The sequence below is a fragment of the Trichechus manatus genome, unplaced genomic scaffold (genome assembly GCF_000243295.1).
Source record: "Trichechus manatus latirostris isolate Lorelei unplaced genomic scaffold, TriManLat1.0 scaffold00012, whole genome shotgun sequence".
In the NCBI taxonomy this organism is placed as follows: Eukaryota; Metazoa; Chordata; class Mammalia; order Sirenia; family Trichechidae; genus Trichechus; species Trichechus manatus.
This window is the reverse complement of record NW_004443948.1, coordinates 19,847,048-19,913,692: the sequence shown is the minus strand read 5'-3', so window position 1 is coordinate 19,913,692 and position 66,645 is coordinate 19,847,048. Positions and strand designations below refer to the sequence as shown.

Below are 66,645 nucleotides of genomic sequence, written 5' to 3'. Positions count from 1 at the left end.
GGCTTTAGGCGCACCATTCTCCTAGTCCATTGGAGTGACAACTCCACCCTTAGAAACACCAGAGGCTATGGCTCCACCCTTTGAAACCCCTGAGGTCATGGTCATAACCTTTTGAGACTGAAGCAGCTTGGCTTCTTGTTTTCCTAGGCTTCAACTTCTGCTTCCTATGGCCTCTAGGCCCTCGGGCCTCACGCCTGCATCTGCCCAGCTGGGGCAAGTGTTCCAAAGCTCAGTAGCTCCACCCTAAGTGCTTGGAGGCACCCCACTCCGCCAGGAAGCCTCCTGCGCATGGGCACTCAGCTCTCTCGCTCCGTGGGTCGGCTCCAGTGCCGTCTCACGCTGGTCTCCTGGTTCTGCTGCTGTTGGTTCTCTGCCGCTGCCACTTCTCTGCCACTTCTCTGCTACTGCAGGTTCTCTGCTGTTGCTTGTCCTCTGCCACTGCCGCTCCTCTATCCATTTACAGTTTCAAAACCGCTTCCACATTTTAGGTATCTGTTAGAGCAGCACCCCGCTCTCTTGGTACCAAATTCTGTCTTAGTCATCTAGTGCTGCTATAACAGAAATACCACAAGTGGATGGTTTTAACGAAGAGAAGTTTATTTCCTCACAGTCAAAGTAGGTTAAAAGTCCAAATTCAGGGTGTCAGCTCCAGGGGAAGGCTTTTTCTCTCTGTCAGCCTTCTTCTGTTTGGTGTTCCCCCAGACTAGGAGCTTCCCTGCGCAGGGACCCTGATCCAAAGGATGCGCTCTGCTCCCGGCACTGCTTTCTTGATGGTAGGAGGCCCCCTTTTGCTGAGCATTTTTATCATGAATGGGTGTTGAACTTTGTCCGATGCCTTTTCTGCATCAATTGATAAGATCATGTGGTTCTTGCTTTTTGTTTTATTTATGTGACGGATTACATTGATTGTTTTTCTAATGTTGAACCATCCCTGCATACCTGGTATGAATCTCACTTGGTCATGGTGAATTAATTTTTTGCTATGTTGTCGAATTCTACTGGCTAGAATTTTGTTGAGGATTTTTGTGTCTATATTCATGAGGGATATTGGTCTGTAGTTTTCTTTTTTTGTGGTGTCTTTACCTGGTTTTGGTATCAAGGTTATGCTGGCTTCGTAGAATGAGTTCGGGAGTATCTCATCCTTTTCCATGCTCTGAAATACCTGTAGTAGTACTGGTGTTAACTCTTCTCTGAAAGTTTGGTAGAATTCTCCAGTGAAGAAAAATGTAGAACAAAATTCTAACTCACAAAAAAAAGACCAGACTTACTGGCCTGACAGAGACTAGAGAAACTCTGAGAGTATGGCTCTTGGACACCCTCTAAGCTCAGTAATGAAGTCACTCCTGAGGTTCACCCTTCAGCCAAAGATTCGACAGGCACATAAAACAAAATGAGACTAAAGGGACACACCAGCCCACGGACAAGGACTTTAGAAGGCAGGAGGGGCCAGGAAAGCTGATAATAGGGAACCCGACATTGAGGAGGGAGAGCGTTGACATGTTGTGGTATTGTTAACCAATGTCGCAAAACAATATGTGTACTGTTTAATGAGAAATTAGTTTGTTCTGTAAATCTTCATCTAAAGTACAATAAAAAAAAGTCTCAAAAAAACACCACCACCAAAAAAAGAAAATAATTATCTCCCATCCACACCAGCCCTTTAGAATTACTTGTTTGCTGTAGATTTTTCTGTGCCTTCTTATTTGACTATTTTTTGAGAGCTATACCCAGGAACGGCCAGAAGGTATCATACGTAATTCACACTAAAGTGTGAGTGATCAGGAGTCCCCAGTTTCCCTATGATCATTCCAGGAGTATTTGCTTGTTATGCTGAATAAATTTGGATTGGTAAATTTCAGAAAAAAGAAAAGTATTCTCCACTGAAGCCATCAGAGCCAGGGCTTTTTTTTTTTTTGTTTGAATTTTTTAATTATCTCTTCAATCTTTTCTTTTGCTATAGGCTTATTTAGTTTTCCTACCTCTGTGTTAGTTCAGGTAAGCGTGTGTTTCTAGAAATTTGTCCTTTTCCTCTAGGTTTTCAAATCTGTTGGAATACAATTTTTTTATAGTATTCTGTTATGACTCTTTCAATTTCAGTTGGGTCTGTTGTGATTATCGCCCATCTCATTTCTCATTCAGGTTATTTGCTTCCTCTCACGCTTTTCTTTTGTCAGTTTGGCCAGTGGTTTATTGATTTTGTTGATCTTTTCAAAGAACAAGCTTTTGATCTTGTTAACTTTCTCTTATCTCTTGCAAGACAAAAGGTGGTGCAGGCCACACCCCAGGGAAACTCCTCTAACATTGGATCAGGGATGTGACCTAAGCAAGGGTGTTATATCCCACCCTAATCCTCCTTAACATAATCTAATCTCGCCTCATTAACCACAGGCAGAGACTAGGATTTACAACACATAGGAAAATTACATCGATCACAAAATGGAGAAGAACCACACAATACTGGAAATCATGGCTTAAACAAGTTGACACATGTTTTGGGGGGACACAATTCAATCCATGACAGGCATACAGATATTCTTGTATTTTTTTCTTCTAGAAGCTTTACACCCACTGCACCCACTGCTGTTGAGTTGATTCTGACTCATAGCGACCCTCTAGGGCAGAGTAAAACAGCCTCATAGGTTTTCCAAGGCTATAAATCTTTATGGAAACAGACTGCCAATCTTTCTCCTACGGAACGGCTGGTGGGTTCAAATCACTAACCTTTTGGTTTGAAGCTGAGTGCTTTAAACATTGTGCCACCAGGGCTCCTTACGCCCACTAGATGGGCTAAAAATTAATGTTGACAATGCTAGCAAGGATGTGAAGCTACTAGATCTCTCATAAATGACTGTTGAGAGTACAAATGGTACAAGCACTTTGGAAAATCGCTTGGCAGTTTCTTTTAACATTAAACACACACCTACTTTATGACCCTTCATAGCAACATCTAGATGAGTGTTCAACCAAACAACTAGGCACCATAGCCTAGCCAGGTTGACAAATAAAATTAACATCACAGTCTCTGAACTACCTTGTGGAGAAGGGCTGTCCACCAACCTGGAACACCCACCCTCAACTACTACATGGGGGAGAAATAATCTTCTATTTTTACAACTTAGTCTACTCGAATTAACACAGAAATTTAACTCCCCAGCTAAAGCAGAAAATTATCTTCTTTTTATTTAAGATGGCAAAAAAGAATATAATACACTTTAGAAAGCTTTCTTTCAAAATAGCTAGAATATTTTAAGCTTCAAAACCTACATTTTCCAGGTATTTTGAAAAACAATCTATGGTGAAACTTCCTACAGATTATAGACAGACAGTAAATGAATAATTTCTGTTATAAGGATCAGCACAAAGCTGGTTTCTATGAGGCAGAGGTTAAAGATGTCCCAAACGTCCACCTTCTCCAAGCTGCTGTACCACTCCATTATCTCCAACATCAACTACTCCTTCTCCCCTCAGTACTCTCCCTCCAGTCTTTTGAGTTCTTTAATTCATTGCAGTGTTTCACAGAACTCATGAACCATATAAAGGAAATGGTTCACACAGTCGTGGAGGCTGGTAAGTCCCAAATTTGTGGGTCAGGCATAGGCTTCTCTCAGCCCACTTGGCTGCAGGAGCTGAAGAACCAAAACTGGCAGTTCAAACCACAGGCTGCTGGCTCACAAGACTGCGGAAGCCGGGGAATCAGGTCACACGATAGGCCGCTGGCCCAAGGGGCTGTGGAGGCCTGCGAATCCCAGAATCAGCAGGTCAGACAGCAGACCTCTGGGGAGGTCGACTGACCACGAACCGGATGCGGGATCCATATGCAAAGAGAAAGAGCCTCACCAGGACATACACATATATCTTAGATGCAGGCCACACCCCAGGGAAGGGTATAACTTTAGTAAGGGTGGGGCTTGAGTCACGCCATCCTGCAAGGCTGGAACTCAAGACACACCCCACACCAATCCTGCCTCATCAACATGTAGGGGTCAGGATCCACAACACATAAAATGGAGGACAACCACACAGTACTGGGAATCATGGCCTAGCCTAGTTGACACACAACCCCAACAGGTTCCATATAACTTGTGACACAGGTTCCATGTAACTTATTTGCATAGTTCCACTCAATCATTGTGTGTGAGTCACAAAGACCGTGGCTAGAAGAGCCATGTTAAGTAATTCATTGCACTGCAGATGGGTAGATGAATCATTACTATACTTAACATATAAGATTCAGGAGTAAAATGGGAAAGGTAAAAATATTATTTGCCAATGTGGTGCTTAGACATGTTTATGGGGCTATGGAAATCAAAATACAAATATATTCAAATGTCATTAAAAACATCATTCCAAAAGCAATTAGTTAATGCCTGTCTCCTCCACTGGGTTGTAAATGTCACAAGAGAAAGTACTCTGTTGTGTTCTCTACTGTATAACCAATATCTGGCACAGAATCTTACATATTTGTTGAATGGAAAAATTAATTATTGATTGAATGAAAGTATTTGTAATTTTTAATTAGTTTCAACTTTTGTGGAAAAAGCAACATGTTAAGTAGAAATTCAAAAATTATCAAATCTGAACAACTATTTTGAATTCTTTTTCACTTAACCTTAATGCTCTCATCTCTCATCAACAAATCCTGCTGAATTACAAGGAAATTTTACATTTTATATCTAACTCAATGGACACACCAATAGTTACATTAGAAATATGTCTGGATTTCAATTTCTAGCTTGAATAGTCCACACCAAGACATCCGAAAGCTATACAACGAAATATAAAAATAAACTGATAAAATATAATAAAACAGATTCCTTTCTAATTTCAGACCTCAATCCTAAACTCTCTCTTTATCATCTTGAATGTAACAGTGGGAAGTGTGCACATTACTAAAGACTGGATTTGGCCCACAGTGACAAAAAAAATCAATAGCTTAGTGGTTAGCTCCTAATCTCCTGTCAATAATGCCAACACTGAATTTATCCACAGACTGGAAATAGATTTGGTTTGCTCCGCTTGTACAACAGAACAACGGATTAGCAGAGAGCTTTCCTATAATGTCAGCATTACAAAAACTATAGGTGGTAAATCCCTTTAATGCAAATATTTGTATCCCAGACTTTCAAAGGGACGCTTATCTAAGCTTAAGAGGAGCCATAATTTTAAGAATGAGTTTACGTTAGAAATTGTCTTCAGAGTTATGGATTCCAATACAGCAGCACTAGACTCCCTGTAAAGATCAGACTTTTAGAAAATGGATCAACAAAAAAGCCTGCCACACCATTCAATTTGAGTAGAAAGCAAAAAGAATTCCAAAACAAACAGTTATTGATTTCTTGGTAATTTAAAATAGTTAAATAGGTATTTTAACTGCAAACATAGTTTTAAAACCACATTGTATCTAAAATTGCACATTCAGCCTTCGGTGTTATTTAACCAATTTTAACTATGTTATTCATGCACTCGCACATTCATTCAAGAAATATTTATTGAGTACTCTTGCAGATGTACTGCTGCAACTGTTTTTAAATTATCTTCAGCAAAATTTTACTTGTGTTGTGTATCTACAGGGAACTGCCAGAAACTCAGGCCGAGTTCAGAGGAGGACGTGGAATGAGGGATATCACTGCTCATGTCAGATGGATCTTGGCTGAAAGCAAAGAATACCAGAAAGATGTTTGTCTGTGTTTTATTGACTATGCAAAGGCATTTGACTGTGTCAGTCATAACCAATTATGGATAACACTGCGAAGAATGGGAATTCCAGAATATTTAATTGTGCTCATGAGGAACCTGCACAGAGATCAAGAGGCAGTCTTCAAACAAAACAAGGGAATACTGAGTGGTTTAAAATCAGGAAAGGTATGCATTAGGGTTGTATCCTTTTACCATATTTATTCAATCTGTATTCTGAGCAAATAATCTGAGAAGCTAGACTATATGGAGAACGTGGCATGAGGATTGAAGGAAGACTCATTAACAGCCTGTGACGTGCAGATGACACAACCTTGCTGCTGAAAGTGAAGAGGACTTGAAGTAATTACTGATGAAGATCAAATTACCCTTCAGTAGGGATTACACCTCAACATAAAGAAAAAAAAAAAATCCTGACAACTAGACCACTAAGCAACACCATGATAAACAGAGAAAATACTGAAGTTGTCAAGGATTTCATTTTACTTGGATTCACAATCAATGCCCATGGAAGCAGCAGTCAAGAAATCAAATGACGTATTACATTGGGCACACCTGCTGCAAAAGACTTCTTTAAAGTGTTAAAAAGCAAAGATGTCACTTTGAGAACTAAGGTGTGCCTGACCCAAGCCATGGAGTTTTCAATTGCCTCATATGCATGTGAAAGCTGGACAATGAATAAGGAAGACCAAGGAAGAATTCATGCCTTTGAATTATGGTGTTGGTGAAAAATATTAAATTTACCATGGACTGCCAGAAGAACAAATAAGTCTGTCTTGGGAAAAATACATCCAGATGGCTCCTTGGAAGCGAGGATGGCAACACTTTGTCTCATGTACTTTGGACATGTTATCAGGAGGGACCAGCCCCTGGAGAAGGACATCATACTTGGTGAAGTAAAGGGTCAGCAAAAGAGAGCAAGACCCTCAATGAGATGGACTGACGCAATGGCTGCAACGATGGGCTCAAGGATAACAATGACTGGGAAGATGGCACAGGACCAGGCAGTGTTTCGTTCTATTGTACATAATAGGGTCGTTATGAGTCAGAACTGACTGGATGGCACCTAACAACAATTATTGCAAAGAAAGAGTCCCTGACGGGCGCAATGGTTAAATGCTCTAGTACTAACTGAAAGGTTGGCTGTTCAAACTCACCCAGAAGTGCCTCAGAAGAAGGCCTGGTAATCAGCTTCCGAAAGGTCACAGCCATGAAAACCCTAAGGGTGCTGTTCTACTCTGCACACGTGGGATCTCCATGAGTCAGAACTGACTTGATGGCAACTGGTGGTCGCAACAATTGCTCATTACCTACTCCAATATCCATTCCCCTTCTTTCAGAAGCCCCAATTTTAAGGTGGGCTCATAGACTCCTGGAATAATGACCTGACTCTCAAGTCTCCCTTTCAGCTAGGCAAGAGTGCAGGTTAACCAGAAACCTTATGTGGCAGTTCTGAGAAATATCCTCTAAAAGCAGCCAAATATGTCCTTTGTCTTGTCTTCTCACCTTCCTCCACCCTGCTGTTTTGAATGAGGTTCTAATGATAGAACACACAAAGATGAGAACCACATCCTGGGAATGACACAGCAGAAAGTTAGAAGCGACATGCATGCTTGAGGACTTTGTGGAGCAGAACCAGCACACCCGCCCTAGACAGCTCACCTCCAGACTTCAATGAAGGGGAAAAAAGTCTTATCTTTTTAGGACACTTGTATCTGAGGGTTTTCAAGGCTGTGGCCTTTTGGAAGCAGATCCCCAACCTGTCTTCTGAGGAGCCTCTGGAGGGGTTTGAACAGTCAACCTTTCAGACAGTAGTCTAGTGCTTAACTGTTTGTGCCACCCAGGGACTCCATACTACTCAGCAATAAAAAGGAACACACTGCTGTTACACACAACATCATTGCTGAATCTCAAAACTTCATTATGTCTACTCATCCAGAACACAAGTGAAAAAAGGAAATCAAAGACTCAAAGAAGAAACTAGTCTACAGAACTAATAGTCTACACAAACAATGGCCTCACCTATCTTGAGGCCAGAACTAGACAGTGCCCGGCTACCACTACCAACCATTTCAACCAGGAACTCAACAGATGGTCCTGGATAGAATGGGAGAAAAACGTGGAACAAAACTCAAATTCCTAAATAAAAGAACAGACTTACTGGACCGGTAGAGAACAGATGGCCCCTTGAGATTATCACCACGGGATACCCTTTGAACTTGGAAATCCAACCATTCCCAGAGGTCACCTTCCCGCCAAATAACATATTGGCCCATAAAATAAATAATCAACTGCAAGTACTGTGCCTCTGTAAATAATCATTTAAATGAAACCAAAATGTAAACATTTACCTTAGACCAAATATGAGAAGGTAAGGGGGGACAGGGATGTTAGATTAATGGAAACAGAACAACCAGAATGGAAATAATGAGAATGCTGATATATTATGAAAAATGTAACAAATGTCACTGAACGATATGTTTAGAAATTATTAAACGAGAACCTAATTTGCTGTGTAAACTTTCACCAAAAACACAAAAAAAATTTATTTTTTAAAAATCTCATTATGCTAAATTAAAGCAGACAATTACAAAAATATACATGTGTAATTCCTTGCATATGAAGTTCTAGAACAGGTAAACTGTTAGTGATATAAATTATATCAGAGGTTGTGGGACGGCTTGACTGAGAAGAGGGATGAGGTAAATTTTTTAGGGTGGTGGAAATGTTCTATGTCTTAATTGTGGTGGCAGTTACACACACATTGTCTTGGTCATCTAGTGCTGCTATAACAGAAATACCAAAAGTGGACGGCTTCTAACCAAGAGAAATTTATCCTCTCACAGCCTAGTAGGCTACAAGTCCAAATTCAGGGCATCAGCTCCAGGAGACATCTTTCTCTCTCTGTCAGAAGGAAGGTCCTTGTGATGCATCAGTCTTCCCTTGGTCTGGGAGCATCTCAGCACCAGACCCTCAGGTCCAAAGGACGCACTCTGCTCCCGGCACTGCTTTCTTGGTGGTATGAGGTTTCCATGTCTCTCTGCTCACTTCTCTCTTTTATATTTCAAAAGAGATTGGCTTAAGACACTAACTAATCTTGTACCTCATCAATATAACTGCTGCTAATCCATCTTATTACATCATAGTGATAGCGTTTACAACACATAAGGAAATCACATCAGATTACAAAATGGTACACAATCATACAGTACCGGGAATCATGACCTAGCCAAGTTGACAGATATTTTTGGGGGACACAATTCAATCCATGATACATATATTTTTTTTTTTAATTTCTCAAAATGTACATTTAAAATGGAAGCATTTTATTTCTGTAAATTGTACCTCAACAAGTAGCTTTAAAAACAAAAAGGTAGGAGTTTTTTAGGAGAGTTAGTCAACAATGTACAATGTCACAGAAACGGAGATAAATCTAAGAATTGAAAATAACTTGTTTCAAGCAAGGAAATTGTTGATTTTAGAAAGTACTTTTATTGAAGGGATAGGTAGAATCCAGAATGCAAGACATTTTAGCCATACTTAAGCAAAAAAATGGCCTTGGAGATGGGAACAATGCCAGCGTGGCATGATAGAATTTTGCAAGACCAACAACTTATTGATTGCAAATACCCTTTTTCAACAACATAAACAGTGACTACACACGTAGACCTTGCCAGACGGAATACATGGGAATCAAATCGACTACATCTGTGGAAAGAGACCATAGAGAAGCTCAATATCATTAGTCAGAACAAGGCCAGTGGCCGACTGAGAAACAGATCATCAGTTGCTCATATGTAAGTTCAAGTTGAAGCTGAAGAAAATTAAAACAAGTCCACAACAGCCAAAGCACCACCTTCAGTATGTTGTTTTTGTTGTTGTTAGGTGCCCTCAAATTGGTAACAACTCAGCTACTCTATGTACAATGGAACAAAACACTGCCCAGTCCTGCAACAACCTCACAATTGTTGCTATGTTTGAGCCCATTGGTGCAGCCACTGAGTCAATCTACCTCATTGAGGGTCTTCTTCCTTTTCCATGAACCTTTACTTTACCAAGTATGATATCCTTCTCCAAGGAATGATCCCTTCTGATGACATGTCCAAAGTGCATGACACAAAGTCTTGCCATCCTTGCTTCTAAAGAGCATTCTGGCTGTACTTCTTGCAAGACAGATTTGTTCATTCTTCTGGCAGCCCATGGTATATTCAATATTCTTCACCAACCCCATAATTCAAAGGTATCAATAATTCTTCGGTCTTCCTTATTGATTGTCCAGCTTTCACACGCACATGAGGCGATTGAAAATACCATGGCTTGGGTCAGGTGCACCTCAGTCCTTATCTTAGTCATCTAGTGCTGCTATAACAGAAATACCACAAGCACATGGCTTTAACAAAGAGAAATTTATTCTCTTACAGTCTAGTAGGCTAGAAGTCCAAATTCAGAGACAGGGGAAGGCCTTCTCTCTCTGTTAGCTCTGGAGGAAGATCCTTGTCGTCAATTTTCCCCTGGACTAGGAGCTTCTCAGCACAGGGACCCTCAGTCCGAAGGACGTGTTCTTCTCCTGGCATTACTTTCTTGATAGTATGAGGTCCCCATGCCTCTCTGCTCACTTTTCTCTTTTATATTTCAAAAGAGATTGATTTAAGACACAACCTAATCTTGTAGATTGAGTCCTGCCTCGTTAATGTAACTGATGCTAACCCTGCCTCATTAACATCATAGAGGTGTGATTTACAACACATAGGAAAATCACATCAGATGACAAAATGGTAGACAATTACACAATGCTGGGAATCAAGGCCTAGCAAAATTGACACACATTTTTTTAGGGGGACACAATTCAATCCATAACATTCCACCCTTTGGCCCCCAAATTCAGGTCCTTGCCATGTGTAAAACATATTCACCCAATCAGTCCTCAAAGTGACATCTTTCTTTTTCAACACTTTAAAGAGGGCCTTTTGCAACAGATTTGCCTAATGTAATACATCATTTGATTTCTTCACTGCTGTTTCCAAATATACTTATATCCAAGTAAAATGAAATCCTTGACAACTTCCACCACTCCTCTGTCAGTTTGTTGTGCTGTGGTGGCTTGCATACTGCCGTGATGTTGGAAGCTATGTCAAGTATTTCAAATACCAGCAGGGTCCCCCATGGTGGACAGGTTTCCATTAAGCTTCCAGAATAAGACAGACTAGGGAGAAGGACTTGGCAGTCTACTTCTGAAAAAACTGGCCAGTGAAAACCTTATGAACAGCAGCGGAACACTGCAGATATAGTGCTGGAAGTTGAGCCCCTCAGGTTGGAAAGCACTCAAAATACCACTGCGGAAGAGGTACCTCCTCAAAGTGGAGTCATCCTTAATGATGTAGGTGGAATGAAGCTTTTGGGAACTTCATTCGCTAACGCGGCATGACTCAAAATGAGAAGAAACAGCTGCAAACATCCATTAATAACCTGAACACCAAATGTACAAAGTATGAATCTAGGAAAATTGGAAGTCATCAAAAATGAAGTGGAACACATAAAGATCGATATCCTAGGCATTAGCGAGCTGAAATGGACCGGCATTGGCCATTTTGAATAGGACAATCATATGGTCTACTATGCCGGGAATGACAAATTGAAGAGGAATGGCATCAGCTTCATCGTCAAAAAGAATATTTCAAGATCTATCCCGACATACAACACTGTCAGCGACAGGGTAATATCCATACCCCTACAAGAAGACCAGTTAATACGATCATTATTCAAACTTACATACCTTGAGTATATCCCATCTGAATTTAGAGGCCATCTCAAGGAAAATTTGACCACTGAACATTAATGACTGAAGACCAGATGACTTGTGGGATGACATCAAGGACATCATACTAAAGAAAGCAAAAGGTCATTAAAAAGACAGGAAAGAAAGAAAAGACCAAAATGGATGTCAGAAGACACTCTGAAACTTGCTCTTCTATGTAGAGTACCTAAAGCACACTGAAGAAATGATCACATAAAAGAGCTGAACAGAAGGATTTCAAATGGCAGCTCAAGAAGACAAAGTAAAGTATTATAATGAAACGTACAAAGACCTGGAGTTAGAACACCAAAAGGGAAGAACACACTCGGCATTTCTCAAGCTGAAAGAACTGAAGAAAAAACTCAAGCCTTGCGTTGCAATATTGAAGGATTCTATGGGCAAAATATTGAACAACGCTGGAAGCATCAAAAGAAGATGGAAGGAATACACAGGGTCACTATCAAAAAGAACTGGTCGCCGTTCAACCATTTCATGAGGTACCATTGATCAAGAACCAACCGATGGTATTGAAGGAAGAAGTCCAAGCTGCACTGAAGGCATTGGTGAAAACAAAGCTCCAGGAATTGACTGAAAACCAATTGAGATGTTTCAACAAACGGATGCAATGCTAGACGTGCTTACGCTTCTATGCCCAGAAATTTGGACGACAACTACCTGGCCAACCGACTGGGAAGAGATTTATGCCATTCTAAAGAAAGGTGATCCAACAAAATGCAGGAATTATGGAATAATATCATTAATATCACACACAAGTAAAATTTTGCTAAAGATAATTCAAAACCGGTTGCAGTGGTTCAAGGACAGGGAACTACCAGAAATTCAAGCTGAATTCAGAAGAGGACATGGAACAAGGAGTATCATTGCTGTCAGATGGAGCTTAGCTGAAAGCAGAGCGTCTTGGTCATCTGGTGCTGCTTTAACAGAAATACCACAAGTGGATGGCTTTAACAAAGAGAAATTTGTTTTCTCACCATCTACTAGACTACAAGTCCAAATTCAGGGTGTCAGCTCCAGAAAGCTTTCTCTCTCTGTTGGCTCTGAAGGAAAGTCTTGACCATCATCAATCTTCCCCCACACTATGAGCTTCTCTGAGCAGGGACCCCCGGGGTCCAAAGGACACGCTATGCTCCCGGCACTGTCTTTTTGGTGGTATGAGTCCCCCCAGTTCTCTGCTTGCTTTCCTTTCATCTCTTGTAAGATAAAAGGTGGTGCAGGCCACACCCCAGGGAAACTCCCTCTACATTGGATCAGGGACGTGACCTTAGTAAGGGTGTTGAACAATCTCACCCCAACGCTCTTTAACATAAAATTACAATCACAAAACAGAAGATAACCACACAATACTAGGAATCATGGCCCAGCCAAATTGATGCACACATTTTTGGGGGGACAAAATTTGATCCATGGCACAGAGAATGCTAGAAAGATGTTTACCTGTGTTTTATTAACTATGCAAAGACATATGACTGTGTGGATCATAACAAATTATGGATAACATTGCGAAGAACTGGACTTTCAGAAGACTTAATTGTGCTCACGTGGAATCTGTACAGAGATCAAGAGGCAGTCATTCAAACAGAATAAGGGGGTACTCAGTGGTTTACAATAAGAAAAGGTGTTTGTCAGGGTTATAGCCTTTCACCATATTTATTCAATCTGTATGTTGAGCACATAATCCAAGAAGCCAGACTATATGAAGAAGAATGGGGCATCAGGATTGCAGGAAGACTCATTAATAACCTGCGTGCGATATGCAGGTGACACAACCTTGCTTGCTGAAAGTGAAGAGGGCTTGAAGCACTTCTGATGAAGATCAAAGACTACAACCTTCAGTGTGGATTGCACCTCAGTATAAAGAAAACAAAAATCCTCACAACTAGACCAATAAGCAACACCATGATAAATGGAAAAAGATGGAAGTTGTCAGGAATTTTACTGGGATCCACAGTCAATGCCCATGGAAGTAGTATTCAAGAAATCAAACAACTTGAATTGGGCAAATCTGCTGCAAAAGACCTCTTTAAAGTGTTAAAAAGCAAAGATGTCACTTTGAGGACTAAGGTGCACCCAACCCAAACCAAGGTATTTTCAATCACCTCATACACATGTGAAAGCTGGACAATGAATAAGGAAGACCAAAGAAGAATTGATGACTTTGAATTATGGTGTTGGTGAATAATGTTGAATATACCATGGACTGCCAGATGAATGAACAAATCTGTCTTCAAAGACATACAGACAGAATGCCCTTAGAAGCAAGGATGGTGAGACTTTGACTCATGTACTTGGCACAAGTCGTGAGGAGGGACCAGTCCCTGGAGAAGAACATCATGCTTGGTAAAGTAGAGTGTCAATGAAAAAGAGGAAGACCTTCAACCAGATGGACTGACACAATGGTTGCAACAATGGGCTCAAACATAGCAATGATTTTGAGAAACGTGCAAACAGAACCAACTTCACAGCATCTAACTACAAGCAAAAAGAAAAATTCAAATAGATTAAGCTTAGGCCAAAAAAAAAAAAAAAAAAAGGTGATGTGGAGTGGATTCCAACTCATAGTGACCCTATAGGGCAGAATACAACTGACCCATAGGGTTTCCAAGGAGAGGCTGGTGGATTCAAACCACTGACCTTTACTGGTGAGCAGCCTTAGCATGCCTTAGCTCTTAACCTCTGAGGCACTAGGGCTCCAAGTTTAGGGCAGTACTTCTGACATTTTAATGAGCATGGGAAGCACCTGGGGGTCTTGTTAAAACTCAGGTTCTGATTCAGAAGCATTGGGTGGGACCTGAGATTCTGCAATTCCAACAATATACTGATGAGGCTAGTTCATCTACCACACACTGAGTAGTAAGAACTTGACCACTTTTCTGAGGTGTTGATGGGTTATATCGACTGCCAGTTTAATCCAGAAGTTTCTCAAGATCTATGGAATCCATCCCTACCATCAGTTCTTGAATACTTGCATGTATACTGGCAATTCCGGCCTCCTTATTATTTGTGACTTAACTAAACAGATGCTAATGATGCTAAGGAAAATACAGTGATATTACATTAGCGGCCATGGATTCAAGATCCAGTTCTGCTTTATAACCTGGGTCAGTAGCTCCTAGACTTCAATATAAGAGACCAGCTCTTGTTTCCTCCTCGCTAGGCTGTGATAATTACAATAAAAAATGCAAGTGAAGGCATTGCTTGAACTGTACCCTAAAATAAATAGATAAATAAGGGCAAGCAAATATCTTAACTACAACTAACAGTTTTAAGAAAGGGATGGGACTTGAAGGGGGGGTCTCCAGGTTTATCCTCGTGAGGGAGTACGGAAAATATCATGTCTAAAAGTGGGTCGCCAGTTTTTAAAATTTGTAAAAAAGGAGCTTCCGTTTTGAAAACTATCCCTAAATCATGACACTTGAAACATGAACTTTTCCCTCATTAAACACCTCAGCTGGAACTTAACTCGACGTTAACGCTATTACTTTGTTTCACTTTCCGTTTCCAAACAAAGTGCAACCACGCATCTCTTTTCCTTTGCCCCATCCTGCCGTCATTTTCCTGCCCCCGCCCCCTCAGCCCCCACCCCGGGGCAGTAGTTTCCACTACGCTGAAGGGGGAGGTGAAAACGGGCCCGTCTATCTCCGCACCTCGAAGAGGGGGGTGTAAGGAGCCACGTTCCAGAGAACGGTAACAGACCTGAGCCAAAAAATGCGGAGTCACAAGGAAACCTGAGTCTGAGACTCGGTGTCGGTGCAAGAGTGGAGAGTCGGGTCCGTAGCCGGCGTTCAAGCGCGCACCTTCGTCCTCAGCCGCGCCACCCTCCTCGGCTACTTCTCCGGATGGCGCGGGCGGGAGGGGGCGGAGCCGGGCTGGCGGCGGCGGCCGCTGCCACAGCGGCCGGAAACAATAGTGGAGAAGCCCGAGCTGCGCGGAACGGCAGAGGTGGCGCGTGGGACCGAACGGTAAAGACCCCGCTCGTCTGCCCCAGCCCCGCTTGCCGCCCCTGCCGTCAGTCTTGGCGGCCGTCGCGCTTCGAGCCTTGCCCTCCCTCGCGCTGCCTCGCGCGAGGCACCCCGATAGACGGACGGTGAGACGGCCGCGCGTCCGGGGCTCCCTGGGAGGTGGGCGCGCGCCCCCAGCGCCGGAGGCTGGGCGGAGATCCGGCTTCCTGAAGCGCTGAGGCGGGTGGAGGGGCTGCGGTGGCCTCGGACGCCTTCTTCTGTGGGAGCAAGCACGGGGTGAGGGGATGCGGCTCTCCCGCCAGCAGCTCTGTTGCCCCGGGGCTTCCCCCGGCCCGGGTTGGCCAGCCTGCCCCCGCCTTCGGCCTGACCCGAGCCGCGGAGCCGCTGCTCACGGGTGCCGTGGACGCGGCCGGGACGTCCACCCGGGGTGCTCGCGTTTCCACGTGCGTTTGTCTGCCGCCGGCCTCCGCTCGGAAGCCTTGCAACACCAAGTTGGCGTAACGCTTCTCAGGTTCACACAATGAAGTTAGCAAAGCAGTGTCCCGAGCACGTCGTTTTTACTGCGTCGACAGCATTAAGTAGGTTGATATTCGAGGTAGGGAGGGGAGAAGATACCCGCAAACCGCTTTCCTTCTAGATCCCCTTAACTAAGTAAGATGTAGGACAAAAAACGCACTTGGACATAATGTCACATATGGCCAAGGGTTAAGTTTTCCTAGCTTTGCGTCTTCGCACAATAAAAGTGTGATATTGGAGTACAAGGATGGCAATGCTTGTTTGACGGAGCTTGTGCCTCATTGGACAGCATCCTCCTCGTTACCTATAAGTTCCTTACGTTATGGTAATAAGTTCTTGAAATTGCATAAGTTTTCTGTTTCTTAATAGGAGCACTATGAACGAAGAGGAGCAGTTTGTAAACATTGACTTGAATGATGACAACATTTGCAGTGTTTGTAAACTGGGAACAGACAAAGAAACGCTCTCCTTCTGCCACGTATGTTTTGAGCTAAATATTGAGGGTAAGGACACGTTATAGTTTAGTTTTACATCATGAACTTCGCACAACTATTTTATGCCGAACTAATTGTAAGGTAAAACTAGAGCTTGAATGATTGTAAGTTGAGCCAAGTATCAAGTGTGGAGATCTATTGATAAGGGTTTCTTGAAATGAGGCTTAAGTTTTCATAGCTAGGAATTTAAGAGAATCTTTTTTTTTTTTTTTAAACAGTACTAATCCTGCTTTTTCTAATATAAAAATGAGGCATGAGTATTGACTGATAAATGTATTTCTGGTTTGAGAGCTTATTAGGTTGTCAGATTTTAACAGACATATTTTTTAATATTAGGAACAACGTAATAACTAAGCATTTACATTGGTGTGCAGATGTCATTTTATTCATATGGGCTGACCATGCTAGTGTGTTCATATGTTTAATAAACCAGTTGAGCATGCATTTCTAACTTGAAAATTGTGAAATGTACCTTAGTTGAACCTGAACTGTCCCCACCCCCCAATCTTATTTGGAAAAATATTTTTAAAATTTTATATAATCTTTTTTCATTGATCACATACTCATTTAAAAACTAAAAAGTTTTTTTTTTAATTTCTTAATGATGTCTCTGAAAGTATATGAAGAAAAGGTTCTCCAAATATTAAGAAAAGGTCTCTGTTGTTGAAAGTATTTGTTGATACATAGTTAATGTGTCTATAGTTTGCTTCCAATAATCATATGGGATGTGTCTTTAATCTTGATGTTAAGTGTTTAACAAGTCACCTCCCCCCACTCCAAAAAAAAGAAAAACTTCCTCCAGTGAAAAGATTTGCCCGTCGTTTGAATATTTAATTGTAAAATACCAGTAGAGAGATTTAGTAAGCCTTTAGATTTTGGACAGTTTCAAAATAGCATTTCATTCTCTTTTTCTTCAGTTATATGTTTGAGTTTCTAAGTATTTTTATTTTTTCTGTTTAGTAAGTAAGAGATATAAAGTGTTCTTTAAAAAAACTCCATTAGAATTATCTACCTTAGATTTCTGCTGGGACTTGTTATTCAGAAATTACTGCCTTCACCAAATTAATATGTTTAGATATTCTATAAGCAAAGTCAAAGTTATAAGACTACTAAAATACATAGTGGCATTTTTATAGTCAATTATATGACATTCATCTTTCATTTAAGATCATATTGACTGACAGTTCTGCTGCTATACTCTGGAATAATTACAGTTGCTGAACACGATATGCAAATTAAGAAACTCGTGAATTTCTTGTGCGTTACATAGACTACATGTAATTTCAGCTTTAATAAATGTAGTAATTATAACTAGTTTCAAAGGGATGACTGAAAAATATGATTGTTTTGTGTAATTTAAATTACCAGATCCTTAATCATACTAGAGTGGAAGATTTAAATTTATGTTCTTTGGAAATAGAGTTGGCTCGTCATATTCTGATACATTGTAGAATTTTAATTTTAGATGAGGGAGGGCATTAGAAATCATCCAGCCCAGTCCCTGTATGTTAACGTTTAAGAAAAGAAAGCCTGGTAGTTGGACTGCTCAAAGCTGCTCTAGTGGTGAGGGCAAGCTGTTAATGTGCCGGGCATAAGCATTTACCGTGAGCACTTCTGTGCCAGGCCTTGTACTAAGCCCCTTACGTGGATTATCTTATTTAACTGAGAATAGCTTTGGGATAGCTACTATTATCCTCATTTTAAAGATGAAGAAACTGAAATTTAGAGATTAAGAAATGCATGTTGAGGTCATTCATAATTGACAGTGCTGGGCTTTGAAGCCTGGCAGTGTGATTCTAGTATATGTGATCTTAATTCCAGTGATCTACTACTGTCCATAGTTATTTTAACCAGTAGGGCTGATACTAGAAGCCCAGCCTCCTGAATCCTAATTCCGTATCTTTGCTATTCTGTCAGCCAGCTTTTCCTAACCAGTGCTTCCTGCTAGATGGTTAGTGGAGTTCCTGCTGTAGTAGAATTTTTCCACCAACTCCTGAAGTTTAATGATTACTTTTCTAGCCTTTTAACTGGTTCTCAATCATTATGTAGAGAATATACAAACATTCCTTGGGTGTCATCTTTATAAATATTTCAGCTCTGGTAACACCTATCTCGATATGTATGCATGACATAATTCCTGTGTTGTTGAAATAATAGTTGTCTTCAATTTAAAAGACAAAAACATTTCTCAGTTTGAATTAGAACTATTTATTTTAATATTATGCATACGCTTATAAAGTACCAATTTAACCTTAGTGAGTATAGTTATTTTATAGTTAAATATTCTTCTCAGTTTATCTGGTGTCAGTTCTCAACTCTGCCCGGTATAATACATTTTCGGAGCCCTGGTAGCACAATGCTTAATTGCTTGGCAGCTAACAGACAGGTTGGCAGTTTGAACCCACCAAGTGGCTCCACAGGAGAAAGACCCGGTGATCTGCTGCTGTAAAGACTATAGCCTAGGAAACCCTATGGGGCGGTTCTGTTCTGTCGTATGGGGTCGCTATGAGTCAGACTCAACTCGACAGCACCCAACAACAACAACAGTGACAAACTAGTGCATTATAATCATTTCATTTCACTTAATATAATTATAATATTATTGTGGAAAAAAGGAGATAAAAAAGAACTCTAAATTCCACAAAATTTCACATTTCATATCAGAATATGGGGTTTTAAAATAATTACATAGCAGAAAAATAACAAGGTAGATTTTTTTTTTTTTTGTACTTTAGATGAAGGTTTACAGAACAAATAGTTTCTCGTTAAACAGTTAGTACACATATTGTTTTATGACAATGGTTAACCCCACAACATGTCAACGCTGTCCCGTCTCAACCTTGGGTTCCCTATTACCAGTTTTCCTGTTCCCTCCCGCCGTTTAGTCCTTGTCCCTGGACTGTTGTGCCCCGTTAGTCTCGTTTTATTTTATGGGGCTGTCTAATCTGTGGCTGAAGGGTGATCCTCGGGAGTGACTTCATTACTGAGCTGAAAGAGTGTCTGGGGGCATACTCTTGGGGTTTCTCCAGTCTCTGTCAGGCCAGTAAGTCTGGTCTTTTTTTGTGAATTAGAATTTTAACATTTTTCTCCAGCTCTGTCCGGGACCCTCTGTTGTGATCCCGGTCAGAGCAGTCATTAGTGGTAGCTGGGCACCATCTAGTTGTACTGGACTCAGTCCGGTGGAGGCAAGGTAGATTCTTTAATTGCCTGTCAGTAGACCTTTGTAAATGTTCTCTGAAGTTTTCTTTCTCACACCAAGTGTTCATCACAGTGCTGCTCACTAAGTGTTGAATGAAGGAGGTACTTTTAAAACAAGACATTTAACTTTAATAGTTTGGTATAGTTCTCTTTGTAGTGTGGTAATATGTTGTCTGAATCTTATTTTACTGATTGTTAAGTTTGTTCTAAAGCGTTCTTTTTTTCTTTAAAGAGGCTTATTAAAAATAAATCTCTTTTAATTGATAAAAATAATTTGCTAGTTTTGAGTCCACACATTTGTAGTAATTAAAAATAATGTTCTACAGTTTTTGGGTTGTTGTTTACATCAGAACTGCTCTAATCAACTAGCTTCTTGTTTAAAAGCTGATGTCACGCATATATTTGTAAAATGAAGACGAAGGAAAAAGAAAGAAATAACAACAAAAGACAATCTAACCCTGTTGGAGAGTTTCTGTGTTCCAGGCATAGCTCTAAGTTGCCTTTATGCTGTGACTTGCAGAAATTAAAAGGAAAAAAGTATCTAAGTTTTTTATACAATATTTTCAAGCCATAAGTAATATACTTTAAGGACCTAAGAAATGTGCTTTGAGGATTCAGATGTTTTAAAATGTTTACAAGATTGATTTTTTTCTGTATCTTTTAATTCACCATTAGAATAGCATGTCTGTAGAATTAGAAAACAGAGCATAAGCTTCCTAATACTTATGCTCTGTCTCTGGCCCCAAGACACGAAACATTTTTGTGTGAGTTAATGATCAAATACTCCAATATACCAAAACCCCAAACCAAACCCATTGCCGTCAAGTCGATTTCAACCCAGAGTGACCCTGTACGGCAGAGTAGAACTGCCCCATAGTGTTTCCATGGAGCGGCTGGTGGATTCAAACTGCCAACGTTTTGGTTAGCAGCCGTAGCACACTTAACCACTGCACCACCAGGGCTCCAATACACATCTTAGTCTGTTGTGCTAAAATCACTGACGTTTTTAATGACCAAATGGTAACCATTCCCTAAATTATTGAGGCTGAGGAAGATAGCCCAGGGTAATCAGGAGCCAGTAATGTAACTCAGCTGTAATACAACAAAGTCAAAAGCGAGACTGGAGAAAGAAAAGAAAAAATAATCCAGGCCTCTGATTCTTGGATGATGCTAGCATACTGTCTGTTTTCATTTTGTGACAGAATACTGTGCAGATAATTTTTAGAGCATTTTTACCTTCTAATGATTGACATGCTTCCTTTTTTATAGCTAAAGATAAACTTTTTCATAAGACTGGACCAATTCTGTGCCAAAGTTTTCAGTTTAGGTTGATCTTGCTAGTTGATGAGTAAGCATATATCTAGTTATTTTCTGTGTAGTCCGTCTCAGACTTCGTCCTAATTTGTTGATCTTGCCAGGAACCTTTCTAGAAGGAGACCCAAATTCAGATCCTGAGTAACCTTTCCAGTGGGAAAAATCTAGAGGTGTATTCTGTTGGTGAAGGCACTGGTAAACCTAAGGCTTACTACTAATCTCATTCTTCCTTGAATCTGTGTCTTTGACCACTGATCATGGTCAATAGTCAGGGAACAGTTTGAATCTCATTATTAAATCCCTAATTTGTTGTGGAAGTGAGAACTGTATAATCAGTACTCAGAGTCTGTCACAGCTCTTTGTGTCCTGCTTCTGACACACCTTCATCTTGCCACTTAAGTAAAGGGGCCCACCACTGTGATAGGGAAGCCATATATAGCTAAATCAGCCTACCAGTAGCCTCTTTCTCTTTTCTTTTCCACAGTGTCAAATACTGTGTATTGGTATTAACTAAAAGTAGCCTTTTAAGTATAAAGCCTAGTACGACTTGTGAGCTTTAGCTTGGCGACCATTGATATACTGGAAATAAACGCTCAAGGTATTTTTTTCTTAGTTGCCTTTTTCTTATATTTTATTTTTATTGTTGAAAATATTCGCAGCAGAACATAACACCAGTTCAGCAATGTCTGCATGTACAGTTCAGTGACATTGATTACATTCTTCGAGTTGTGCAGTTATTCTAACCTTCCTTTTCTGAGTTGTTTCCTCCCCATTAACATAAACTCAACTGCCCCCTAAGGTTTCTATCTAATCCTTTGAGTTGCTATTGTCAATTTGATCCCATATAGATAAATCTTAAAAGAGCATGATGCTCAACACAGACATTCTTTACTAGTTAAGCTAAACTATTGTTTGGTTTTAAGAAGACTTCAGGGGATATTTTTGGTTTAAGGCTTAAAGATTATCTCAGGGCAGTAGTTTCAGGGGTTTGTCCAGCCTTCATGGGTCCAGAAAGTATGAATTCTGTGAGAATTTGAAATTCTGTTCTGCATTTCTCCCCTTTTGATTAGCATTTTTCTATATAATCTTTGATCAAAACTTTCAGTAATGGTAGTTGGGCATCTAGTTCTTCTGGTCTCATGGCAAAGGAGGCAGTTGTTCATGGAGACGATTAGCCACGTATTCTGTTTCCTCCTTTTTCTGACTCTGCTTTCTCCTCTGTTGCTCTAGGCAAATAGAGAACAATTGTTGGACCTTGGATGGCAATTGCAAGCTTTTCAGACCCCATGCACTACACAGTGAACTAAGAGGTAGAACAGAGCACTAAACACATTGTTAGGCCGATTAATTGGAATGTCCCATGAAACCATGATCGTAAACCTCCAAAGTAAGGAACCAAATCCTGTAAGATGTTTGGTTGTACGTAAGCAGCCTAAGCAGCTGCTCTTTCTTAATTGCCTTTTAATGTCACTTTAAATAAGCGTTAACTCTTTTAAAACGGCTCTAACAGTAAAACCTCATTATTTGAACAAGAATGGGGAGGAATGGGAGTGGAAAGTGGACTTAATTGATGAAAAGTTTAAATTACAGAGTATTTCAAGAGAAGAATAGTTGAAAGGCTAACCATACCTGGCCGAAGTTAGTGACTTAACTAACAACCGACGTATGAGGAACCAGGTTCCAGATTCTTATCCTGTCCTAATTATGATGTCCTCTTTAGTGGCTCCCATCTTTTCTTCCCTCTTAACTTTGAGCTTTCTAATTATAAAGTCTAGGGTGTGTTTAAAGTATAGATAAAAACTAAGAATTTGTTGCTGTTGAATCTATCTAATTCATAGCAACCCTTTAGGACAGAGTAGAAACTGCCCCACAGAGTTTCCAAAGAGCAGCTGGTGGATTCAAACTGCTGACCTTTTGGTTAGCAGCCTGAGCTCTTAACCACTGTTCCACCAGGGCTCCAAAGTATAGATAGTATGCAAATACTGGTTAGGAAGATGTGTCTGTTAGGAATTAGGTCTGGCTGTATCTAACAGGAGTTGCCCTGGTAGTGCAGTGGTTAAAGCGTTCAGCTGCCAACCTAAAGGTTGGCAGTTCGAACCCACCAACCACTCTGCAGGAGAATGATGTAGGAGTCTGCTTCCATAAAGATTATAACCTTGGAAACCCTATGGGGAAGTTCTACTCTGTCCTATAGGGTTGCTATGAGTCAGATTCGACTCTATAGCAGTGAGTTTGGTTGGGTTTTTGATATGTAACAGAAAATCCAAATGATAATGGTGAAATAAAATGGAATATTTACATCTTTCATATAAAAAGAAGTCTAGTTAGATTACATCTACATCTAGAGACTTCCAGGCAACACGGTGCTATAGACAGAAGCACCATGCCACCCCTCCACAGCTATAAACCTTTATCTAAAAGTACAATAATAAAAAAAACAGTCAAGCAGTGCAGAATTGCTGTGGCACCTCCATGATCAGAAGGACCCAAGATGCTTTTGTCCTTAGTACATAGTTCCTATCTTCCAGTTCACCTCGTGAGCCAGTATGGTTGTTGGAACTCCCGCCATCGCTTCCTCCTTCCCAGATAGAAAGGACATCCGGCAAAAGGGGGTACATGTCAGCAATGTCTTATACATTTAAAAGTGAGCTTTTCCTAAATTCCCACCTAAAAATTTCCTGTACATCTTTAATTCAAGAGAAAACAAAAATCCATTGCTGTCGAGTTGATTCCGACTCATAGCAACCCTACAGTGTTTAACAAAGAAAGGGAGAGTGAATATTGAGTAGGCAACTAGGAAAATCTGCCGAGAACCCTACATAGAAGTAAAGATTAGAAGACAAACTATTTGAGCTACGACTAAGACCAACAAATAATGTTCTAGGGATTCTTCTAGAGTTTGAGCTGGATGTTGTCTTAGTAAAGTGAGAAACTGTATTCTCAGAAAGGGCATGCAGGCAGACCTCACATGGAATTTTTGCCAGAAAGCTGTATAGATTTTCAAGTTTCTGCTCCATCTCAGTACACAAAATGTAATGATTAATGCTATTGCTCATAAAAAGGTCCTAGATTTTTTTATTTTGTTAGAAACTTGTGTAATTAAGCAAGTTAATATTTTATACACTTAGAAAAACTCCTCCCTGCTTCTGCGAACCTCTGTTCATGATAGACTACACGGTAATTCCACCCTCCTTGGTTTACAGGGAAGATTACTTTTCTACACCTGGACACATCCACCACTGCGCCATTTCTGCTCTAATGATTAAGCGCATGGGCACTGGATCTCAGACCTGGCCTTGAATCTTGACCTTGCCACTTAAACTAGTTGAGTTTTCTTGGCAGAATAGCTAAGTTTATAGTGTCATACTGGTTTTCAAGTGTTACCAGTAAGAGCAGTTCTGTATTTTTATTTCTTAATCTGAAACTGTTATGCTAGAGTCCAATTCAAAAGGCTAAACTCCATTTGTGGCCATTTGATCCAAGAGTGCTTAACAGTATAAGCAGTGGAGCTCAGATTTATTTGCTCTTGATGCCCAGAATGAAGTTGCACAGAGATTGAAGCATAGTGATTGTAAGAGCACACGTTCCTCATTCTGTGCCCTTGGGATCCAAAAGTCCGAGGGGAGGGTGAGGTTAAGGGGGAGCACACGCTCCAGAGCCAGAGTGCCCAGATTTAAGTCCCCATTTACTCACTGTGTGACCTTGGGCGAGTTACTTACATGTACTATTATTCTCAATTTGGCTAGAGATCAACGCCCATCTAAGTTAAATGAGAAATGAATAATATTTACTTGGAGTCCCAGGTTGGTGCAAATGGTTACTACGCTGGGTGCTAACCTAAGGTTTGGAGGTTCAAGGCTACCGAGAGGTGCCTTGGAAGAAAAGTCTGGCAACCTACTTTCAAAAATCAGGCATGGAAAACTATATGGAGCACAGTTCTACTCTGACACACATGGGGTTGCCATGAGTTGGAGTCAACTTGACGGCAACTGGTAATTTTACTTCCTCCCTTTTAGTGACACATCATATGGCTAAAATGCCTGTGGAGCCCTAGTGGCACAGTGGTTAAGAGCTCACCTGCTAACCAAAAGATCACAGTTCAAATCCACCAGCTGCTCTTTAGAAACCCTATGGGACAGTTCTACTCTGTCCTATAGGGTTACTACGAGTCGGAATTGTCTCAATGGCAGCAGGTTTGGTTTTCTTTGAAAATGCCTGTAGAGATGAAAAAAAAAGTTGAAAGCCCTTACTTTCCCAACTTATTTTTTATCATAATTGAACACTTTTCCTACCTTACATTTATAGAGCTATTGCATCAGGACTAAGAGGTAAGTACTATTATCCTCGTTTGTGTGACAGGACAAAGGCTCTGAGGTCAGGTTGCGCTAAAGTCACTTAGATAGTAAGTGACAGAGAAAGGGGCCATATCTAGATCTCTCTGGTGCCAGAGACCCTGGCTGTTAACTTCTGTAACAACTGTGTAACCAAAAGGACGTTTCTGTGTTTGACCTTTTTCCCAGTTTTTACACTGTTGAAATTGTAGGCCACTTCCTCTGTGTTGGTGTCCACTTGGTTGGTTTTCCTAATTCTTGATAGTCTCCTTTTTCCTGTTTATTTAAATGTTGACATTCTTTGTCTTAGGCCTTCAAGCCTCACTCTTGGTGGTGCCATCAGTTTTAATGATTTTCATGACCTTTTATATGCTGGTGGCAGATCTCTTATTTCTCTCTCTCTTCCTCTAAGCTATACATCTATATGCAACTAATTTTTAGACCTCTTTATTTGTATAGTCTGTGAGTACCTCAGACTACTATACATCTAAAGCCGAAGTATGTTTCTTATTCACCTCATGTTACTTTCTGAAATGAATTAAAAAATAAGCAAATTTTATCCCATTCCTGTGACCAAAAATATTGGAGTTGTAAGTAAAGTACCATACTGAGAAGGAGAGCTCCACAGAAAGAACCTGTCTGTCCTGAATTCTTAAAGAGCTGTCTCCTCAAAGCAGCCTTCCTTACCTTTCATGGCACTTGTTATAGTTTGTTACTATGGTAGTTTGGTTATGTGTTTGTTTACTGTGCTTCCTGTCCCCGCTATTTGTAATTCCAAAAGTACATGGATAAAGTCTGTTTTGTTAGTATACAACCAGTGGAGTCCCTGAATGGCACAAAGAGTTAAGTGCTCAACTATTGGCTGAAAGGTTGGTGGTTTGAACCCACCCAGAGGTACCTTGAAAGACAGCCCGCTTCCAAAAGGTCACAGCCTTAAAAACCCTATGGAGCAGTTATACTCTTGACAGATGGGACTGTCATGAGTGGGAATTGACTCAGTGGCAGCTAACAACAACAGTACAGCCAGCGTTAGTGGAAGGACTGGCAAAGAGTAATGAATAAATATTTGATTGATGAATGAGTTAATCTAAAGTAGACTTTAGAGAACTGGCGTGTGTTTAAATTTTTTCCTTATTTCATGAGATCTTTCTGGAGTCTACTAAAAGATTCATGATTTTTAGTGACAAAGGGCTTTGTATGATATTCAGCATAAAAACATAATAACCCATTAACCCATTGCCATTAAGTCAACTCCAACTCATGACTCTGTAGGACAGAGTAGAACTGCCTCATAGGGCTTCCAAGGCTGTAATGGAGCAACTGGTGGGTTCGAACCACTGACCTTTCAGATAGCAGCCGAATGCTTAACCACTGCGCCACCAGGGCTCCTCCAGAAACCTAATGTAACCAATAACATACTAGCAGTGATGTCTGGTTATCTTATTCAACTGGGGGCATAAAAATCAAACAGCATTTTGCCCCAAACTTCTTGTTGTTCGGTGCTGTCAAGTTGGTTCTGAGTCATAGCAACCCTGTGTACTACAGAGAGAAACACTGCCTGGTCCTGCGCCATGCTTACAGTCGTTGTTATGCTTGAGCCCATTGTTGCAGCCACTGTGTCAGTCCATCTCATCGAGGATCTTCCTCTTTTTCGCTGACCCTGTACTTTACCAAGCATAATGTCCTTCTCCAGGGACTGAACTCTTCTGACAAAATGTCCAAAGTATGCAAGATGTAGTCTCACTATCCTTGCTTCTGAGGAGCATTCTGGTTGTACTTCTTCCAAGACAGATTTGCTCATTCTTTTGGCAGTCCATGGTGTATTCAGTATTCTTCGCCAAAACCATAATTCAGAGGCATCAGTTCTTCTTCGGTCTTCCTTATTCATTGTCCAGCTTTTGCATGCATGTGATGTGATTGAAAATACCATGGCTTGGGTCAGGCGCACCTTAGTCTTCAAGGTGACATCTTTGCTTTTCAACGCTTTAAAAGAGGTCTTTTGCAGCAGATTTGCCCAGTGCAATGTGTCTTTTGATTTCTTGACTGCTCCTTCCATGGGCGTTGATTGTGGATCCAAGCAAAATGAAATCCTTGACAACTTCAGTATTTTCTCTGTTTATCATGATGTTGCTTATTGGTCCAGTTGTGAGGATTTTTGTTTTCTTTTTGTTGAGGTGTAATCCATACCTAAGGCCATAGTCTTTGATTTTAATCAGTAAGTGCTTCAAGTCCTCTTCACTTTTCAGCAAGCAAGGTTGTGTCATCTGCATAACACAGGTTGTTAATGAGTCTTCCTCCAATCCTGATGCCCTGTTCTTCTTCATATAGTCCAGCTTCTTGGATTACTTGCTCAGCAAACAGATTGAATTAGGTAGGTGAAAGAATTCAACCCTGACGCACACCTTTCATGACTTTAAACCACGCAGTATCCCCAACCAACCAGTTGCAACCCCATGTGTTTCAGAGTAGAATTAATGCACCGATTGGTTTTCAGTGGCTTTGACCTTTTGGAAGTAGATCTCCAGGACTTTCTTCTAAGGTGCCTTTGGGTGAATTCAAACTTCCTATTAGGAAGTCTATCTCTACTTATCAGATGTTTTTATAAAACATTAATTATTTGAGGAATAGTTAATTAGAATTTCAGGAACAGTGATTCAACTGTATGCAAAAATTGGAATGTAAAACTGATGTTTTATAAATGGCCACAGGAAAGCTTTTCATTTTTTTTTTTTTTATTTATAAAGGAGAAAAGTGAGTTTCTCAATCAGAACCTTAGCTAGGCAGACTGCAGTTCAGGAGATAAAGGGTAAAGAGTTCAAGAGGTCACATTTCTTGCTTTCAAACCTATAAATTTACTTTGTCACAATGGTTTGCCCCATCCATCTGGTTATTAGAAGTCTGTTGTGACAACCTCATGCACAAGAGTTTTTTTAGAGTAAATGTCAGTACATTTACTTGATCAGAGCTATGTAGGGGAAAATGTAACAAATAGTTATTTGTGATTATTGACTTAGCACTTTTTATGACATAACTTTAATTGGTTGCACCACTTAAAAATTATAGTCTAAATTGGATATATTTTAATGTACTGGAAAAACAAATTCAGCTTTTATATTCTTTGCTGCTATGAGTTTAGTATCCCATCTTATATCATCAGTAATATTTCAAAAGAGATGGTGATAGCCTCCATCCATGTTCATGTTCCAAGTAGCCTTTTGCTTAATCATTTACCGATGGACAAGCTGTCCTGTCTAATACAATGGCCTGGCTACAATGTGTTTATTTAAGTTTAAATTAAATGAAATGAAAACTAGTTCCTCACATTTCAAATGCTCAATAGCCACATGTGGCTAGTGGCAACCACATTGGATAGTGCAGATTTATAACATATCCATCATCACAGAAAGTTCTGTTGGATAGTGCTGGTAGAAACAGGTAGCTAAGTTAGGGAGTAGATTGAGTGTGGATTGTTATTTTTTTTGTACCCTTTTAGCAATAAACAGTTGTTATGTAGGTGTGTTTCCCTAATTTTCCAACTGTTACAATGAAAAAGGAGGATTTGCTGAGAGAGGTATTCTGTTTGACAAGTCATTTGCAATTTATACATCCTATCAGAACAAGCATCCAGTTCTACTTTGGTTTTCTTGGTTAGTTAAAGTTGAGATTTATCTTTTAACATTATCTCTGTGAACTCTTAGCTCACTAAAATTTGCACTTAAAATTCATTTATTGAATTAAGCTATTTTGATTAACAGTTTAATCTTTCTTTTAGCACACACAAAAACTATAAGATGAAATCTGCTGTGTAAAGGCCACCTGTTGGTTTGTCTTTCTTTAGGGCAATGATTCTCAAAATGTGGAAAAGCGAGTTACTGAACCCATCTGTGTGCTTAGTGTAGGTTGCCAATAATCCCATATGCTCTCAGTACAGAGATAAGCAGTTACCTATTACTTTTCAACACCGTGGTGGGTACTGGAACATGGCAGACTCTTTTTAAGTGGGTCCTGTGTTGTTAGCTAAAGACATGAGATGAGGAAGAAGGTACTCTGTTTATCACAGTACTCACTAAGGCACTGACATACGACAAGGGATAAAAATTTCCTCAAGGCAGAAGCCTATTCTGTTATGGGTTCAGGAAGGAAGTGGGCCCCAACTATCCATCCTCGCCTTCCCACCTTTGATCTGATCTTCCACCTTTAGCCCATGACAAGATAGATGATCTGAGCATCCTCCCATTAAGTGGCTGTAGTTGGCAAGAGATGTAATGATGCGTCTTGAATCCTGGCTTGGCTGCTGCTGCTTGTTTATCAGACACAGAGAAGTCTACTCTAGTTGGGTGTCTAAGCACCATTGGGACAAGAAGTATTTACACTGCAGCTTTCCAAACCTGTACTGAGGTGCGGTCTTCCTGAGGCACAGGTGTCACTAAGTACATTCCTGGGAGCCTGCTAGTTCACGAGTACATGTGCAGCAATTAAGGGGGTGGTAGGAACTGTTCTGAATTGAAGAACACACTATTTTTAGAGAGTAGCTGCTCCGCTAGTACTAGCCAGTTGCTGCCAGATTTTGTTTTTATGAGAAACCAAGAAATTGAAAATCATGTGAATCTAATTTTTTTCCCCTTTTAAAACACTTTAGGCTAAAATGTGTCTGCAGTACGGGTCCAGCCTTCAGGCTATGGGTGTTTTCACCTCTGTTTATAGGGCTTTTTCTCTACTCCTTTTATCAAAACTGGAAATCTCAAAAACAAGGACATCCTAGCCCTTTCAGTCTTTCTTAGTATGGCAGGGTTTACCCAGCCTCACTTTTTTTACAATTAGCACTTGTTAAAGGAGCACAAGATTACTTCTCAATAAAATGAGCAGCATTTAAACATGCAGGTGCTCGTTCTAAGGTGAATTCATCATAAAAAGAAAAACACCTTAGTGCTTGGGAAATTCTTTAAGCTGGGCAAAATATCAGCCTTCAGAAAAAAGGCTTTGAAGCAATAATGCACGCATTGTTACCCAAATGTTTGTCATGTTTGAAGGCACTATGCTTAAAAACTTTTTCACAGCATGTTAACAGCCTGGAACTTAACCATAACTAAATTTTCTTGCTTCCCTAAACATTAAGAAAGATTACACAAACCTACCATATGGAAAACTTACACTGCCGTTTCTCTGGTTCTGCTTTAAGCTTGAGGTAAAAGTTAAAGTACTTGCTGTCATATTGCTTTCTAATCTACTAATGTGTGATGCTGCATATTACAGCTTTGTGTCCAGCTACTGGTTGTGTAGGACCCCTGGTGGCACAGTGGTTAAGCACTCGCTCAACTACTAACCAAAAAGATCAGCCGTTTGAACCCACCAGCCACTCTTCAGGAGAAAAGACCTGGTGATCTGCACCTGTAAAGATTACAGCCTAGGAAACTCTTTGGGGCAGTTCTACTCTGTCATATAGGGTTGCTATGTCTTGGAATCAACAACAACTGGTTGTATTATATTCCTCCAACATACAAAGCATCAAATTATATGAAGCCATTCTTTTGATTGAGTAATAGAGTATAGTAATCAAATTCAAACTAGAGTCTGTAACCAATTTGGACAGACACTAAACATGTAAGGCAGTCAGATAATATGATTCAAGAACATGTGAAGTGTAAAGCCACGCAGCATCAGTATCAAATAAGGTCGTCTTCAGGAGGCTAGAGTTAAAAGGAGGATAATGGGGCATGTGGTAGAACTTAAAGAGTTTTGGTTTTTATGGCTATTTTTTAGTGGTATTTGGAGTATCATTTTAGGGGGAGAAATGTGAAATATAGGCAGATTAGCACGTAGAATATAAGAAAACTGGAAGTATCCTTATTTTAAAGGAGTGACCGTGGTAGGTAGAGAAAATTAGTCTACATTTGAGTAGTCTTTGCCATTCTGTGGGTTTAACCAAGTTTCCTTAAAGCAGATAAATCTTAAAGAGGAGTTAAAGGATCGAAGTTTGGATAGCATGCCAGATGGATTGTTGTTGTCGTTAGGTGCCCTAGAGTCATATCTGACTCGTAGCGACCCTATGTTCAACAGAACGAAATGCTGCCCATTCCTGCACCATCCTCACAATCTTCGCTATGTCGAGCCCGTTGTTGAAACTACTGGAGTGAAATGATGGTAATGAGATGCAGTCAATCCATCTCATTAAGGGTCTTCTTTTTCGTGGACTCTCTACTTTACCAAGCATGATGTTCTCCAGGGATTAATTCCTCCTGATAACATGTCCAGAATACATAAGACAAAGGCTTGCCATCCTCGCTTCTGAGGAGCATTTTGACTGTTCTTCTTGCAAGACAAGAGTTGTTCATTCTTCTGGCAGTCGATAGTATATTCAGTATTCTTCACCACCACCATAATTCAAAGACATCAGTTCTTCCATCTTCCTTATTCATTGTCCAGCTTTCCCATGCATATGACATGATTTGAAAATACCATGGTTTGAGTCAGGCGTACCTTAGCCTCGAAGTGACATCTTTGCTTTTTAACACTTTAAAGAGGTTTTTTGCGGCAGATTCACCCAGTGCAATACGTCGTTTGATTTCTTGACTGCTGCTTCCATGGACGTTGATTATAGATTCAAGTAAAATAAAATCCTTGACAACTTCAGTTTTTTTTCCATTTATCACAATGTTGCTTACTGGTCCAGTTGTCAGGATTTTTGTTGTCTTTATGTTGAGGTGTGATCCATACTGAAGGCTGTAGTTGTTGATCTTCATCAGTAAGTGCTTCAAGTCCTCTTCACTTTCAGCAAGCAAGGTTGTGTCATCTGTATATCTCAGGTTGTTAATGAGTCTTCCTCCAATCCTGATGCCCCGTTCTTCTTCATATAGTCCAGCTTCTCGGATTATTTGCTCAGCATACAGATTGCATGAGTATGGTGAAAGGATACAACCCTGACACACACCTTTCCTGATTTGAAACCATGGGGTATCCCCTTGTTCTGTTCAAACAACTGCCTCTTGGTCTGTGTACAGGCTCCTCTTGAGCACAATTAAGTGTCCTGAAATTCCTGTTCTTCGCAGTGTTAACCATAATTTGTCATGACCCACACAGTAGAATGCCTTTGCATAGTCAGTGAAACACATGTAAACATTTTTCTGGTATTCTCTTCTTTCAGCCAAGATCCATCTGAAAGTGTGTGAGAATGGTATAAAAAATCAGAGATAAGAGTGGAAAATGATCAGAGAGAAAGAAACCTATTGAAAAAAATTGCTTAACTATTTAAAAATACCAGGGTTCATACAGAAATATACAGCCTATATAGATTTCCAAGCAGCGTTTATTTAGGAAAAACTAGTGCTTTAAAAAGTTATTGATTATGGTTGCCAATTAAGTTCTTAGTTCTCAAAAAATGACCTCAGGGCAAAAAAAAATGTAACATGGACATCTTTAAGGTATGTTTTCATAAGAGGATGTTAATTAATTACAATGGCCTTCAAAATTTTATTAGCAAAGAAATTGTAATCTTTGTTGAACTGTTTGGAAATTCCTTATAATTCAACTGCTCAAAAGTATTAACTCATTTAATTTAAATTCATTTAGATTCATTACTTTTCAAAGCGCCGAGGAAACAAATTAGTGCTCAGAGCAGTTTACGCTTGTAAATGCAATTAAATCTGAAAAGTCAGATGGGAAACTTACTGGGATCTCTCATAATGGCAGTAGTTGTTTGTCCTATATTAATTTAAACTGATGAGGTGGAAAAACAAAATTACTGCAAGAGTTTATAAGATCACATGTATACTGCTGATACAAATTAAGGGGACTACTCACATTCTTTTCTAGACTAAAAAGTAGCTTGTTCAAGTATACCTATAAATTGGTCGGTGAGTTGTATTTCTTGAATTTTTAGCTTTCTTTGCTACTACATAGATATTTTAAAGTATATTTATAAAACAAGTATTTTCAAATTGAACTTTAAAATTCAGTCACATTTTAAAATTTTAGTATAACTGACTTAGCTGAAGAAATTAGAGGTATAAATCTGGATGAATGCACTACAAATTTGCGTAAAACAGCTTTCCTTTATATTCACTGTGAATTTCTGTTAAAAAAAAAAAAAACTGAGTAGAAGTTCATGATTTTGTTTGGCAGATTGAATGATGCCACAGGAATGCCATCCCTATCCGCGACACACATCAGTTCTTCAAACTAATGGCCCATTACACTAAATATAGGAGTAACTTCACTGAGAGATGCCTTTAATTGTCCTCTGAGCAGCATGGCAGACCCATACATTTGGTTCCCTTTCCCGCTTTCCAGGATGGGCATTGTAGTAGACCTTGAATGATAATTAGTAACAAGGTTTGTTTTTTTTTAAGCAACCATTGTGTGCCAGGCATTATGACACTGAGGATGCATATAAGACAAATATGGTCTCTCTTCTCAATAGTCTTACTGTCTAACAGGAGATAAAGGCCAGTAAACAGGCAATTGTAAAATCTGGTGTGTTGCATGCTACAGTAGGTTAGCCTAACCTGTATCTATTGGTTAGAGGAAGCTTCTTAGAGGAAGTAAAGACTATAGACAGGAGGTGATGGAGTGACCCAGATAGTATAGTGGGAGTAGTAATGGAGTGAAGTAGAAGGATTTGAGATATTGTAGGTGCTACATTATATGGAAAAATCAATAAAGATGACCCGCAGAACATCTGGGATTGAGGGGCAAGAGAAGCTGTGAAGGAGGATACCTGGGATTCTTCCTTGAGTAGTTGGTTGTGCCACACTCAGGAGGAGGTTTGGGTTGAGGTTTGGGTGGTGAGAATGGAGGGAGAGGAGTTTAGTGTAGGCAGGGTGAGTTTGAGGAGCCTATGGGACATTTAAGTGGAAATGTCCAATAAAAGGCTATTCTAAATGTGTATTCAGAGCTCTTGCCTGCAGCACTTATTTTTCATGCCTTTTATTGTGGGACTTTTCTCTTGAATGCCTGAATTTGAAATTCATTTTGTGTTTATGTTTCACTATAAATTTAGTATTGTAGTTTGGTGATTTTTTGTTCATCTGACCAGATGATTTGTATGCATATAAAGTAAAGTACTATAATGAAATGTGCAAAGACCTGGAGTTAGAAAACCAAAAGGGAAGAACACGGCTTGGCATTTCTCAAGCTGAAAGAACTGAAGAAAAAATTATCAAGCGTCGAGTTGCAATTTTGAAGGATTCTGGGCAAAATATTGAATGACACAGGAAGCATCAAAAGATGAAAGGAATACCCAAAAGTCACTGTACCAAAAAGAATTGGTTGACAAAATTCAACCATTTCAGGAGGTAGCGTATGATCAAAAACCACAGATATTGAAGGAAAAAGTCCAAGTTGCACTGAAGGCATTGGGGGAAAACAAGGCTTTAGGAATTGACTAAATACTGATTGAGATGTTTCAACAAATAGATGCAGTGCTGGAAGCACTCACTTGTCTGTGCCAAGAAATTTGGAAGACAGCTGCCTAGCCAACTGACTGGAAGAGATCCATATATGTGCCCATTCTGAAGAAAGGTGATCCAACAGAATGTGAAAATTATCGAACAAAATCATCAATATCACACACAGTTAAATTTTGCTGAAGATAATTCAAAAATGGTTGCAGCAGTACATCAACTGGTAACTGCCAGAAATTCAAGCCAGATTTGGAAGAGGATGTGGAACAAAGGATGTTGTTGCTGATGTCAGATGAATCGTGGCTGAAAGCAGAGAATACCAGAAAGGTATTTATCTGTGTTTTATTGACTATGCAAATCCATTTGACTATGTGGATCATAACAAATTATGGATAACATTATGAAGAATGGAAATTCCAGGACACTTAATTGTGCTCATGAGGAACCTGTACATAGACCAAGAGGCAGTTGTTCAAACAGAACGAGGGGGATACTGCATGGTTTCAAATCAGGAAAGGTGTGCATCAGGGTTGTATCTTTTCACCATACGTAATTTGTATGCTGAGCAAAAATCTGAGAAGCTGGACTATATGAAGAACTTGGCATCAGGATTGGAGGAAGACTCGTTAACGACCTGCAATATGCAGATGACACAACCTTGCTTGCTGAAAGTGAAGAGGACTTGAAGGGCTTACTGATGAAGATCAAAGACCCCAGCCCTCAGTATGGATTACTTCTCAACATAAAGCAAACAAAGATCCTTACAACTGAACCAGTAAGCAAATCATGATAAACGGAGAAAATGTTGAAGTTAATCAAGGATTTCATCTTACTCGGATCCACAGACAACACCCATGGAAGCAGCAGTCAAGAAATCAAACAGTGTATTTATTACATTGGGCAAATCTGCTGCAAAAGACCTCTTTAAAGTGCTAAAAAGTAAAGATGTCACTTTGAGGACTAAGGTGTGCCTGACCCCAAGCCATGGTATTTTAAATCACCTCCTATGCATGGGAAAGCTGGACAGTGAATAAAGACTGAAGAATTGATGCCTTTGAATTATGGTGTTGGCAAAGAATATTGAATATAGCATGGATTGTCAGAAGAACAAACATCCATCTTGGAAGAAGTACAGTCAGAATGCTCCTTAGAAGCGAGGATGGCGAGACTTCATCTCATGTACGTTGGACGTGTTATCAGGAGGAACTTAGAGAAGCACACCATAGTTGGTTAAGTAGAGGGTGAACATAAAACAGGAGTACCCTTAACAAGGTGGATTGACACAGTGGCTGCAACATTGGACTCAAGCATAGCAACGATTGTGAGGATGACACAGGACTGGGCAGTGTTTTATTTTGTTTTTCATAGTGTTACTATATGTCAGAACCAACTCAGTGGCATCTAACAACAACAATAATCTTTTCCTTATTGTGGTTCCTAGCATTGATTCTGGAGTTTAAATAAAAGTTAAAAATCATTTTTGGAGGAAGGAAAGTTAATATTACATGAATAATTATGAAGAAAAACATTGGATTAAAAAACCTTTAATTTTAAAAGCTCACGTTATTCTTAAAATAGGTAACTCTTGTATTGACCCACTGTTGAAGCTCTGGAGTACATCAGGAAATTAGTTGTTTCATTTTTATCTTTTGTAAATACAATTTCTGAGGTTTCCAAATAAATGCGAAAGACAATATGAACAGCAGCATTTAATTATTTTCTGTAGCTTAGTTTGGAACCCTTTTTATACACTAGCTAAAGAATTTGCTTTCGTATAGACTGAAGGAGAAACTTAAAATTTGTTATATTTAGATTCAACTAAATAATTGATACATATATTAGAGCTTGAGGCATGGACTGAGTGGGACTGTTTGTTAGCCATGCGTTGGCAATGAGGCCTAAGAGAGTTTGCAGAGAGAAAGGAAGCGCTTTAATAAATTTTCCTAAGTTAGTAAAGTAAACAAGTTTCAGGCTCTCTCTGCCTACCTGCTGTTTACCTAGAGCAATATGTTTGGAGTCAAATAGCAGAATAGCTCTATAACTTGTGCTGACTACCTTTTTGTCTTATTTATGATCTAAAACATAAAATTTTTAATATTTTTATTCACATAAGCAAGGCTCGTGAACTTCCTTTTTATGTTGATTTAACTAGTTTTGACGATGTACTCGCTATGATTAAGTAGAGCTTTGAGATTTTGCACTTAAGTATTCTAATGTTGCTAGAATTTTGACCTGATCATACAGAAAGTGATAATAATACACACACACGCATACACACGTTGCTGTACAAATAGCAAAGTGGTAAATAGAATGTGAATGAAATTCTGTTTTAATATATTTTTGTACTCAGTGGAAGAAACGTGGCTCAGATATTTGACTTTACCATGTGAGAGTGGTTGGTTCACATATACATACACTGTTCGTATTCAGGAGGTGTTACCTACATAGCACACTTCTGAGGTAATAGACCTGACCGAACACTTGTTCTAGACGTCTCAGCAAGTTCCACCATTGCCTGATGTTGTATCTTTTTAGAACAAATAAATATTTGCGACCACTTTTATACCTGACTTAATTTAATACCATTAAAGTGCAAATATTTCATTATCTTGCTCTTAGCCAGAGTTTGGCGTTCAGGTAATAAAATTGTAATAACTTAGATTTTCAAAGCAATGGATGACTAATACAGAATGTAATTTTTTTCTAATGAGTCAGCTAAAAATTTTTTTTTAAAACTAGTGCACCTGAATAACTCTCCACTTAGTTTTCAGAGCTGAGCAGATGTAGGCTGGTTATGTCTGCCAGGCATTAGTTTTTAGCTCCACATCCCTGGTTCACCTTCAGTATACACCCACTGCTGTGTGATTCGAATTACGTGGCTTGAACTTATGAAAATGTGTGAACTTCTGTATTTTGAAAATCAGTTGATGACCCATAGGGTCACTATGAATTGGAATCAATTCCTACAGCAACGGGTTCAATTAAGATACTTAAATTCTACTAGGAAGTTGGGAGATATAAAGTGTAATACAAGTATTTTCATTGTTTATGGTCTATAGTGAGGAATTTGTGAGAGGAAGAATTATGCTGGCTGTTGTATCTTGGCAGATTGAATTTACTATTATATGAAAAATAATTATACATAATGCATTCCTTCTAGAAGATGAAATTATTTTAATAAAGTTGTAATAAAACAAATGCAAAACACATTGGAAGCTTTCCTCTTTTAAGAAAAAATATAAGCAGTTGACTGACTTTTTAGGGTTATTAATTTGTATTTTCCGGTTTTGATTGATCTTTCCCCAACAACAACATAATAATTTAAGAACACGATTTACTCTGTTTTAAAAAAAAAAAAAAAATTGTTAAGCATTTCTCTTGTTGAGCTTTGAAGTAGAAAATTTTGCAAGTGTGGACCTCAGGAGGATTAGTGAAGAAAGTATTACAAATGCCAAGATTCTGTAAAGTTAAATTGATGAGTTCAGTAGTAGTGTTTATATTGTATGCAGTAACATGTCTCTGAACTAAGATTGAAATTGAATCATTAAGTTCTAAGAAAGGCTTTGATATTCATAACACTTCAGTATTACTGACTGTATAAATTAAAACAGAAATTGTTAGACCACATCTTAAAACCAAAACAAACCCGTTGTCGTTGAGTCAGTTCCAACTCATAACAACCCTAAAGGGTAGAAATGCCCTATAGGATTTCCAAGGAGCACCTGGTGGATTCAAACTGCCAACCTTTTGGTTAGCAGCTGCAGCTGTTAACCACTGTGTCACCAGCGTTTCTGACCAAATCTTACGTATTATTCCAATATTCTTTAGCATTTTTCTTCTGATTTACAGATTGTCGGTGAGTCCATGTTTTACTAAGATTTGCATATTCTTAAAGCAGTTTATTAAAAAATACATAAAAGTTTCTCAACTTTTCTGTTTTTTGGTTTTTTTTTTTCCTACAGGAGTACCAAAATCTAATCTCTTGCACACTAGATCATTAAGGGGCCATAAAGACTGCTTTGAAAAATACCATTTGATTGCAAACCAGGATTGTCCTCGATCTAAGCTTTCAAAAAGCACTTATGAAGAAGTTAAAACCATTTTGAGTAAAAAGATAAACTGGATTGTACAGTATGCCCAAAATAAGGATCTAGATGCAGATTCTGAGTGTTCTAAAAATCCCCAGCATCACCTGTTTAATTTCAGGCATAAACCAGATAAAAAGTTACTGCCACAGTTTGACTCTCAAGTACCAAAGTATTCTGCAAAATGGATAGATGGAACTACAGGTGGCCTCTCAAGCTGTACACAAAGAATTTTGGAGCAGAGGGAAAATACAGACTTTGGGCTTGGTATGTTAAAAGATTCAGGTACCAGTTTATGCCATAATAGTATATTATGGTCTCATAGTCATAACCAATCACAGAAGAAAGAAGAGACAGTCTCTAATCCAGAGGCCATTGTTCAGACCCAGCACCCACATTACAGCAGAGAAGAATGTAAGTAAAACGGGGAGAAAAGATTGGTTTTTTGTTTTGTTTTGTTTTACATTATTATATATGTGTGATGTGTCAGTAATTTTAAAGTGGAATCATAGATGTAATAAGTACAGTAAAGTGACAGGTTCACCCTAGCAAAAAATGAGATGTCTTAAAACTCTTCCATCTTCTCTGGCATGCTCCTGAGTATGTCCTAAGCATTGAAATTCTGCAGTCTCAAAATGATTAAACTGAATAATACCAACAAACTGCGAATTGCAAAGTTCAGGGTTCGTATAGTTTAGAAGTACAACCTCAGCCTTTGAGTAACACACATAGTAACGTTGCTCATCCTATAAGACTAATAGATTGGAGGTGGCATTTCAAAAGCAAAAACCTGACATTTTACTAAAGGTCAAAGGTAATATGTGTATTTATTTTAAACTTGGAAAAAGTGACTCATTCAGTCTGCATCTAATTTCTGCAAAAACTCACAGAAGCTGAGGTGATTTTGACTTAAAGTTATTTTAGAGCTAGAAGGGACTATGGGTTCCTATTATACAGCTTGTTAATTCTGCATATGAATTATCTAACTAGATAGATTGATTTTTTAAACTATTTCCACAATACTCAAATAGTGTTTTTCACAGTGCAGGTCATGAACTATAGAGTGCTTCATCAAAATCAGTTTAATGGTTAGTTACTAGCAGTTTTTAAAAACTGAAATAATACAAAATATCAGAATACACTGCACTTAATACGTATTAAGTATTTTTTGTTGAAACTTTTATTTCAGGTAGAGGGTGGTTATGTACTGGCAGTGAGTTAAGGTCAGAATTTGAAAACTATTCCAAACTGCAAAAGTTAATGAATGAATCCTGGGGTACTGCTGAATGTTGTGTTGGCAGATAAGTGGAAATAATTTTTTTCAATATGGCACTGTGTTACTGATGTAGGCAGCCTATTTTCTCAGGTTTTGACAATAATTTAATATATTTTTATGTTTCAGTGAATTCAATGACTCTTGCTGAGGTACAGCAACTGAATGCAAAGCTCCGACAGCAAATCCAAGGTAAGGAATCAACGCTTTTTATATGAGAAAATTTTGATACCGGAAATCCTGTATTACAGGGCATCGGTGGCGTCATCTGCATTTAAATTTGGAAATGAGACTTGAACCTGCAATACTTTCCAGAGCAAAAAAACTAAGAAAATAACTTCTTTTTGAACTGCAGGGGAAATAGGTTTTTCTCTTTTACTTGAAAATGGAGACTACACCATATCTTTACGTATTGTTAACATTTTATTAACTATTTACTAAAATATCGTCAGTTCGAATCCACCACTGCTCCTTGGAAACCCTGTGGGGCAGTTTTACTCTGTCCTATAGGGTCACTATGAGTCGGAATTGACTTAGCAGCAACAGGTAATGTGCCAGGCATGCTGCAGGTGTGCTCCATAGTAGTTCTTTAAGGTAGGTGGTGTTAGCTCTGTTTTCTTTGTTGTTTTAATTATGAACAATTGGAAACATATGCAAGAGTAATGAGACTAGTATAGTGAACACCTGAAAAAAAGCTAATAATTTCTTAACGTCATCAAATATGTTAACACTAACAGTTAATAGTTTTCAAATTTCCCCAGTTGTTTGTTTTCTTTTTTTCAATGTATTCTCATTTTACTGAAGAAACTGTACTTAAAGCTGTTAAGTTGCTTACAGAGATCATGCATTCAGTCAGTAGCAGATTAAGGATTCTAACCATTTGCATCAAGACAGTATCTGACTTATGGCAACCCCGTGTGTGTCAGGAGAACTGTTCTCCATGGTGTTTTTGATGGCTGATTTTTCAGTAGTAGTAGATCAGCAGACCTTTCTTTGAGGCACCTCTGGATGGACTTGAACCTCCAACCTTTTGGTTAGCAACCACGCATGGTAACCATTTGCAACACCCAGGGACTCCTAAGGATTCTAACCCCTATCTTTTTAAGTCCAAAGCTAGTGATCTTTCTTGATGACACAGCCTCTCAGAATAATATAAATGACAATAGTAATAGTAAATAACAATAGCGATAGTAATAGCAACTTATATTTGTCAAGTACTTTGTTGTAAGTACTTTACAAATATGATCTTATTTCATCCTCACAGTAACCCTGTGAGATATTCACTGTTGTTATCCCTGATACACTTACAGGGAAATTTAAAAATTTGTTACTTGCCTGAAGCTTATAAGAGTAGGAGTAAATATTCAAAAATCCAAGTACTCTGATTCCAAAGCCTCTTAAGAGTTTTCAGACCTGGGTACTAGTGGCACTTCCTGTCCATAAGTCATACTAGATATTGATTGAACCTGTTTGCAGAATGTAACTGATACGTGGTTCAGATGCAGTCATAGCCACCATTTCTGCTGTGCATCTCTGTAGTTATTGCTTATAACTTTTATGTTTCACTTGATGGAGAAAAGGAATACAGTATCCCAGTTGGCTTATTGTTGTTGGGTGCCATTGAGTCAGTTCTGACTCATAGCGACCCATGTGACAGAGTAGAACTGTCCCCATAGAGTTTTCTAGGCTGAAGCAAATGACCAGGTCTTCCTCCTGCAGAGCCACTGGGTGGATTTGAACCACTAACCTTTTGATTCGCAGCCAAGACCTTAACCGTTGTGCCATCAGGGCTCCTTCCCAGCTGGCTAGACTGTGTAAAATATATAGACTTTTTAGGATAATCAAAACTTAAAAGACTTTGTGGAGTACACAACTGTTTCCTCTGAGTCAAATCAGTGTCATTGAGAAAATTTCCCTAATGCATTCATTTTGCTTAGAGTACTTGAAGTAAATCATAGGGTTAGCTTTTTTTTGTATTAAAAATGAAACTACTTTTTAAATCTTTACAGAAGTTTTTGAAGAGTTAACACATCAAGTGCAAGAAAAAGATTCTTTGGCCTCAGAGCTCCATGTCCGCCATGTTGCCATCGAACAGCTTCTCAAGAACTATTCTAAGTTACCATGTCTGCAAGTGGGGCGCACAGGAATGAAGTCACACCTGCCCATAAACAACTGAACTAAACTTACACTTACTTCATATGCTCTGTGGTTTATTGGTCTGCCAGGCACGCAAAGTTTGAAGAAAGTTATAGTTCAGTCTTTTATACAGTTATTAAATTTGCAGTGTTTAAGGTGATACTAACATCTTCATCAAATAAAGCAGATCATTATACTCTAGTCTTTTAGGGTTAATCATTTTGGGAATCTTTTTCCCATAATTACTAAATGCCCCCTCTCTGATTCTTACCACATGTGACTTCTTCAGTATACTGTTACAATGTGATTTTATTAAATATAATTTAACATAATTCATCTGTCAGAATTATAGAAGGTTAACAAACTCCTTAGATTAGTCTGAACTACTAAATAAAATTTTTAAGAGGGAAATAGAATTCATAATATTCACCTCTTATTTATTATGAGCAATATTTTAATATGAAAATTTTATATATAAATGCTATTTTAGGTACCTTTCCATTCTCTTTATAAATGTGTATTTAAATGGCTCTATATATGATATTTACACTTTCATGTGTGAATATGTTCATCCGTATTTCAGATCGCTGCATTTTATTAATACAATGTTTTTACAACTATTACCTTGTTTTCCAAAGAAAAAATGTATTTTGGAGTAGAAATATATCTAGTTGAATTGTTTTAACTCCTAGTAACTCACGAAAGGGGAATTAATGAAATACAAGTAAATAAAATGCATTATTTTTTCTAACAAAAACTATTCTCGGTTCAGGAAGAAAATGCTAATCCAGTTTTTGTATGTCAACTTGTCTCCGTAGAGAAAAGTCTTTACTACTACATTATTACTTTCATTCTAATTGCTTTGATGTGTTAGAATTTGGATAGAGTAAGTCAAGCCTCACTTGCCAGTCAAATGTAATATCCCAACTTTCCTCAGATTGAATGTGCTGGAAATTGTCTTTGACAAAAATTAAAAACTATTCAGTGTCCCACTTTGGGTAAAGGTTCAAGAATTTTTTAAGCTATCCAGATTCTTTATCAACGTCCTTGAAATTAGTGCCCAAAGAAAGCATTCTGTGGGGTATTTTTCCAAAATTTAGAATCTAAAGGAAAAGAGGATTGCTTGACAACAAGAAAAACAGAAATTCTAATTCAAAAAAATAAGCCTATTTTAAAAAGGATATTCTTTTAAGTTGCTTATGATGCTTCCAGAGAGTTCTTAACTAATAGATTGTCTCAACCAGCTAGGTAAGTTTTTCAGTAGTGTATTACAGTAAAAGCTATAACCAGTTCAGAGTAAAATTGGGCTCTAAATTCTGTTTACAACTGGTGCTTAGAATGTATTTATGAGGGAGATCTTTTGCTTGAGAGAATCTGCTTGGCAGCTTCATGCGTAAATATATGAATGACTTCTGCCTTAAATTTGGCAGCCTACTCTGGCTTGGGTCAGATTTTAGTCTTGAACAAAAACAGTATTTGACAAAGCAGACACCTCAATCTGGTAGAACACAACTTTTTGTAATGCTAAAATGTGTTAAATTAACTTGAGGGCTGTATTTGATAATCCCATCAATTTTATTTTATTTCTTTTTTTCCCTTCTTAAGTATGACATAATTACTTTTTGCAGGGAGCTTTTGAAGGATGCATTCAGTTTTTCTCAGTTCTTTGGGACATCCAAAATGAATTTAAAATCCAGGGAATGGGGATGCACTGCTTTAGTTTTAATAAGCTTTAACTTTAATATGTGCAATATCAAGTTCTCTATAAATTTACAAGCTGCCTAAAGACATTTCCTGATTATGCCAGTAAGTAGTGTGCTTAGTTGTTACGTCACATTTTCGAATTTGACTTTACTCTTTTTTGGCATAATTCATTAAGATTTTTACCAGCCAGTGTGTTCATCCACATTTAGGCTTCTATTTAGATCACTTAGGGATAGTCATTAAAAAGTTCGGGATGTGTTTGCATTTGATACATCAGTAGCAGCATATTTCCAGAATATGAGCCATATAGTGCAGTCCTGAATAAACAGTGTCATCCAAAGAAAGTGTTTGCTTATCTCTTAAAGAGTTTCTGGCAAATATGTAGCTGCTTACTAATCAGTTTGGAACGATTGGATGGATTATGCAGGTGTTAAGTCTTAACTGGGGACTCGTTTGTTCCATTTAGATATTTCTGCTTAAGCTCTTCAAAGGAAAGGTGCTCTTTAAAAATATCTGTGGTGCTGGTATTCACACTAGTATTTTATTTGGATGAAATTTTTTTTGTTGACGTGTTTTGCACGGAAGTTTATCCAAATAATTTGTAAACATGTATACACCTATGTTATATTAGTTTTCTTGATTAAATATGCAATCATTGTGTATGCAGCTATAAGGACAAGGGTCAGAGTTGAATTCTAACTGGAGAGAACGTACAATACGACAACTAATGGTTTTGGTAGATGTGACTATTTTGTTATTAAGGAAGTTTAGAAGAAAACCTCAGTATAATCTGTAGCTTCAGTTTCAGAAATGTCAAAAGGCAGATGGCCAATCAGCCATTACTGACATTTTTAGAATTTGTATGATTAAGCGCAATGAAATAATACTCATGTAATTTTTTCAAGTTAAGTTTCATAACTAGAGAAGTTGAATTGAGTTAAAAAGTTAGAAGTCAAAAGTGGTTTTGACTATATGAGATTGTTAAGATTAAAAGTTTTAAAATCTCTTCAGCTTTATAATTGAGCTAAAAATACTTTTTCTTATTTTGAGAGAATCGTATTATCCTTAAATCGTAGTATTTAATACCTAAGTTTAGTCTAAAAAAAGGCATGCACTTAAGACATTGTGATACCAGTAATAGATGATTCAGGCAGCAGAATAGTGTTTTGTTCCAGGATGTAGTTTCTTATGCAGAATGTTTGAGCAAAGAAACGTTCTTAGTCTGTAGAATTATTATGTTCATTTCACCACAAAGTGCCCATTTTTGTATACATTTAAGGATTATTTTTAAAATATCAAGTTCATATTGGAAAGTGATTTCAGAAATATAGTGCAAATATATTCTATTTTATTGTTGCCATCTTGACACATACATTGCAATTTCTTGGGTTTTCATTTTACTATATACTTTGTCACTGAAAATGGTTTAAAGTAGTCTCTTTTTTTTATTTGTTTATGTATTCTTTACCTTGTTGACACTGTTGAGGCTTGTCTGTCAATTTTTGCTAGGTTTTTTAGTTTTTTAAAAAAATTTGGACCTATTTGTGTGTTAATATTTACGAGTTTTGGTTTTGTTTTGCAGGAGATGCTTTTGTTAATATAAGATGTAATACAGAATGTATATGTGCTAAACTTATGCAGAAATTTTTAAAGAATAATGTATGTGTGGCTTGTTACTGGGAGGTTCAGTTTAGTGAGCGTAAACTTAGGTTACATATACGTGAAACCTTTTAAGTGGTACAATGGAATTGTTCTTGTAGTGTTACTTTCTCTGACTTAGGCCAGTTAGTTTACTGATAGATGTTATCATTGCTTATGTTCAAGTAAGATATTTAAATATTTTTGAGTACTTATTAAGAAGTTTAGTACTCTAAAAATTTTTTTTTTTTATGTATTTTATTCAGATATTGCTGTGAAGCAGAGGTAATTGACTTTTCATTTCAGTGTTTAATTGCCTTTTTAACTTTAGGTTATTGAGAATAATTATTTGAGGAAATTTGTGGTGAAAGTCACTAAAAGATAAAACTCTCTCAACAGATTGTTTTTGCTAAGTTAAATTTTGTGAGAGTGGGATAGGGGTAGAGGGGAGCTTATTTACCAGAATAAATAAGGTAATAGGTCTCTGGCATAACTACGGCACCTGGTAATGCACAAAGCAGATATCTTGGAGGAGGGCTATAATGCTGTTTGGAATAACAGGGCACTCTCTTATATCTCAGTGTTTTCTTCCTTTCACTTCCTTTCTTTATTGCCCTTGTTAGAATGCATCTGACTGATCAAGCGACTTGTGACCATAGTTACCTTGATATGAACTATATCATAGTGAGTCTCTAACAGTAAGGTTTTTTTTAGCATCAAGTTTGTAAGATACACTTTTCTGTTCTTTTCAGTCCAGATTACTAACACATTTTAGTGATATTGGATTATTCTACAATTCTAAGTTTACCAGAGTCAGACAGAAGTCATGGAGATGAGAATTGTCCTTCATCCCTAGCCCCACTCAAAAAAGAGGTTGAACTTTCCCCAACTGTCCATAAAGCAAAAGGAAATTTTAGTAAATGTGGATTTCTTCCTTCAACATGTCTGGAATGTTCATTTCCATCCCATTTCTTCCAAAATGAGGTAATCTAGAAAGTGTCCGTGGTGACTTCTATTAAATATCATTCCTACTTTTTTACTACTTCTGTGTATCTCTGTTAGCCTTGATGTAAATCTGAGTCTCATATGGGCATTGAACTTAATCTCTCTTTGATGTTAGAAATGTTTTTTTTACAGAATTTTGCTAAGACATTTAGAATAAGAAAATGGAACTACTGTGGTTAAAAAACCAAGTTGTTTTCGAAAAACTTTATTTAGACATTATTTGGCTGTTACACTTTTCTTTTAAAACTGCAATAATTTATACATTTGTATTGCTGTGCTTTGGAACTGTAACTACATTTGCTTGTCTACTTTTAATTTTACAATAAAACAAATATTTTGTTATCTGCCAGCTTCTGTGAATATTTTTAGAGTACTTGTTTTCTAAATAGTCTCTGGGCAGCACAGACAGCACTCTCGAGTACTACCTGGAAGTTTGGCCGTTTAAACCCCCACCCCGCCCCGAGGCACCTCAGAAGACAGACGTGGTGATCTGCTTCCGAAAGGTCACAGCCTTGAAAACCCTGTGGAGCAGTTCTACTCTGCACAGGTGGAAACGACTCAGTGTCAACCAACAACAACAAATTTTTTAAATGGTTGATCTATAAGAAGAGTTCTGTTATGCAGGCCTTGGAATTCTGTACTTTAAATTAGCATCTTACCAATTTCTTATGTTAATAATTTCTTGTGATAATCTTTAAAACCTAATCTTTGATGCTTAATGTTCTGTCTGTCCAGAACTAGGAAATGTGATTTCTGTGACTTACTGGATGTTGATGCATTTTTTATAATTGAAGTGATAGATTTAAGTTTACCGCTGGAGTTTCAACAAATGTAAACAACTGTATAACCATCACTCTTTTGTCCCCTTTCCAGTCTCTTGGCTCCCCATTCCCCTTCCGCCCACTGTTCTGATCTCTATCACTGTCATTTGCGTTTGCCTGCTTTAGAATGTTTTATACATGTAGGTACTCAATCGCCTCTGGCTTTTTTTTTCCCTTAACTGAATGCTTTTGAGATTTCTCCATGTAAGTGCGAGGATCAGTAGTTTATTCTTTTGCTAAGTAGTATTCCATTGTATGAGTGTATTACACTTTGTTTATCCATTTGCCCATTGATGGACATTTGGAACTATTATGAATACAGCCTTTATGAATTTTTTAAATTGGCTTTTTTGTTGAGAATATATACAGCAAAAAATAAATCAGCAGTTCTACATGTACCATGTAGTGACTGATTACATTCTTTAAGTTGTGCAGACATTCTCACCCTCCTTTTCTAAGTTGTTCCTCCCTTGTTAACATAAACTCACTGCTCCCTAAGGTTCATATCTAATCTTTTGAGTTGTTAATTTGATCCCATATAGTAGTTCTCAAAAGATCATAATGCTCAAGGCAGACCTTTTTTACTAGTTAAGCTAAACTTGTTCCGTTTTAAGATGACTTCAGGGGATATATTTGTTTGAAGGTTTAAAGATTATCTCAGGGCGGTGGTTTCAGGGATTCATCTAACCTCCATGGCTCCAGAAAGTTGAGTCCATGAGAATTTTAATTTTCTGTTTTCCAATTTCCCCCTTTTGATCAGGATTCTATGGAATGTTTGATCAAAATGTTTAGTAATGGTAGCTGGGCACCATCCAGTTCCTCTGGTCTGATGGCAAAGGAGGCAGTTATTCATGAAGGCAGTTGGCCACACATTCCGTATCCTGTTTCTATTCTTGGCTCTCCTTGTTGCTCCAGGTGAATAGAGACCAGTTGTTGTGCCTTGGATGGCCACTTGCAGGCTTTTAAGACCTCGGACACTGCGCAACCAACTAGGTAGAACAGAAGCACTAAACAACGTTATTAGGCCAAATAACTGGGATGCCTCATGAAACCATGACCCCAAACCTCCAAACCAAGGAACCAAATCCATAAGCAGCCTTAGCAGCTACTGTTTTTTTTTGGTCACTGTTGTAAATATATCACACAACTTTTGCCAGTTCAGCTTTTTACAAGTCTATAGCTTATTGACAGCAATTACAATAAGTCTGTGCAACCCTACTGTTAATGCTATTTTCTCATCACCATTAGTCCCTCTTTTCCCCCTCCCTCCTGCCCCTGGTAGCTGCTAATAAACTGGTCTCTGTACATTTGCTTTTTCTTGTCTATGTAAGTGAAGTCCTACAGTATTTGTCCTTTTGTAATTGGCTTATTTCACTAAGCATAATGTCTTCAAGCTCCATACTGTATAGCATGTATCAAGACTTCACTTCTCCTACTGGCTGAGTAATACTCCATTGTATATATGTACCACATTTTGTTAATCCATTCATCTGCTGATAGGCATTTAGGTTTCCACATTTTTGCTGTTGTGAATAGTGCTGCAATGAACATTGGCATACAGGTCTCTGAGTCTCTGCTTTCAAGTCTTTTGGGTATATTCCTAGGAGTGAAATTGCTGGGTCATATGGTGGTTCTATTTTTAGTTTTTTGAGGACCACCACATTCTTTTCCACAACAGCTGTATCATTTTGCATTCCCACCAGCAATGGATAAGGGTTCAGTTTTCCCCACATTCTTGCCAACATTTGCTGGCTTTTTTGTTTTTGTTTTTGTTTTTTTTAATCTTAGCCATCCAAAACCATAAAAACAAACCCCTTGCTCTTGAGTCGATTCCAACTCATAGTGACCCTACAGGACAGAGTAGAACTGCCCCGCAGGGTTTATTTCTGAGGTAGATTCAGACTGCTGGGCTTTTAGTTAGCAGCCAAGCTTAACTACTGCACTCTCAGGACTTCTTAGCAATCCTAGTGGGAGTGAAATGGTATCTTACTGTAGTTTTGATTTGCACCTCTGATGGCTAATGACGTTGAGCATCTTTTCATGTGTTTGGTGGCCATTTGAATGTCCTCTTTGATGAAATGTCTATTCAAGTCCTTTGCCCATTTTATGAATGGGTTGTCTTTTTGTTGTTAACCTTTCAAAGTTTTTATATGTATTTTGGTTAGATTCTTACCGATTTATGGTTTCCGAAGATATTCTCCCAGTCTGTAGCTTGTCTTTTCACTTTTTTGGTAAAGTCTTTTGATGAACAAAAGTTTTTAATTTTTGAGGTCCCACTTATTTATTTTGTCTTTTGCCATTTGTACTTTTGTTACTAGATAATCCATTTTTGAAAGCTAGGCCTGACAATGTTGCCCCTGCTTTTTCTTCTAACAATTTTATGGTTCTAGTTTGCACATTTAGGTCCTTAATCCATTTGAATTTTTTTTGTGTATGGTGTAAGACATGGATCCTGTTTCATTTTTCTGCACGTGGAAATCCAGTTTTGCAAGCAGCATTTATTGAAGAGACTCTTCTTTCCCCATCAAAATGACTTAGTACCTTTGTCAAAAACCATTTGACCAGAGATGTTTGTTTATTTCTGCTCTATTTCATTGGAATATGTGTCTATTGTTATACCAGTACCAGGCTGTTTGATTACTATAACTGTATACCTGTTGCTGTCGAGTCGATTCCAACTCATAGTGACCCTATAGGACAGAGTAGAACTGCCCATAAGGTTTCCAGGGAGTGGCTGGTGGATTCAAACTGCCGACCTTTTGGTCAGCAGCCGAGCTCTTAACCACTGCACCACCAGGGCATTTTAAAATCAGGAAGTGTGAATCCTCCTATTCTGTTCTTCTATTTCAACATTATTTTAGCTATTTGGGGCCTCTTGCCCTTCCATACAAAGTTGAAGATTAATTTTTCTATTTCTGTAAAGAAAACTGTTGGAATTTTTATCAGTGTTGTGTTCAATCTATAGATCAACTTGGGTAGTATTGACGTCTTAACAATATTAAGTCTTCCAATCCGTGAACATGGAACAACTTCCTTTTTATTTAAGTCTTCTCTAATCTCTTGCAGCAGTGTTTTATAACTTCTGTTGTATAAGTCCTTCATGTCCCTGGTTAGATTTATTCCTGGGTATTTTATTCTCTTAGATGCTATTGTAAATGAAATTAGCTCCCTAATTTCCTTTTCAGTTTTCTCATTGCTGGTGTATAAAAATCCAACTTATTTTTGTTTGTTGATCTTGTATTAAATTGGCTTTTAAAAGAATATTAAAAATAGGAATGTGAAAAATTTTCAAGGTCACTTGTTAACATTCTGAATCAGAATCTTTTGTACCATTTTTTCGCCATAAATTATTTAAATATATTTTTTCTGCAATAAATAATGTAAAACTAGGAAACGACGACGGTTGTACAAAAGATCAGATGCACATTACAGAACAGGGAAAGCTTGAGAATTTAAACGCTTCATGAGATGCTGAGAGAAGAATCCTAATCCTTGAAGATCTCATCAAACTAACAGTCTAAGTCACACTTGGATTTTTCAGAACAGGAGACAGAACAGCTGAGTTTGGTTTGGGGAAATTATTGGGAAGAGTACTAGACCACACATGAACTTCTGTGTTTAGCTTTACCCGGTTTGTGACTTTTAGGGAAATTCATCACCTAACTATTCTAAGCCTGAATTCACTAAGAGCAAACATTTGGCAGAATGTAAGCATACTGCTGACTTATCACCTTTGTTTCTGCCTAGTTTCCAAGTCTTCTTGGGGTTTTTCAGACTACTGTTTAATGTCATTATAGGACCTGGAGTTGTTTGGAGATGCCTTAGGGACTGACAAGTAGGTGTCAGTGAGTGCTGTATAGAATAGGAGGGTAGTGCAGGCAGAACAACTCATATAATTTATCTATTGGTATTTTTAAATTATTCATAAAAAGCTTTTTGAAAGGTTTTACTTTTGGAATTTCTAAATCTGTATTGTATCAGTGGATTTTTCTTTTTTTTTTGCTGTTCTGCATCTGAACCTCGTTCCAGTGTTTGGGTGGCACAGACCATTTTCTTTTCAAAAAGCAAAAACTTACAATCCCAACCTCGCTTAATATCTGAGACACCACACCTTCCCCGGTGAATCAGGGAAACTGGATCAGGAGGATGAATGTTGACAGTAGCAGTGTATAACAGCAGGTCAACATCTGGTATCCTGTATTCCAGTGGGGACACAGGTAAGCTCCTGGCATCTGGTGTTGAGTTGCCATTGCTGTGTATGAATTTGGCTGTGAATTTAGTAACTTATTAACTGCCTTTGTCCCTGCGCCATTTCCAAGCCTTCTGGGCAGTCTGTCACTGAGTAAATACCTTTTCAACCTAAATCAACTAGTTGCTTTCTCTAGCTTGCAACTGAGAACCCTGTTACACCTAACCTCATCCATTGGATACTAGATCCCAATGCTCTTACATTGTGAGATCTTAAAAAACTGGTTTCTAAAAGTGAGCTACTGAAGGTCACCACATCTCTAAACTATCCTCAGGACCACGTGAGCTGCTTGCTGTGTCAGCTGAAACTGATGGGAAGATTCTGAAGAGAAATTGAAACTCTTGGTAATGCAGATGTGAGGTACTGTTAAAAGTGTTTATTGTTAACAGGAGAGGTGACGTTTGGGAACTTCCCACTGTTTGCCACTAATAACTGAAAGTTCTCGCAGTTTGTATCTAGCAAGATCTTGTGGGGAGGAGGAATCTAATGGAAACAGTGATGACCTTGACTAGATATGGCCTGTGTCTCCCCTGGTAATACAAAGTAACACCGGCTAAGTCACGAATGAATGGGTGAATGAGAAACTTCAGAGGCAGCACCAAGATTTCATGTCCTCTAAAAGAGTAGTTACCCAAAAAAATACCTTGGTCCCTCAGCCAGTGACCACGACACCTTCTCTCCACATACCCCTCTCCACCCAACCTCCATGACTTTTTCAGGCCTGTAATAACTTGTACTTGCTCTGTCTCCATTTCTTCTAAACCAGTGGTTCTCTAACTTTGTGTTGCATCAAACTTACATTGCTGAGCCCCACCCCCAAAGCTTCTAGATTTATAGGTCAGACATGGAGCCCAATAATTTTTATCTTATCAAATTCCCAGATAATAATGCTGCTGGTGTGCACTGAATTTTGAGAACCACAGCTCCAAGACATCCACTGCCTCAGAGTTTGCTTCCCAAAAGATGTGACAATACCACTTCCCTACTCAAAGACCTTTCTAGATTACCGTTGACTGCAGAATAAAGACCAGCCCTCACAGCTCAGCATTTACAGCCTTCACTATTCGACTCCCACCTATTTTCCATTTCAATCCTTTTGTCAAATTGAGATTTGATTTTGTATCCCTGTAAGCTTTGGGCCCAGGGATACAAAAACTGACAAGACTGTAGGTCAACTGAAAAACAATTCTGCCAAGAGATTAAAAAAATAAGGATTGAAAAGGGTCCATTGAATTTAGCAACTAGAAAATCATTGAGAACAGTTTTAATGGAGCAGGGGGAGCACAAGTAGACCACAATGGAGTAAAGTGGAGGTGGAAGGTAGGATAGTGGAATTGGAATGTGACCTTTTTAAGAGGTTTGACCATGAAATGAGGTTGAAACAGAGGGGATATGAGTCCAACGTAATTTTTTGAGAGTCTGAAAGTGCTTTAACATGGATAAATCCAGAGGACGGATCCAGTGGAAAGGCTAAAGATGGAAAGGTAGCAATAATCAAAAGAGTAAAGTCTCAACAAGATAGAACGGGCTATCATACCTAGAATCTGTCTTTGAAGAGGTTTGGATGACCTCAAGCTTTGAGACTTTAGAGAAACTACTGATGATGGTGTTTGAGGGGAATTTATTGGAGAGTAAGTTGAGAAAGTCAGTACCTGGCTGCCTCAATTTTCTATGAGAAATCAGAGGTGAGGTCTTCTGCTGAGAAGAAGAAAAAGATGATGGGGTCAGAAGCTCAAGGGAAGTAGCGAAGCATTGAATTGTTGATACTTAAGGAATGGAAAAAGGTCCTGACAACAGACTGTTTAGAAGGAATCCAAGATTAGGGTCCATGACTCACTGTTGGCTTTCTCTGAATTTGTGTTCAGCTTTTAGTGTAAATACATACGGAGATGTAGTATTTTTTAAATTGGAATAAACTGAAAATAGATTAGAATATAGAACTCAGATAAACTTATGGTTCAAAGAAGAAAATCTGCAAAATCTCTATGTAGTAGGTAAAATTTCTTTGTGGGACAGTGAGAAATCTGAAAAGCTACTGCACCCGAACGCTATGTTAACCCAGAACTAAAACCATTCCAAAAGACCACTCTTCAGACAAAGATTAGACTGGACTATAAAACATAAAATAATACTCGTGAGAGTGTGCTTCTTAGTTCAGGCAGATACACGAGACCAAATGGACAGCTCCTGTTGGGAGGCAGGATGAGAAGGCAGGCAGGGGCAGGAGCTGGTTGGATGGACACAGGAAACCCCCGGTGGGAAGGGGAAATGTGCTGTCACATTGTAGGGATTGCAACTAGTGTCGCATGACAATGTGTGCGTAAAATTTTGTATGAGAGACTACCTTGAGCTATAAACTTTCATCTGAAGTACAATAATAAAGAAATCTATTGCAAATGGTATGTGAAAAAAATGAATTCTGTAGCTTTAACTCATTTTTTTTCAAGCAATAATTTTTGCTTGCTCTCTGAGTAATTGGTCCTACAGGTGAGAGTGGACTAAGACTGTTTTGAAGGCCAAACCCTTATAGATCAGTTGGTATCAAGCTTCACCAGAGGGAAGTTAGGAAGAAATTTCTAATCTAGATTTAAAAAAAAGATTTATAGGAGGATTGTCAGTCTACAGTATGTGGACAAAAGCCAAGGCATAGCTAAACACAGTTTCAGATCTGAAACCTCAAATAAAAGGCAATGTAAAAAGAGAAAGGCTATTCAAGGGGGAAGGGACAACTGTATCGAAAAGTGATTACAGGCAGAAGAGAAAGTTATAAGAAGCATGGCAATTGCTAAACTAGCTTCCAGGAACTTGAGTTCTAGTCCTTCTCTCCCACTGCTGGGTGTTGCTGCCTGCTTCATCTCTTAGCCTCCATTTTCTCGTCTGTAATTGATAGAAATGAACTTGATGATCTTTAGGGCACCTTCATATGCTACCATTCTACAAATAAAATGGATTTCAAGAGACCTACAATGGAGAATCTTCCCAGGCCCTTGATCTGAGCTGAAAAGGCACAAAGGCATTGTGGTTTCATTGAAGAAGAAACTGTGAGGTGCTTTTACTGCAAGCAAGCTATTTCTAAGATTGTGACAAAAGAGAAAAGATGGCCGAATCAGCTGATTCATAAAAATCGGTTGCCATGGAGTCAGTTCCAACTGACCCCATGTGTGTCAGGGTAGAACTGTGCACCATAAGTTTTCAGTGGCTGATTTTTCAGAAGTAGATTGCCAAGCCTTTCTTCCAAGGGGTGTCTGGCTGGACTCAATCCACCAGCCTTTCAGTTAGCACTGAGAACATTAACCATCTGCACCACCCAGGATTTTTTTATGTACTGCTATTTAAGAGTGTTTACATTGCAGAAAGAAAGAAAAAAGTCTATAAGCTTTGACTCCTTACTACTTTTCCGTATTCTAATATCAGGAGAAATTATCTGGGGGACAATGTCCTTTTAGGATCAGTGGGTTGGGTCTCCCACACAAACTGCAGCACAGTTCCTAAAGGCTGGCTCTGAGGACGTTTTCACCTGGGCATAGAAAATGAGAATGTAAAGGCAATGTAGAGAGCTGTTCAGTAGGATGATTTTATTCAATCGTTAGCTGCCGTAGAGTCAGCCCCCAACGGATGGCAACCCAAGCACAACAGATCCGACCGTTGTGATCCATAGGTTTTCACTGGCTGATTTTCGGAAGTAGCTAGCCGGGCCTTTTTTCCTCAACTATCTTAGTCTATAGAAAACTAAACCACACCCATTGCCATCAAGCCGATTTCAACTCACAGTGATCCTGTGGGACAGAGTAGAACCGCCCCATGATGTTTCTTTATGGAAGTAGACTGCTATATCTTTCCTCTTCGAAGGCATTGGGTGGGTTCGAACCACTGACCTTTTGGTTAGCAGCCGAGCACTTAACCACTGTGCCACCAGGGCTCCTTTTAAGCTGTTGCCGTCGAGTCAATTCCAACTCACAGCCACTCTATAGGACAGAGCTGAACTTCCCTGTAGGATTTCCAAGGAGCAGCTGGTGGATTCAAACTGCCGACCTTTTGGTTAGCAGCCAAGCTCTTAAACCCTGTGCCACCAGGGCTCCTTTTAGTCTATAGAATTGTCCTTTATTCTGAAATTATATGTTTCCTATCATGGGGATAGCAACTTGTTCTTTCTTTAATGAAATGACAATGACAGTAGATCGTAGTTTTTCATTTTCATTTATTCGGTTATTTACTTAACAAAATTAAATGCTGCATGAATTCAATAAATCTGGAAACCATAGACCTGGCACTACCTCATGCAGACAGCTGCTTCTACAGCACTGCCCCAAACCCCTTAGCTCATGTCTTCAAGATCTCCGGAGAAGGAGATGCGCTCATGAGGCTCTAGTAAATTCTGAATTTTTCCATATTGTCTTAGAGGACCTACAGGAACAGCTTTTTATTATTTTTTTTTAAATAATCCTTTATGTAACAATGACAGTTATCAAATTGTCCATCTTTCTCCTTGTCTGGTGTTCAATCTTAAATTATTTGGTGAAGACTGCATTTTATACAAAAAGGAAAATATATATGGCCCCTTGTAGCTTCAGTGCCTAATAATTTTAGACAAATTATTGAAGGTTGTTAGGATATTGCATGTTTGGTTTCCTCCTTTCTTATTTGTCTAGCTCCCTCCTACCCTACAAAAACCTGTCTGGAGAGTTATTTTGCATCAGAGAAAGATACCACTCAATCCAAGCCACCACCAGCCCACAGCACAAGTTCTTTTTTTTTTTTTTAATTTTTTTTTTATTGTACTTCAGGTGAAGGTTTACAGAACAAATAGTTTCTCATTAAACAGTAGTACGCATATTGTTTTATGACATTGGTTAACAACCCCACAACATGTTAACCCTCTCCCTTCTCGACCATTTCAAAAATTTCTACACGCACAGTTCAGTGACATCAACTACGCTCTTCCAATTGTGCCGTATTCCCACTTTAGATGAAGATTTACAGAACAAAATAGTTTCTCATTAAACAGTTGGTACACATGTTGCCCTATGACAATGGTTAACAACCCCACTACATGTCAACACTGTCCTTACTCAACGCTGGGTTCCCTATTACCAGCTTTCCTGTCCCCTTCTGCCTTCTAGTCCTTGTCCCTGGTCTGCTGTGCCTCATTAGTCCCGTTTTGTTTTATGGGGCTGTCCAATCCCTGGCTGAACAGTGAACCTCGAAAGTGACTTCACCACTGAGCTAAAAGGGTGTCTGGGGGCCGTACTCTCGGGGTTTCTCCAGACTCTGTCAGGCCCGTAAATCTGGTTAGGGTTGCTCCTTTTTGTCCTGATAGGATAGCTCTGGAACTAGAAAAGGTAGCATCTGGGCTCCCTCCTAAGTTTGTCTCCTCTGTGTCTGTCATAGTGCTTCTCACAAAAGCATCAGAAAAAATGTGGGGACCCTGGGCCCTGCTGCCCTATAGAAAGGGGGGGCTTCTCTCCATTAACAGAAAGGAGAACAGAGGGGAAGTTGAGGAGCTAGCGACCTGTACTACATTTCCTTTGCTTCTTCCATCTCTTCGCATCTTTCTATGTGTGTGAATAAAGTACAGGACAATGGGCATCCATGTCTTGTAGGACTGAATTTCTGTCCCAGAATTAACATAGATTGGTCTCATCTCAGAGGACAAAGTGAACCTGCATTTAAGATATTTAAATATTGTAGGAAATAACTATATATATATAGCTAAAGGAGACTTACAGAGTCTCATAGCTTTTTTTTAAAATTTTTTTTTAGCTAAGTCCTTACTTCAAAAGAAATTCCTCAGGAAATCCTAATATGTAAAATGTATGAAAGTAGAGCCACTGTTGCTCTGCTTGAAGAACAATGGAGGTCGTGGGAGCTAAGTCCCCTGCATATCCCTGTCAGTGACACCAGGCCCAGTTCCCTGAACCTGCCACTGTTGGCCACTGAGACAGCTCTGAGGGACCTGTGGGGCCCTAAGTACCTACAAAGCACTATTTTTAGAAACTACGCTAATCCCCCTCAGATGACCTAAATCACTTAAGAAACTCCCAGAAACTTAAGAAACCTTGTTAGCTCCAGAGCCGAGGACAAAACCCCAAATCTTCTAATTCCATTTCCAGTGTTCCCATGATATGATATCATCTCCAGTTGGGTTTTTAGCTTTTGTTTTGTTAAAGAGACTGTCTTTTCCCCAATTAAGGGACTTTGGCCCTTTGTCAAATATCAGCTGATCATAGGTGGATGAATTTATGTCTGGATTCTCAATTCTGTTCCATTGGTCTATGTGTCTGTTGTTGTACCAGTACCAGGATGTTTTGACTACCGTGGCAGTATAATAGGTTCTAAAATCAGGTAGCGTGAGGCCTCCCACTTTGTTCTTCTTCTTGAGTAATGCTTTACTTATCAGGGGCCTCTGCCCTTTCCATACGAAGTTGGAGATTTGTTTCTCCATCTCATTAAAAAATGCCATTGGAATTTGGATCGAGATTGCATTGTATCTGTAGATCGCTTTGGGTAGAATTGACATTTTCACAATGTGAGTCTTCCTATCCATGAGCAAGGTATGTTTTTCCACTTATGCAGGTCTTTTTTGGTTTCTTGCAGAAGTGTCTTGTAGTTTTCATTGTATAGATCTTTTACGTCTCTGGTTAGATTTATTCCTAAGTATTTTATCTTCTTGGGGATTTTTAGCTTTTGTTTTTATCACACAAGGTCTTTTATCTAAGGGAATTCCAGGTTATTTCTCCACACTCTGATGGATCATAAAATAGCCAGGAGAAGACAACATCAGAAAAAGAAAAGGTAGGGCAAGCTTTCCCTGCTACCCAAGGGTTTGTGAGAACCAGGATAATCACTAGTGAATCCAGAGGCTATTTTAGTGTCCTCATTCTGGAAGGCAACCAGGCTAGGCTATGGGAGCAGTCCCTATCATTAGAACCTGACTAAAGCAACTGGCTTCCTTACCTCAGAAAGCCAGCTTCAGCAAAATTCATTCTTGGGAAGTTCCTCTTCAGAGCTTATAAATGTTCTTTGTTATTATCTAGAAAAAAAGGGAAAACACCCTGTTGCTCCTGACTGGTTTTTCAAGTTACAGAATCTAAAGTCATACATTATTGAAGTCGTATATGGGTGGATGGTATGGGTGGGATTTCCTGTGTTAACAAAAGGAAATCACAACAACATGTACAAAGTCCCTATTATCTCTTGTAGAGAAATGTATTTTGTACCAAACCCTAGTACCAGTGATAAGGCTAGGTAGGATAGCTGAAACAACAGAAGCTCATTAAGAAACCAAATTCCAATCTCATACCTAAATGAATTTGAAATGGAAACCTAGTTAGCTACAAAGAACTTTGGAACAAGACCCGGAACTGTTAGTTAAGCAACCCTCTTCTTCATCATTGCTACTAACTTAATGCTCATTATACGTGAAAGGAGGACCTATCCAATTACCCACGGCTTAGTTTCCTGTTGTGCTACTACTGGACAGGAAGAGAAACTGAGACTGCTGCTGCACAAGAATTGGTGTCTGAATGCAGCCTACGGCTTGGCCACACGTCTGGGTGTGCTGAGTTGTTCTGATCCGCCAGCTTAGGTAAAACCTCATTACTGGAGATGCCAGAAATAGCACCAGCAAAATGCCCTAAGAAAACCAAAAAAGGTGTGCTGCCCCTTCTCTCCTTTTGGAACAATTCAGTCTGTTAAAACAAAAATCATATTTAAGCCAATAATAAAAATTGATTGAAGTTTATTGAATATACAATTTGGAAATTGGGGTAACATTTCAACTAGAGCGTTAGAAATGTTGCAAAGATGAGAAGAATTTCCAAAATTCTTGTACCAAATCTTACCAGCATTGCCACGGAAAAATGCGTGGGAACATCTGATAAGTGTGTGGTCAGGGAGGATTTTCATACAGCTTTGTCTTGAAGAACAATTAAAATAATTACTGATTTACCCTAAACATAGCTCCCAGTCTGACCTTTGGGGTCTGTTTCCCGAAACTGACTGAATTCCTCAAAGGAGCACAATGCCCAAGGCAAAAAAGGGTCTTACTACTTTATCTAGACCATTGTTTGACTCAAATGTGGCTATTAAGAGCCAGTTTTTTTAAGGCTCCAGGTTCTTGGCTTTACCATGATGAAGTCTCAAGAGAATGTGAGTTTGGAAAATGCCAGTTAAGTAAGGCTGGCCTAAACTGGTTGTGGTCATTTCCAGTTGACAGAGACATGTCAAAAGGACACAGAAGCCATGTTGAAGGGGCTTCTTCTGGCCGAATCAGGGATAATTTAATCATCAACATAAATAATGAGTCAATTGAATAAAATAGGAAACTATGGGTCCATACTAATAAAAACAAATAAATGAATAAATTGAGTTTGTCATAAGAGACTGGATATTTACATAATCTCAAAATACACCCTCCCCCCCCCAAATAATTATGAATTACAAAAACTAATTTTATGATGGAAAGGCCTGGCTGACTCCACCTGCATCATATGATCAAAATTGTCACTGGGAGTGAGGATGCGGATAGGGGTGGGAAGAGGCATAGCAACTGCTATTTATTGTGCCTGAAACAAAAAAATAATTGAAAATGTTTTTTCTAAGAAAAAAAAATCATATAATGGCTCTCAACACAAATCCTTGATCCTTAGACTTTCAAATGTTAGCAATTGGTAAGAAGCAATGTTACTGCAATAATGCGGATTGGAGCCGCCTGCCGGAATACCCAATTCTGAGACAGGGGTGAGGTGAGCAGCAAGAGTTTTATTATATATCTATATATAGCAGACAGAGGGGAATAGATTCCTCCAAAAACCCGTCTTCCCCACTGGAGATCAGCCGAAGGCTTTTATAGTGACAGGATTTTGGGTCTGATTTAGGAAATAATATTGGAGTTACTATTCCCTCTCCTTGAGCATACAGAATGTGACCCAGCTGGAGCTGGGCTCACAAGGACTCACAAGGACACATCAACTGGGCCCTGAGGTATAAAGACAATAGCTATGATAATCTTGGAAAATATCTTTTAGGGAAACTTTCACATAAAGCCGATCAAACACAACACAAAAGACTTTCCACTCTTATCTTTTTCTATTAGCATTTAGTGAATAGGAGTTTGTTGGACCAGTGAAGACCCTCCTGACTTTCATTACTGAAATCCATACCAATGATTGTTAAGAAAGGTGATTCAAAATGTAAGATTACAATTTCTAGCCAAGCAGTGAAAAAGTGATGCTCTCAATGATTCTACCCATTTTGTGATGTTGATATATACTGATGGCTCTGTAACTGTTCTTTGAACTCGGGCAGACATGGCTGTGGCAGCATGCTTGTCCTTTTTCCCATTCTTGCCTATTCTGTGATATTCTTTGAATATAGTTGTCCGTTTCCCACTTCTGCCCCTTTGAATATATGTCGAATAAAATTTTCTTTTGCTTTACTAAACTTTATGATGTTTTTCCCCTGCAACAGCTCTTAGAAGTTTGTTAGTTCCTCCTGGAGGTGGTCACGTCCCAGATAAGTTAATCTTTTCTTGGGGATTATCTGGCAACATCCTGGTTTTCTTTTTCCAAGATGGGTGCTTTGTTCTGTGTTTCATTCCTAGATCATTATCACTTGTTTTCTACCCTCCAAGGAGGAACGTCGGTTAATATTAAAACTTTTTATAGAGACTGGAACAGAAGGGACAAACAAGATCATGAGACAATGTGGGGCTTAGCAACGGGGAGTAATAACAGTGAGCTGGACCTATGCAGCCTCTTCCAGCAATTCTAAAAGTTAGTTAATTATTATTGTTATTACTATTATTGTGGGTAATAAATACCATCTAGCATTTGTGGAGTCTTATTGAAGGGCAAACATTGTTCTTAGTGCTTTATTTGCATTATCACATTTAATTTTCACAATTTCTGTATGAGATAGATAGTTATTATCCCCATTCTACAGATGAGGAAATTGGGGCACAGAGAATTTAAGAACTTAACCCAGCATCGTAGGAGCCCTGGTGGTGCAGAGGTTAAGCACTCGGCTGCTAACCAAAAGGTCCACGGTTGGAACCCACCAGCTGCTCAGCGGGGAGAAAGATGTGGCAGTCTGCTTCCGTAAAGATTTACAGCCTTGGAAACCCAATGGGGCAGTTCCACTCTGTCCAATAGTGTCGCTATGAGTCAGAATCGACTCGGTGGCAGCGGTTTTGTTATATATATATAATATAGTCAGTGTTCTGTTTTTGTTTTTTTTTTGGTACCCCAGCATTGCACAGTAAAGGAGGTGAGCCCAGGCAGGTAGCTTAATTCTGGTGCGTGTGTTTAAAGTGCCAGTTCTAATCCTTTATTCTAATCCTTAGTTCTATCTCTCTTCACATTTAGTCAGTCATCTAAGATCTATTAACACTGCCCCCAAACATGTCTCGGACCTCTTTCTGCCCTCTTGACTGAATTCAAACAATGCCCTGTAATGCTTTGGTTATTCAGGAGCCTAACTCCTCTCCCTGTGTCCGGCCCGCCTCCCACTGATCCATACTCCAGGCTCTCTTGTAGGGGAACTTTCAAAGACAAGTTTATCCACTGCAGGCTCCTACTTTAAAGAAGTATTGTGTTCCCTGAGGGTGGGGCTCACAAGTCTCTCAAGAAGATATTCAAGGCTCTGCACCATTGAACCCAACCCAGTTTTACTTACCTTATCTCTATAGGGTCGCTATGAATCAGAATCGGTTGGATAGCAAAGGGTATTGTTTGGTTTTTTTTCTCTCACCACACTTATCTATGAATTTATTCCCTCCAGCCTTCCCATTGTTGTTGTTAGCTGCTCTCCAGTCGCCCCACTCCTGGTGACCCCAAGCACAATGGAATAAAACCTGAACGAAAAGCTACCCAGGTAGGTTGGGAATAGGACTGTGGTAATCCATGGGGTTTTCATTGGCTGATTTCCAGAATAGCTGATTTTCAGAAGTAGATCACTGAGACTGGCAGCCTTCCCGCCATCTTGAATAAGCAAAGGGCTGTTCCTGCCATCTCCTATGATATAGGATCTAACTCCCTGTCTTTAAGCTGTCTCTTTATTTAAGAATGCTTTCTGTTTCTGGCCAAGTTGAGGAAAACAAAGAGACTGGGGTTGCAGGACCAGCTGAAGCTGGCAAGAACTACATCTGGCCCACCTGACATGCGCAGAACCATTGACCACCCCCCTCCCCGTCTTCCCCTGGGTGACCCTGGGACTCTTCTCCCACCCAACAGAGCCAAACTTTAATAGCCCAAGATTGGGGGAGGCTTTCAGAAGCGAGGGGTCGGAACCTAATATCCAGCTTGAGAGACTCCCCCCGCTTTTTAGACTGAGCAAGCGCAGAAAGGCTGGACTGCCCTGGAACACCTTTTCGGGCCAGATCAGTCAGCAAGCTGGCCCCACCTCGAGGCATTCCTGAAGACCCCAGACCTGATTTACTTCACCCATATAAACCCCTTGGGCTATTTTTCAGGGAGCCATGTTGACAACGCAAGTCCCAGTGTGCTCCTTTGCTTGGCCAACCAAACAAAGCCTCTTCTTCCGCTTTCACCCATTTCACGTCTCTGTGGTTGTGCTGAGCAGGGCCGGAACAGTCCGGTTACATCACCAGCCCTTTTTTCCTAGTTCGTTTTAGTCTGGAAGCTCCACTGAAATCTGTTCAGCTTCATAAACCCAAACCCATTGCTGTCGAGCCAATGCCAACTCATAGCGACCCTATAGGACAGAGTAGAACTACCCTATCGGGTTTTCAAGGAGCAGCTGGTGGATTCGAACTGCCAATTTTTTGGTTAGCAGCCTATCTCTTAACCACTGCGCCATCCAGCATCATAGCAACGTGCAAGTCTCCAGACGAGTGGTGGTTGCACATGAGGTGCATTGGCCGGGAATTGAACACAGGTCTCCAACATGGACGTGGAGAATTCTACCACTGAACGACTTCCCAGGGTTCTCAAATTCCTGGTCCACATCTTATACAGCCCCTCGTCTCTGCTTCTGTCCTCTCTAGACTGTTTCTGGAATGCCCTGCCCCCCGCCCCTTCTTTCGCCAGAAATTCCTTTTTATCTTTTAAGACTCATTTTAAATGTCTAATTGTCTGGAAAGCTTTTCCCCAAATATCTGTGCTTCCATGACACTTTTTTATAGCTCTATTTTAGCAAACATTTGTTTTGGGTCATTCTCCTTCAAAGACTGAGAATGCCCTAAGGGCAAGGACATGCCTTTGGATCAGCATTCCTTGAACAGTGACTGGTAGTTAATAGGTGCTCATTAAATTAATGTTCAGTGAATGAATTGGATCTATGCATACACTGTTTCCAAATCTAGACAGCCATTAACTTGGAGTGGAGTGAGAGATCATTTTAAAATGTGGAGGTTTATTTTAGAGGCTCTTGCTTATCTAATTTCCTAACATGGCAGATTTCCTGCAGTTCCACATCCAGTTCACTGATCAACTATCAAACGGAAAGATAGATTGTCATTTCATCCACAGTGAGTCACTTGCCTGAGGGAAAGTACCTGTCACACATTTACATTTTGACCTTAAGGTATAAGCACTTTTTTATTTTCAGAACAGAGCAAGGTTCTTGAAAACTAAAACAAAAAAAATCCAGTGCTGATTGTGGTCAGCGATAAAAACTTGGTATCACTTAAAAATGCACAGCTTCTCGAGGTGTGTCCCTGGTCCTGGGGTTGGTGTTTGTGACCATTATCACTACAGACGAGTTACCCAGCTCCAAAGTCCTCCACAGCTGTTACAAATAGAACCTGTAACAAGCTATTCTGTCAAGACAGTGGAAGAGGCTGCACAGGCCTGGTTCACTATTATTTACTCCACATTGCTAACCACCACATTGTCTCATGATCTTGTTTCTCCAGTCTCTACAAAAGGTTTAAGATTAACTGATGTTCCTCGTTGGAGGGTAGAAAACAAGTGATAATGATCTAAGGATGAAAACCAAACAAAGCACCCATCTTGTGACAAGAAAAACCAGGATCTTGTCAGATAATCCCCAAGGATGTCACCAGATAACCCCCAAGAATACCATTAGAAGATAAACTCATCTGAGACATCACCACCTCAAGGGGAAACTAACACAAACTTCTAAGACCCATAATCCTGTCCCTATAAAAGCCTTCAGCCAATCTCCAGTGGGGGAGATGGGTTTTTTGGAGGAATCTATTCCCCTGTCTCCTATGTATCGCTATATAATAAACCTCTTGCTGTTTACCTCACCCCTGTCTCAGAATTGGCTATTGCGGCAGGCGGCTCCAACCCGTATTATTGCGGTAAAAACAGTTCTTTGAAAAAAACCAAGCCCATCGCCATCAAGTCAATTCCAACTCATAGCAACTCTATAGGACAGAGTAGAACTGCCCCAGAGTTTCCAAGGAGCGCCTGGTGGATTCAAACTGCCATTTTGGTTAGCAACTGTAGCTCTTAACCACTACATCACCAGGGTTTCCACTAGTAGAAGAGGCTCCAACATTTGTATGAAAGGTCACCCTGTGGCAGGGTGGTAAAAGTAATGTCCAAGGAGAGGTTCCTTAGGAAGCACCTACGGTAGCCTTTCTTCAGTAGAGGGAGGTGGAGACAATTTGTTACCGAACGCAATGGGTTCGCTACTTGTATTCTAGTTAAGAATAACTAAGAATCAAGTGGGTTTAAAGCAAGGTATAGTTCCTTACCCGCAGTGAGTAAGGAGACAGAGAGATTGCTCCCAAAGCATTGTCCCGCCGAACAAAGTGCTGGAGGAAGTTTTGTACTAAGAAGGAAAGGAGAAGTCATACAGATTCATTAATTTCATACGTGTTTAAAAAGGGGTCGAGCTAAGATTTGGCACTGAAGTGGCTGATGGACTTCTCGCTTCTCAAATGGTCTTGGTCTCTGCTCAATGACGTATGTCCGGTGATTTTGGTTCCTTGGCATGGGTCTTTTGGTTCCTAGGCAATACTTATTATGGGCTGGGGCTATTTGGCGGTCAACCTGGTCTCTTACCACACATGCCCAGGATTCTAGTTTTAATTGGTTGATCTGAAAGACAGCTCAAAGCAGAAAGATTAGGAGGAAGCAACTTAAACTTTAACCCCGAGTGAGGTAAACAATGTTTTGTGGTTGACATCCTTCTTCTTCTAGAAAAATTTTTAACTGACATAACTTGTTGTTTAAAGCCTTTCCTGTCTCTAACTGGTCTCAATTTCTTTGCAGTACCCTGCTGTACTAATCTTTGAAGTATAACCATTTATAGTCAAGTTAGTTCTGACTTATGGTGACCCCATGTGTTTCAGAATAGAATTGCACTCCATAGGTTTTTCCAGGCCTTTCTTCTGAGGCACCTCTGGGTGGATTCAAACCGCCAACCTTTTGGTTAGTAGCCGAGCGTTTAACCATTTCTGCCACCCAGTGACACCCTTTGAAGTATGTTGTTAGGTGCCATCGAGTGGGTTCCGGCTCATAGCAACCCTATGTACAACAGAACGAAAAACTGTCCAGTCCTGCACCATCCTCACAATTGTTGCTATGTTTGAGCACATTGTTGCAGCCACCCTGTCAATCCATCTCATTGAGGGTCTTCCTCTTTTTCACTGACCTTCTACTCTACCAAGCATGATGTCCTTCTCCAAAGACTGGTCCCTCCTGATAACATGTCCGAATTATGGATAACGTTGAGAAGAATGGGAATTCCAGAACACCAAATTGTGCTCATGAGGAACCTGTACATAGACCAAGGGGCAGTCATTCAAACAGAACAAGGGGATACTGTCTACTTTAAAATCAGGAAGGATATGTGTTAGGGCTGTATCTTTTCACCACACTTGTTCAGTCTGTATATCTGTATGATAAGCAAATACTCAGAGAGAAGCTGTCTATATGAAGAAGAACATGGCATCACGATTGGTGGAAGACTCATTAACAACCTGTGATATGCAGATGACACATCTTTGCTGAAAGTGAAGAGGACTTGAAGCACTTACTGATGAAGATCAAAGACCACAGCCTTCAGTATGGATTACACCTC

The 66,645-nt window shown here is 39.3% G+C and overlaps 1 protein-coding gene across 3 annotated transcripts; it reads left to right on the top strand.

The window, feature by feature from the left end:
• Positions 1-15,323: 15,323 nt before the first annotated feature.
• Positions 15,324-46,917, top strand: CUNH21orf91 (chromosome unknown C21orf91 homolog). Of its 3 annotated transcripts, none has more exons than XM_012554138.2 (5): positions 15,324-15,468; positions 16,354-16,487; positions 38,682-39,218; positions 40,207-40,269; positions 42,087-46,917. In XM_012554138.2, exons 2-5 carry the CDS (start codon positions 16,361-16,363, stop codon positions 42,251-42,253), a joined length of 894 nt encoding a protein of 297 aa, XP_012409592.1. In that variant the 5' UTR covers positions 15,324-15,468; positions 16,354-16,360; the 3' UTR covers positions 42,254-46,917. The 3 variants fall into 3 exon arrangements, with proteins under 3 accessions (XP_012409592.1, XP_023582416.1, XP_023582415.1); XM_023726648.1 differs by having other exon boundaries at positions 42,090-42,875; XM_023726647.1 differs by lacking the exon at positions 15,324-15,468 and adding an exon at positions 15,469-15,593.
• Positions 46,918-66,645: the final 19,728 nt, after the last annotated feature.

Excerpts from the sequence above, each read along its gene's own strand:
- CUNH21orf91 (XM_012554138.2), top strand. The coding sequence starts at position 16,361 with ATGAACGAAGAGGAGCAGTTTGTAAACATTGACTTGAATGATGACAAC. Across the intron at positions 16,488-38,681 it reads TTTTGAGCTAAATATTGAGG|GAGTACCAAAATCTAATCTC; the intron begins GTAAGGACACGT and ends TTTTTCCTACAG. Across the intron at positions 39,219-40,206 it reads ACATTACAGCAGAGAAGAAT|TGAATTCAATGACTCTTGCT; the intron begins GTAAGTAAAACG and ends TTTATGTTTCAG.